Raw genomic sequence first — 72,089 nt, 5'->3', positions numbered from 1 at the left:
ACGTTGTTCCACATTTCTCTTTATCCTCGCTTTCCTTGCAGCTCATATTAATTAATGTCAAGCTTTTCTCTTGTTGGTCCCTGTCAGGCTGTGAAGACTCAAATTTCAAAATTTGATAGTGACGTACGCTGTATACCTGGTACCAAATCTTGCTGATACTGTGTTAGAGAATCTTTTTTCTGGGTGGAAAGGCTATTTGTGCTTCCTTCTTGACTGTGTATCTTTTCCATGATCTTGGAACTTCTATCTAGCAGGTTGTCTTTTTTTGTTGCATTGACCTTGGTTTTTGTTTTGCCTTCTTACTTTGGACCAACATCCAAGGACCGTACTCATTCTGGTTTTCTTGTTTCTCCTCCATGTGTATTAGTCTAGACTGTTGTGACTGTATTTCATCCCCTACCTACTGTTGCATTGGAGTAATCGATGGCCTTTTCGGACAAGTTTCCTTCTTATGACCAATATTTCTACAAAGTAAACATAGCATACCAATCCCTTTATAGATGATTGCTTGTTTTATGCTTTCTACAGTAATGAACCTCTTCAATGGCTTGCCGAGGTTAACTTGGACACATAAGCGTGCAAACTTCCTTTTTTCTTCAAAAATTGTGTGACTATCCACTCTGAGTACTGCTCTTATGTGTTTGTCTATCTTGGTCAGGATCTCCATATCTTAATATTCAATAGGCAACTTTGGGAGTCTAGCCAATATAGCCACAGAAAAAAAAAAAAGGAAGTTCTGAAGCTCTTAAGTTTGGTATCCATTTTCGAATGGCAAGGAAGTGATTTCCCATAAACCAGGGTCCCTCCTTTAATACATAGCCATAATACTCAAGGTTCTGGAACTTAATCAGAAAGTAATCATTTCCTAGATTAATTGCAATAAACTTACCTTGCGTTTTCCATATTTGCTTCAGCTTAAGGATCAGGTATTGGTAGCCAACATTTCTTACAAAAACTTTTACTATTAGTGTCTTGGCCCACTTAGATTTGGTTCTTCTTTTCTCTTCCTTAGTGTGATATTGACTTCTTTTGATGCCCCTTCTTTCTCCTGGTCTTGGATATCTTCATCAGTATCCATCTCCATACTCCGTTCTGCTTGCTCAAAGAATTGGTGTTCATAGATTCCATATGAGGTCCTCAAAAGAGAGTCTCAACATGAGACTGTTTTTCTTTGCGAAGCTGCATCTAAGTTATGTACTGGAGTATTCCCACTGATCACATGTGAATCCTTTATTTTCTTTATATTTCGCCGCAGTTCTTCCTCCTTTTCGCGAGAGAGTTTGGTTTCGTTCATTTCTCTGGATGTAAGTGTGGGCTTATTTGGCCTTGCTGCTTCCAATAACAAAACTATTGTCAAGTGGGATGAATATGGAACAAGGCGGTTGTCCACGTTAGCAATACCGACAGATGCAAATTCCAGAATCTCGTCCACAGATAGGAAAAGCTTCTCTTGCAACGGCTTTGCCATGTCAAACTGACAAAAAAACAAAAGTTCCCCAATCATCCAAAAGACTAAATTACCTTGAAAGCCCCTAAATATATTTAGGCCCGTGAAAATTTAAGATCTAAAAATCTTTGGAAATTTGAATTCCTTTATGCATTTTACTGTTATGTTGTTAATTTTCACTGAATAGATTAGATAATTCTTGTATTCACGTTATATAAAATATTAAAATTATTGTATTCATATTTTATATAAAAATTATGTATCAAAATTTATATCGATATAATAATATAAAATATTATTTTATTTTATTAAATTTATATATAATTATAATTAAAATTTAAATCCATTTAATTTTTTTATTTTTTATATAATATATTATTATATTATAGATTTATTATTAGATTCCAAGATGCTTTTTATTATTTCAGAGAAATTCAAACGTGGGAGTGCCTGTGCTTATTATTATTCCAGTACTAAATCGGAGGAAAGGAAAATGGATTCCTAGTTGTATGCTATGAAGTCAGAAATGAATGATTGGGGCTATGGGAGTCAAAGTGCCATGTCATCTCTCTACCGCGTGCTTTAATTTACTATGATCTCTAGACCATAATAATAGTTGATGGCCAACGTTGCTGACCTAATTTGTGCTTTTCTTTTTCCAATAATTTGTGTCTATGAGAAAATAGATGGATTTTTATCGGTCATGATAGAGTTGGATTTTTTTAAAATGAAAAATTAGATTGCAGGTAAGTTGGGTTTTTTTTTTTTCTTTAAAGTCAAGTTCAGGTGAAAGTTACGTTTTATGTTGTTTCATCTCCGTTCGATTCGATTCAGACATATAAAATTTTCTTATTATTTATTTAATTTTAATTTTATATTTATTATATTAATAAAATTATTATTTAATATTTTAATTTAAAATATTAATTTAATAAGAATATTATAGTTATATATAATTAAGATATAATTTATATTAAAAATAATATTTTATAAATATTATATTAAATTAAAATTATTAAATTATTTTTAAATTAAATGAATTATAATTTATGAATATATAATTTGAATTTAATAAAAAATAATATTTTAATATCAAAATGGATTCCAACTCAGACCCAGCGACATTCTTATTTTCTACTTTTCACTTGAAAATTTTTCCCCTAATGAAAACGCTGACAATTGACGGTCTGATCTTAACGCTAGCATTGCAATTTGCGCCAGGCCAGTATACATCTGAATTTGAACAAAGTTAGATTAACTTTTGTGAGTTTGTAACTTAATAACAATTTAGCGCTTGCAGGTCACATTGATACTATCTAACACAACCACCAAAAGTCACGTAAATTGTTAATAAACTGTTAAAAAAAGTTTCCAAATAAAAATGTGTTAAAATTTTTTTAATTTCAATAAAATTATAATTAAAATTATGCTAACATTGTAATAACAAGTTAACATGTCAGACAGCGGCAATTTCCTATACATGCAAATGCAGTAAGTAGAAAAGGACATAATCACAAGTCAAAAAGAGGAAAACCACATATTTCGCACCGTAATTTATTTAACGGAGTGGTAAGTCTATTCCATATGCATAGGCTATTTTCGTGTTTGTAATTGGACCGCTTCCGCTTCAAAATTCAATCACACCCACCTAATAATCTGAATTCTGAATTTAAAAAAAAAAATTCTGAATTATGAAAGCAGACACCTGTATTTCTTTTTCTTTTGGCTTTTCTAATTTTATTTTCTTCTTGCCCTCAACGGCAACTGCCCTGCTTAATCTACCAATTAACAAAACCTCCTCACCTTAATATTATATATATATATATATATATATATATAATATATGCATGATCTGGTGATAGCCACGTTTTACAATACCCTGCTTCCGCATTATATTTCTGCTAAAGTCCAACATACCCCAAAAAGCTACCATTGGTTTCCCTTTCCTTCCTTCATTTCTTCCTTCCATACCACTACCTCACTTTCCAAAAAGTCCTCCTCCCACCCATTATATACTTAAGGCTTCCCGAGTAACAGGGCATAGGTTTTTTGGGTTCAAATTAGCCTGGTCAGAAACATGAGTAGTCATATGAGCTACAACAGGGTTGGGAGTAGATGCCGCGGAAGCAAAGGGTTCAGGCTCAATATTCCCAGAAAATTTTCTGTTCAAGGGCTACGGGCAAGGTTCTTTTTTTTGTTCAGGCAATTGAGCAGATGGAGATCATCATATGGGCGAGGTTTGCGATTGATAATTAGGAAAATGGTTATGAATGGAAGCAGCAATACGATGAAGAGAAATAACAGCAGCAGGGGCAGAAGCAGCAGGAGTAGTCTGGTGATGCCGAAGGAACTACCTTTACCGAACAGCAGGTTGAGGCGCTCTAATTCTTTTTATTCAGAGGCCATTGCAGACTGCTTGGAGTTCATCAAACGCTCTTCTCTTTCCGTGGATCAGAAGCAACCTGTACCAGTGGGTGCCTGCCAAAGATAATTATCACAAGCGATTAATTAAGTTCCTTAAATTAATTTGTCTGTGATTTGATCTAATTGGTTCTATTATAATTAGTCTTAGTCACCACCCTCCTGTCTATATTTGTACCAGTATATATCTAATATCTTGATGCCTGTGAATTTGTTTCTTATAAAAAAGGGTTTTGGTCGATCAAATAGAGAGACATGGCCTAATTTTTCTCTTATTCTACTACTCCCTCCATTTTCGTATAAAAGGATTGGAAGTTTCAGAGTCGTAGGTATGAATTGAATTTGAAGATTCTAATTAGTATTTTGAATTACTACCTAACTCGATTGCCTTTGTTTGACTAAACATAAAAGCCAAATGGAAACGGGGCACCTGCACCATTATATTTTTGACTTTATAGAAGTTTACTATCTATGTCTTAGTTAATGCCAGCCTTTCACGTAATTAATTTATTTTATTTTGTAAGATACTAGTGCTTAACAGTGAAACTAATGATCAAATCTCAGTACAATGAAACTAATTATCATGTGAACAATACTAATAGATAGGTGGACTAATTTTCAACTATTTAGACAGAGATAATCCATTTGGACCATTTATGTATAGTTTTCACATCGGCCCCCAAAAATTGTTGGGCCTCACCATAGATTCCGAACCTTACTATTATGGGCTTCAAATGGCCACAGAAAAAGGGCAGGAAACTTGAAATGGGTTGTTCAACGTATGGTTTGTTTTTTTCTTTAGTTTGAAATTAAATCTTAATATTTTATTAATAAGTCGTACATTTGTTGGCAGCATTTACTTAGTTAAACATTTGATGTTGGCGGCATATGCTTGATTAAACACTTGAACACGAGTAATGGCTGGAATAACCCAAGAGTAGCTGACATCAAGAAGTCGCATATGAATAAGAGGATAAGGAAGCAATTGGCAATTTGGATTTTGACAATAATTTGTAGTTATCTATTTTAAATTATAAAATATAATATATTTTATTTTGATTTAAAAAATTAAAAAATTTATTTGTTTTGATTTTTTTATAAAAAAAAAAAAACCAACATAAACCTCCAAATGCCAAAGCCATATAATAGACAATTAGTCTTATACAGACATGGCAGAAAAATAAAAATTACAAGTATGTTTCGCGCCTAAAAGGTAAAAGAAAAGAAATAAAATCCAGATGAAATACAGGTGTAACCCTAGTAGGCTCAAAACTCTGCTGAGAAAGGCCCGCACTTTGTTAGGCCCTTCGTCCACCTCCGGTGCAGCTACCACCGGATCATCTTTTTCCAACTCCGCCTCTTCAGCCATGGACTCTCCTCTCCGGACCAAGGTTTGCATCATCGGCAGCGGCCCCGCCGCCCACACCGCCGCCATCTACGCCGCCCGTGCTGAGCTCAAGCCCATCCTCTTTGAGGGCTGGATGGCTAACGACATAGCCCCTGGCGGCCAGCTAACCACCACATCCGACGTGGAGAACTTTCCAGGGTTTCCAGACGGCATCCTGGGCATGGAGCTTATGGACGGCTGCCGCAATCAGTCTCTCCGCTTCGGCACCGCCATCTTCACTGAAACTGTCAACAAGGTTGACCTCTCGTCATCTCCGTTCAAGATCTTTACCGATGCTAAAACCATCCTAGCTGACTCGTTGATCGTGGCCACGGGGGCGGTAGCGAAGCGGCTCAATTTCCCGGGGTCAGGGGATGGGCCAGTGGGCTTTTGGAACAGAGGAATCTCAGCATGCGCGGTGTGTGATGGGGCAGCCCCAATCTTCAAGAACAAGCCCCTGGCAGTGATTGGTGGGGGTGACTCTGCCATGGAGGAATCCACCTACCTCACCAAGTACGGTTCCAAGGTGTATATCATTCACAGGAGAGATACGTTTAGGGCATCAAAGATCATGCAGAGCAGGGCTGTTTCGAACCCTAAGATAGAGGTGATATGGAATTCAGTGGTGGTGGAGGCCTATGGGGATGGGGAGAGAGGGGTTTTGGGAGGGCTCAAGTTGAAGAACCTGCTCACCGGGGAGATTTCTGATTTGAAAGTTTCTGGTTTGTTCTTTGCCATTGGGCACGAGCCTGCCACCAAGTTCTTGGAAGGCCAGCTGCAGCTTGATTCAGATGGCTACATTCTCACTAAGCCAGGTACAACTCAGACCAGTGTTCTTGGCGTTTTTGCTGCTGGAGATGTCCAGGATAAGAAGTACAGACAAGCTGTTACTGCTGCTGGCACTGGTTTGTCCTTTTCTTTCCACGTGTTTGTTGTCTTCCATGTTTTCTGTTACTCTTTGATTGTCATCAATCTTGCTTACATTAAATAAACTGTCACCAAATTGCAAAAGAAGCAATCACCTGAGTTATGGATTTTTACTTATGATTTTACATGTTAGAATACGATCTAATCAAACATTAATTTGTTGTGCGGTCCATCTTTAGGTTAATCTTCACTTCTTTTTCTCTTGAAACAAATGAGAAAAATGAATAAAATGTCAGGGGTGGGAGAACTCTTCAACCTCACTTAGACTCTTCAAAACATGATGACATTGTTCTTTTTGAAAATAAAATAAATAATGGCGAACCTTTTTCCTGTACTTGCACCACCCACCCTGCAAGACCTATTATGAAAAGGAAACGGGTTTGAAGCTTTAGGCCAGTTCATCTACAGTTGCTTTATTTGTATACTTTTCATGATAATAGTTCATGTGGCAAACCGAAATCCGGTTCCTTTTGAATCTGCAAAATTATGCCTTTATGTAGATTACATGCATATGCTGCTTCATTAAGTTCTTTCCCTATTCTCATCTAGCTGACTTGAACTTCGTCTGTTTTGCAACAATGCAGGGTGCATGGCAGCCTTGGAAGCTGAACATTACTTGCAAGAGATTGAATCTCAGGAGGGCAAGAGCGATTGATCAGTGATGTGCCAGAGATTTTTAAAAGCTGCTTACTTAGAAGCAACTTCTTTGTGTAGATTTATATATTTCTGGATCTATGTGAGAATTGGCATTGTTATTGATATTCATTATCTGGTTTAAATGGAAGTAGATCAGCATTATCTTGTCTGTTATTTCACCAACGTGTAAAGAATGCAATTACTAGAGAGATTGATCTATTAACTTCATGTTTTCTTGATCAATTGGCTTGAGGATTTTGCAATTTCATCGGAGCAAAGCTTATTGAGGTTGGATTTGCAAAATTGTAGTTTGAAAAATTAGATTTTGAAAGTTGCTGTTCGAACTTACCGTTTTGCAGCTTAATTACATATTACCAAAACTTGGTATTTTGTTATCAGTTGTTCTCCAAGGAGGAAAAGAAAATGTTAAATTCCTAGTATCATTAAGTTGGTTATTATTTTCATCAGAATCTTTCCCTTTACTCCTCCTAGCCCAACTCTGGGAACTGGCAAGCAACCATAAGTGGTGCAATAAGATCATTTGCTGTTTTAGCCCTCTTTTCTGCCATCCCTTCTATCTATCAACCATTCAACCTAACAGCTGGAGGAGGTCTATTCCTTGGCCATACTTCCTCTCTTGAATGCTCGGGCTTTCATGGACTCTAAGTCAAAGTGAAAGGCGAGTGAGGAGCACTTAAAGTGATATACAATTATAGTTCCAAAATCCTGCTGCATGAATAGACTCACCAGTCGGTTCAGCAATCTTCCGCTAGGCAAATTTAAGATCATGCAGCTGGCGTGTTTATCAAGTTGTTAATCTCATTTTTTGTATATTAGAATACTTTACATTTAATGATGATTTTTTCATAATTTAGTATTAAATAATATCTTTGTCAGTCAATAAATGACTGTAAAACATGATTTGTAATTTTGTGACTTATTTTTTATTTTTTTTCTATTTTTACCTTAATAAAATTAAAGAATAAAATAAAATCTTAAAAGTTGAAACTTCAGCCGCATCTTTTTATTTTGCAAAGCAACTCGTTTTTTACACTTTGTTTTTCTAAACTAAAGTTTTATATCGATTTTAATCTTTTTTTTCCATATTTATTTTGCATATTATTAATAATAATATTATATATATAATTTATATATATTTATAAATATATTTGTACCAAATCAAAAAATAAAAAATAATATATCGAAATAATTGTTATAGATATTTATCATTTTTCTTAAAAAATTAAAACATTATCCGGATATTAACAATCTTGGTTCTTATTGCAAAAATCGAACCCTTTTTGTCTCTCCATTTTAGAACAAGAATCTAACAACTTAACCAAGATATGGTGCATAAAAAAATAGAGTATTATAATCATGATGCATAAAAAAGAGAGTATTATAATTTATAAGAATATATAAAAATTGTCCCCTTTTGATGTTTCTCCTTATCACATTAGCGATGTAAAAATAATATGATTGTTCGATTATTTTGAAATTTTGAGATGATGTTGTTTTTAAGGCTAGTGTGTAGTGTGCTTCACGCTTCTCTTTTGTTTTTCATTGCATCAAACTTTCTTTGTTTTTATTTGTTTTCTTCATCCAAGTTGGTTTCTTCATTTAGTCTCATGTTTCATATGTTCATTTTTTGTTTTCTTTTTTGTGGACAGAGTAATTCCAAATAGGTTAACTCAAAATTCAAATAATTTTGATGTTTTTATCTTTGGGTATCGGTATGGGTATTTTGCGATTTATAGTTTTTATTTTTTATGCATTATGTAAATTGTTGTTTTTATGATTTGTGAGTTTTGTTTTTATGTTTGATTTTTTTTTTTGTGCATTTTGTTTTTTTTAATGCATGATAAGTTTTTTGGTTCAGTTGTGGTTTTTTTTTTTAGGGTTAATAATAAAAGTTGTGTTTATGTTGGAAGGTGAGTGTTTTTATTTTGTTTTTATGTTTTGTTTGTTAAATTATTTTTGGGTTTTTTTTGTATGAAGAATTATGTCATATTTTAATCATTTGTTTAAGTTATTTTTCTATTGTTTTTTTGTATGCATGTGTGTTGTTTGTTTTATTATTTTTGTTTTGCATGGATTGTATAAGTTGTCATTTTTATGGTTTTTGAGTTTTAGTATTGTGTTTGGATTAGTTTTAGATTGTTGTTATAATGGTTATGAGTGTTTATTTTATTCGTGGTAGGAGTTTTTTTTTGTCATTTGTATATATCTAAGGAATACTATAAATATCTAAAAGTTCAATGTAATTTTTGGTATTTACTTTTAGTTTGCTAATTCTGGTTTATTTTTACTATAGTTAAAACTTACTTAAATTGATGGTGATTGTATAGATTATGATTATATAAGATAAAGTGTTTGATATGCAATAAAAAGAAGAAACTTTTGTGAAATTTGGAAATTTGTCTATGATGTTAGGTAAGTGTGGATATCTTATGTGATTTTGTTGTTATGCAATGATTTTGAATTTTAAATATTTAAATGTTTTGGTTGTAATTAAATGATTATATATAATTTGAACTATTAATATTTGTTTTGAGACTTACAGGTAGTTGGACTTTATGATTTACATTTTGAAGATATTGATCATGTGTTAGATGTTTTTATTGAAAGTAATACTATTATTTGATTTATTTATTAGATTTGTAGAATTAAGTTTATGCAAGTTGTTATTAATTAAGGTTTAGAAAAAGATTTAAAAATTCCAAAGTTGATTTAAAATTAAGCTTTAAAAGATTATTTTCTATTTAATTATAGTATAGAAGATTCTGTAATTGTTTTATATTGTTGTTTTGTTTGTTACTTAAGTTTGTACTTGATTTTGTGATTAATGGAGTATATGTGGTTTTTAGTTTGATTTTATTGAGCTTTTTTTTTTTTTTTTGTATTCTTACAGTTTTGTTCTTATTTTAATAATGGTTTTGTGGTTTGTAGGAATTTTTTGACTTTGCATTTATTCAAGGATTCTTGTTGTTAACAATTAAGGTTTGTTTATGCTGTTGTTGGTATTTAGTATTTGAATTAGTTTTGGTTTTGGAATGCATGTTACTTTATTTCTATTTTTATTGTGATTTTAGTAGTTGGTGATGAATGTTGTTTTGATAATGAGTGCTTTGTTTGTAATTTTGAGGTAATCTTTTATAAGTGGTTTATTATGTTATTTTAGATTTGTTGCGTTTTTTGTTTGTATTTTTTGGGTGTTTAATTATATTATTTTGAACTAGTGTCTACAAATAGTAAGATTATTATATATTTGATTTGTTTGTTCTATATGATTGTATGTGCATATTCGAGAGATTCTTTATATATCTAAAATTTTTATGTATTTATTTATATTTACTTCTAAATTCTTTTGTTAGTTTGTTTTTACTATATTAGAAACCTGATCAAATTGATAGTGGTTGAGTAGATTGTAGTTAGGTCAGTTTTGAATACATATTATTTTTTTTTTTTATTATGTTTTTGGTGGTTGATATAAAGTTATATAGTTGTATAAACTATGATGAATGTTGTTATACTAATAGGATGGTTTGTTTGTAATTCTAAGGTATTTTTTTTCTAAGTGGTTTACATTTTTTTTGCATAATTTAACTGATTTATATTGATTTTTTTTTCATGTATTAGATTATGTTATTTTAGATTTATTATGTTGTTAGTTTGCATGTTTTGGGTATTTGTTTCAATAGTATTTACATTGATTAATTACTATAGTTGCATAAATAGTCAGGTTTAGGTCTGACGTAATATAGTTGTTTTTATCATAATGATGTTAGAGTTTGTGTTTTTTTAACAAAGGTGAGATGATTTTATTTTGCATTTTTATGTTGTAACTATTATTAGAAGTTTGATATTAGTGTAATTAGTTGGCTCTGAGTTTTAAGCGAGTATAAGGTTGTTTTAGTTTGGGTGATGATTGATTATTATATATGCTTGAATTATTGCTATAAATGTTTGCTTTCATATTGTTTTCTTTTGACAAAGTGGTAGTCGAATGTATTCTATTTGAGTTTTTCTATTGAAAGGCATGGTTTGTGATATTATGCTAATGCTTTTATAATATAATATTTTATTTTTATTTTTTTAATATTTGATGGTCTATAAAGTTTGTATTTTTTTGGGTATTTTTAACAGATTTTATATTTTGAATATGATGTTTTTTTTGTAGTGTTCTAATAGATTTGTGTAATCAGTTGTATTATTTTTTTTCTTTTATGCAATTTTTCTATTATGGTATATGGTTGATTAATTGCATGTATCAGATTATGTCATTCATTATTACTATTAGTGATTGTTTTATTTTGTATAATTAATCAAATTCCTGTCATTATTATTTAAGTTTGAAATTTGTTTTGTGTTTATACTTTTTTTTCTTATGTTGGTTATGTTTTTGTAGTTTGTAGAAATCTGATAATCTTAAGATGATTTCAAAATTCTATTAGTGGATATTAAAGTTGAGGTTTAATCATCTTTTCTTTAAACTTTTTTCACTTTTGATTTGATGTTATTTTCGATTTACTTTTGTTTAGTGTTATGTTTATTCTTTGATGTATAATTGTAAAATTGTGATTTCTAAACTATTTTAATTATTATTATGTTAAATATTAAATATGAGTTAACGCCGATATTACTGTAATTATTAAATTAATCATTAAGTTTGATTGTTAAAAGAGCTTTATTTGTAGTTTGTATTTCAATTTTTGTAATTATTTTTTGTTTTTCTTTGTAGGGTTTTAGGCTATCTTTTAATTTTTACTATTTTTAAGGTGTTTTTATATTAGATTAGATGGTGAGTCATAATAAGTTTAAGTAGAATAAACATGTGAGAATGATGAAAGTACAAATCGATGAGACTAATCTTTATAAAGTTCTTGTTTTCATTGATTCTAGAAGTTAATGGACTATGAATAGACTTAGAAAGTTAAATATACTTCGATCTAATAGAATGAGATGACAAAAAAGTTTAATCAGTTACAATACAAGTGCTGCTGTGTTTGGAGAAATTGATAATGTTGCTTCTCGTATAAGAGTTGTTCATACTGAAGTTAATAGCAGTGATAATGTTGTTGATCTTATTATGGTTCAGTGTTTTGATCATATTTCTAGGCTAAGTTTTGATATGTTTAATCAAAATGTAAATCATATTAGATTACATTTTATTGTAGAAAATGATGGTGAATAACGCTGTTTGTTATAAGTGTTCAGTAGGTGATCCATCTTTTGTTTCATTTATTAATAGATAAGATAGATATAATGATTTTGCTGGTTATAGCAATTTTAGAGTGAATGTAGGTGAAAGTACTTCAGTACATCTTAATAGACAAGTAGGTGACAGTGATTTACCTATGCCTTTATTTATGGATATTAACCTAAGTGATTCTTGTAATATGTTTGATTTGGATCAAGAAAATGCTAGATTAGTTGTTGATTTTTCTAAATCATTTCAAAGGTTTCATGGTAAATATTTTTTGATAATAAGTTTCTTTTTTTGTTTTTGGTTTGTTTTATATCTTTATTAATGTTTGTTAAACTTTTCTTTTATTATATTAAGGTTATGGTGGTACTTTGAATAATACTATTGATCAATCAAATAAAACAAATGGAAGGCTGTTTGAAGGCAACAATATAGATCATTTGAGTGAGTGAATTGAATTATAAGCAATATGGTAATATTATAGTGTAGAATAAAATAACGGTTGATGAGTAACAACTTTATTCTTACATGTTTTGTTTTTTTAATAAGACGATTTTATACACCATATGGCTTTAGAGGTCCTAATTCTGTTTGTCTTTTTTGTGGGCATATACATGGTATGAAGAGAGAATTGATATTTCAAAAAAAAATATCTCATCCTATATTCTCTCTTTGTTGTAAACAAGGTATAGTTAAATTGCCTTCTTTTAGACCTATTCCAAGTTTTTTAAATGAGCTGCTTGACTATGATGGAAGTGCTAAAGTTGCTCGTTTTAGGAAGAAAATGAGAGTTTATAATTTGATGTTTCAGTTTATTTCAATATGAGGTAAAATCGATGATTCTATTAATAATTCACAAGAACCTTATGTTTTTAAAATTAGTGGACAGAATCATTACCAAATTGGTTCATTATTGCCTATTCTAGGTCAAAGACCAAGGTTTGCTTAGCTTTACATTTATGATACAAAGAATGAAATGTTAAATAGGATGATGGCTTTAAAAAGAAATGATAAAAATCCTAGTGTTAACCCTGGAATTGTTAATGGTTTGATTAAGATGCTTGATGAAAAGAAAGAAATAATAAAGTCTTTTAAGATGGCAAGAGATAGTTTTGTAGATTTTGATTATATTCTAATGTATTTGAAATTAGTTGGTAGTAGAAGTGAGTATGATCAGAATTATCGTGCTCTTATTGCATCTGAAATTGTTGGTTTGATTTTTGGTGACATAAGAGAATTTGATAGGCAAAGAGATATCGTTGTTGAGCAAAGGTCGAAAAGTTTAAAACGTATTTTTGATTTGCACCATTCATTTATGGCTATGCAGTATCCATTGTTATTTTCATATGGGGAATACGAGTTCAGTCTTGGTCTCTCTTATTCATAGCCTACTAATAGGACTAGGATTAAGAGAGAAACAGTTACCTTATGAGAATATTATGCCTATGTCATTTAAAAACGATTTGTACAAAAGAATACACTATTGAAAGAAGATAGATTATTTCAATAATTCATTGTATATACTTATTGTAGTGTTAAGGAAATGAGACTTCAATATATCAAACAAAATCAAAAGTAATTGAGGTATATATACAAAGAAATAAAAGATGTATGGAGAAAGGAGATGAAGAAGCGGATACTATGGAAAAACGTGTTGTTCTACCAACTTCTTTCACAGAAAGCCCTCGATATTTATTTTAAAATTATTAGGATGCTATGGCAATTTATAGATATTATAGGTATCCATGTTTGTTTATAACTTTTACATGCAATGCTAAATGGGTAAAAATTCAAGAAGCATAAGTTTGATTCCTAGACAAAAAGTAAAGGATAGACTAGATATTGTATACAGATTATTTAGAATTAAAGTTCATCATTTGATTGATGATTTAATGAAGCATAATCATTTTGGCAAAGCTGTTAGAGGTAGGTTTACTTTTTCAGTTTTTAATTTGATTTTTTTAGTTTGTTATTTAAAAATTAGTCAATTTAACTTTACTTATTTTTTTTATAGTGACAAACACAGTTGAATTTAAAAAATGAGTTTTTTCACATGTCCACATTCTTTTATTGCTTGACCCAAATGATAAGTGTTATTCTTCAGAAGCTATAAATAAGATTATTTCAATTGAAATTCTTGATCATATTTTTGATCCAATAGGGTATGACACTGTTAGTAATTTTATGATGTATGGCCTGTGTAATGCAGCAAATAACTGAGCTCCATGTATGGTAAAAGGAAAGTGTTAAAAAAATTTTTCAAAACAATTTCAAGGTGAAACAATTATAAAAGAAAATGGATTTTTGATTTATAAAAGGAGAGATCTTAGGTGTATTGTTGTGAAAATTTGTGTTGAACTAGATAATCGCTTTGTTGTACCTCATAATGTTGATTTCATTATCAAGTATCAAGCTTATATTAATGTAGAAGTTTGTAGTCGTACAAAAGCTATTACATACTTATTCAAGTATATCAACAAAGGTACTGATAGAACAAGAGTAGTTCTTCAAGCAAGCAATGGTCAAGGAAGAATGATGAACACTAAAAAGTTATAAGTATTGATGAGATCAAAATGTATTAAGATTGTCGATATCTTTTTGCTTATGAAACATGTTAGAGATTGTTTGAATTCCTAATTCATCATAGGAAACCATCAGTTCAAAGGCTAGTTATTTATTTACCAAGAGAGCATAATGGTTTTTTTTTTTATAAAATTGTTTAGAGTATTTTAAAGACCTGATGTATACAAGATTATGTTCACTGAATGGATGACTATTAACAGAGAGGATGAAAATGCTAGAACATAGTTATATACATATTTTCCTACTCAGTAGGTTTGCTATAAAACTGAAATGAAATGAAAAGAAGATAAAGTGGAAGATCTATAAGAAGAATGGTATATATTTATCCAGCAGTAGGTGAATTATTTTATACGCGTATATTGCTAAATGTAATTAAGAGACCTAAGAGTTTTGAAGAATTGAGAATTGTTGATGAAATTTTGTATCCATCTTTTTGACAAGCATGTCAAGTGCTTAGACTTTTAGGAGATGATAGAGAATAGGATGACGTTTTGACTCAAGCATTAGAATGGGCTACGAATTATGAACTTAGAAATTTGTTTGTAACAACTATACTATTTTGTCAAGTAAGTTATCCAAATGCATTTTGGGAGAACAATTGGAAATTGTTAGGAGAAGATATTGAACATACATTAAAGTAAGCTATTGGTGCAACACAATATACCATTTCAGAAGCTGAATTAAAAAATTATATTCTTGTAGCATTAGAACATTTTTTCAATGAGTATTTCATTTTCATGTCAAAACATAAGTTGCCTACACCTTTCAGTAGAAACATGCATTTCATGTTTGACAAACTATTGAATGAAAAGTTAAACTATAATTTGGCAAATCTTTATCAATAGCATTTACAGTTGTTATCAATTTAAATGAAGAACTAATTAGAGTGTATGAAGTTATCAAACTATCTATTCACAACAATGAAAGACAAATATTTTTTGTTTATGAACATAGTGAAACTAGAAAGACATATCTATGGAATACTATTATATCTGGTTTAAGGTTGTTGGGAAAAATTATTTTTGCTATGGTTTCACCTGGCATAGCATTTTTACTTTTACCTAGAGGTAGAACATCTCACTCAAGATTCAAAATTTCTCTCGACATTACTAATTCATCAACATATGAAATTAGAAAAGAAACATAACTACCAAGATTAATGCAAAATATAAGTCAATTGTTTGGAATGAAGCTCCGATTATGCATAAAAATTATTTTGAAGCTTTGAATAAATCTTTGAGAGATATTTTAAGTGTTGACTCACCAAATGAAGTTCAAAAGCTTTTTGAAGGGTTAACTGTAATTTTGGGAGGTGATTCTAGGTAAATACTGCCTGTAATTAAATCTAGAACTAGAATTGACATTATGAATGCTATGATAAACTAATCTTTTTTATGGTAGTATTGCAAAATTTTTATACTTAAAAAAAATATGAGGTTATTAAAAAATGACCTAGATGAAGAATCTATAGTTGAACTTGAAACTTTTGTAAATTGGTTGTTGGAAATTGGTGATGGAAATGTTGGACTGTTTCTTACGAAGATGAAGAAAAAGCATCATAGATTAAGATACCTGAAGATTTATTGATTCTTGGTTTGAATGATCCTATCAATGTTATATCTTTGGCAGTTTACATTGATTATCAGTCAAGCTTTGATAATTCATTTTATTTAAGTTAAAGAGCAATTGTTAAACCATACAATAATATTGGTGATTTTATTAATGGTCATATACTTGACTTAGTGCTAGGATTTAGCAAGTCTTATTATAGTTCTGACACAATTTCAAAATCATCAAATACTTTGTCTGATACAAATTTTTTATATCCTCCAAAATTTTTAAATTCTCTTAAATTTTCAGGCATTGCAAATCATGAACTTAAGTTAAAAGTTGGCTATGTCATAATGCTTCTTAGAAACTTAAACCAAAACTTTGGTTTATACAATGAAACAAGACTTTTAGTTACTCAATTAACTTTTAATATTATAAAAGCTAGAATCATAATTAGGGGTCATGCTGATGAAAAAGTGTTTATACCTATAACTGTCATATGATATTCAATGATCAAAAATTACCTTTTGTCTTTAATAGAAACAATTTCTTATCAGATTATATTAAGCTATGATAATAAATAAAAGTCAAGGGAAAACATTGGATATTGTCAGTTTATACTTGCCCAAACCTATGTTCACACAACTAATTATATGTTGCTCTTTCAAGAGTGACATCTCGTTTTTGTTTGAAAATTTTGATTTAAAATAAACATGACATAAACATTTCTAAAACAAAAAACATTACATATAGAGAAATATTTGACAATTTGAATCCAACTTGTTACAAATTAAATTCCATTGTTGTTATATGTTTTGTTCATAATTTTTGTTCATTTTCTTCTTTTGTTAAAAATGTTATCATAGTTGGAACCATGATTGTTAGTCATAATAATTGCATTAGTTATTTTCTAAATTTTGTTATCTATGTGTTAAAAATGTTTAACCTATGTGTAACATATATATAGTGTAAATATCAATATTTTTTCAATTATTACTATTATTCTTTCTTTTTTTTTTTCCCTTTTCATGTATTTCAGCTAGTTGTAATATGTTGTTAACTTGGCATATTTATAAAACTGTTTATTTTTTCTACTTTCTTTAATTTTTTTATATAACATATTAAACTATATATTCTTGTTTTATACTTATAAACTATTGTTTTTTTTTTTCCAGTCGAGCAGTGATAAGTCAAAGTCTTTTATTCCAACTATCTCAAATTGGTGACAACCCTATTTGAAAGTCAGAGTAATATGAATTTGGGATTTGATCAATCCTAAAACAAACCAGTTTATGACTACAAACTTTCTTGCTGTTGATGCTAAGGTATGAAGAAATTTAAGTAACCAAATAATACTATAGAAATAATTTTATATAATATTCTAACATCTTTTATAAACATTTAATTTTTGTCAAAATAATGCAATGAATGTTGTGGTAAGAAGTTCAAAAGTAGAGAAATTTAAGTTGATACTAAAAGAAAGTGGAATACATGAACTTTCATAGTTTTTGATAACCAAACTGAAATCATCACTTAATTCTGTTTGTGCACAAAATAAGATCACACTCATCAGAAATACATAAATCAAAGAAATATATGACGATTCAACTAGATATCCTCAATAGTTATTTACTTTCCAACCATATGATAAATTTGATGAAAGAATAAGTGAGAACAAATTTATGATAGGTTATTTAATATTTACTTTTTTTCAGTGCTAAAGTATTACATTTATTATAATTATTTAATCTTTGTTCTCTTTTAATACTTCTATATTATACCTATTCTATTATTGTCTATTTTTACTAATTCTAATTTGTTTTAAATCAATCCTAGAAAGATATTATTAGTTTATTGAGATCGATAAGTCCGTTTCAAACTGTTAGCATGCAATCATATAAGAGAATTATTGACAAGTGAGATTTAATTATCCAAGAGCTAATGTCAAAAAAGATTTTTAAATTTATGAATATGTAGTAAACTTTTTTTCTCATATTTTATTTTCTCTGATTAATATTGATTGCATTTTTCATAAACAATGAAAAAACTTTATGAGTCGCAATTTGGGAAGACAAGCTGGTATTGATCAATGAAAAACAACTATGTGAAAATGTTTAATATACAGTTGTCATAGTTGCAGGAACAATTGTTAGAAGCTATAAAGGTAGGTAGTAAAAAATATTTTATTCTTTTAAAAATTTTAAAATGTAGTTTAACTTTAATGATTTTATTTCTTCCATTTTGTTATAACCAAGAAGGAAATTATTATTATAGATTAAGCATACATAGCTTATTGCTCTACAACAAAACTTTATATAGATTTAGACATTCCAAAAATTAGAGAAATAAAAGAAAAGTATGCTATTAATTTTTTTCTATAATTTTTTTCTATAATATTTATACAATTTAAAAACACTTTTATTATATTGTTTTTCTAATATGTATTATTGTAATAAATAAAGGTTTGAAAATGAAAAAGTCAAAATTGAGATGTATGCAAAACAAAATTCTCTTGATCGTATAAATCATGAGTAAAGTAGTTGTAAAAGAAATTTTTGTTGCAGATCTTCTCAGTTTTAATCCAAGTGAAATCAAGGTAAGAATATATAAATATAATCTGTAAGTGTTTTTTTAAACAGCTAAATTTTTTACTTACATGATTTGCTATTACTTATGTTTGAAGTGAAAAAAAAATAGTTATTATTTTGTTTACTAAGTATAACAATTGACTCAAATTTTTTTTCCTATTGAACTTTTGTTTACCTGCTATAACATTGATTTTATAATTATACCTTTATTTACTCTATTATTATAATGATTGATACAAAAGAAAAACCTACCTAGTTTAATATTCTAATAACAATGTAAAAACATAATTAAAACTGAAGTATTTCTTCTCCAACATTCTTTTATCATTCTTTCCATAAAAATATATTACATGCAAAGTAATTAAAATGTTTGCTATATAAACTATGTTTTAATCTGTTTTTATAAATGTTAAAACTTAATGCTCATCTTTGCTAAGTATATTCTTTTGTTTTACATTTTTCATTTTGTTTTATATTTTGTAATCCAGTTATATACTTTTTTATTACTTGTTTTATACTAAATTACTACTATTATATTATTAATATTAATATGTTTTATGTTGTATGATTAATAAACTAACAAGAAAATAATGAAAATCCAAAAAAACACCATCCAATATCATTTTGTATAAAACAATTTAAAAACATATGTAAAACTTAAAACATTTTTTTACAATCTTTTTTATTAATTGTCTTCTCACTGTTTAACTTTTATTCTGCATACATATTCAATTGTCATATATATTTTGTTTTCTTTTCTCAAAAAATGTAAGATTCTCATTACAATAAGAATTATAGATGTTGACTCATCTAACGAATGATTTTACAATGCATGCAACCAATGCTTGAAAACTTTATGATCACATCACATATCATTATACTATAATGATCATGAAGAAAAAATTCCAATGCTTACGTAAGTTTTTTTTAATTATATTTATTAAACAATATTTACATCAACAATTTTGCTTATTTATATTTTTATTAGCTGAGTCAAATTTAGCATGGTCATAAGAGATTCCACTAGACAAATGAATCTTTTAGCTTTTGGAAAGCTAACTAAAAAACTAATTGATTCAATAATTCAAAAAATTTCTTCCAAAGAGAAAATTGATAGTTTTAGTCTTCTTATTCCTATCATACAATTGCTTGACAAAGAGAAAACTCTTAAAATTGGATTGACTCAAAAAGGTAATACACAAAATATCTTGGATTACAAAGTTTTTTATTTTGTCAACACTGTCATAACGTCTAGATTCAGAGATCTATCGCTAGATTTAACAAATGAATGGAGTCGCCACCAATCTTTTTAACTAGGTGTGATTGGTCACCTAAGGAATCTATCATTTTAAGGAACTCCTAAGCTTGACTAAGGGTCCCTAAAAGAATAGGTTCGGGTCTACTAACCAGAACAGAGTTCGGGAGTCGGTTATATATGGGGAAGGTTATAGCACCCGACATGCCCATCCAAAGAATGGTACCATATTATTTTGAATTTATCCTAAAGTATTGAGTCTAATGGTTTCAAATTTTAAGTTGAAATATTAGAAATAATTTATAAGATTCTTCCATCAATCTAGTAGAATTCTTAAAAAATATTTTCTCACCTCAAGAGTATTCAAGGATCTAATTTGATTTCTTGAAAAGGCTCCGTCATCGAAAAAAGGTTTAATTATTATTTATTTTTTTGTCAAAAAATATATCTAATTATTCCACCATTTCGGCCAAATTAGAAATATTTTCTCTTTTTGTGAATTTCTAAAATTTTTCACCATTTGAGCCTATTTAAAAATTCTTTTTATTTTTCTTTGAAAAGAAAATAATATGAAAATTACATTTATGGAAATTTTTCATCTAAATTATTCCACAATTTGGACCAAATTTGAGAAAATTTCTCACTTAGAGATTTCTTAGAAATTTATCATTTGAAATTTTTAAGAATCTCATCTTCGGATAATAATCACATATTTCCAATCAAAAATTTATTTGCAAAAGAATACAATTATTTATATTGAAATTTCATCTAAATTATTTCACCATTTAGGTCAAATTTAGAGAAAATTTCTCGCCTAGAGAATTCTTAAAAAATTTACCATTTAAAATTTCTAAAAATCTCATCCTTGGATAATTTATATTTAATTCCAAAATTTTATATTTTATATTTTTTAATTTTTTTGGATTGGAACTAAATATTAATTATTGTTATTGAAACTTGTCTAAATTCTTTCACCATTTGGATCAAATTTAAACAAAATTCTCATATAAGAATTTTATAAAAATTTACCATTTGAAATTTTTATAAATTCTATCATTGGATAATTATTATTTATTTCTAAAATTTTATTTTTTTATTTTTACTTTTTTATTTTATTTAATATCAAATAATGAAAATCATAAAATAAAGTGAATAAATAAACAATCATGCAAAAAACAAAAAAAAATGAATAAACAATTGATTAAAGAAAAAAAACAAGTACCAAACAATTAAAAAAAACTAAATAAAAGTAAGAAAAAAATACCCAAAATTGACGTAACCCTTTGAAATTCTGTCAAATCAATGTGCTAGCCTATCACATGACACTAAGGCATCAAAGCACACTAAGGCACCTACTCCACACGCACGTAGTTCCCCTCTACTGTTGCCTTCCACTATTTTTTGGTTCTTGCTAGCTTCTTCCGTTCTTGCTGCTCAATCTTCTTTTCGGTTCCACTATTACCTTCCACTATTTTTCGATTCCTACTAGCTTCTTCCATTCTTGTTGCTCAATCTTCTTTTCAATTTTTTTTTGGTGCCAGCAGCTTCACGTTCCTTTGCTTGCCGTCAATTTTTTATTTCTCTCCCTAATTTTTTTTATGTGTTTGTGTGATATGTGTAGGCATGTATTTATAGGGTTATGAATCTGAAAACTCCAATCCAGAAAGAAATCCTAATTTCTTTTGAATTCTAAACTTAAACCTAGCTCTAACTTTACAAACCCGTTACAACAATTTCACAAAAACTCAACCATCTATTTTTTTCATTATTTTTTATTTGTAAAAATCACAAGTAAACCCCGGACAAATTAGGTGTCTACAGCTGCCCCTCTTTGCATATTTTTTATGAAACAAGAATTGTGCAAAGTTGTAGACACCTATTCAAGACTCAACTCAACATCTTTTTTTTTATATTTTTCTCTTTTTTTTTTGAAAAGAAAATAAGCAAAGCTCTTCTAAACAGAGGCAACAATCTTTGAGAAATAAATGGTTCCTCTGAATAAAGGTGACAAACTTTGAGGAAATAAATTGTTCCTCTAAATAGAGACAATAAACTTTTGAGAAAATAAATGGCTCATCTAAATAGAGACAACAAACTTTTGAGAAAATAAATGGCTCCTCTAAATAGAGGCAATGAACTTTGAGAAAATATGGCTCATTTGAATAGAGGCAATGAACTTTTGAGAAAATAAATGGCTCTTCTAAATAAAGGCAATGACCTTTGAAGAAATAAATGGCTCTTTTAAATAGAGGCAACGAACTTTAAGAAAATAAACGGCTCCTTTGAATAGAGGTAATTGAACTTTTGAGAAAATAAATGGCTCTTCTATATAGAGGCAACGAACTTTTGAAAAAATAAATGGCTCCTCTCAATAGAGGCAACGAACTTTTGAAAAAATAAATTGCTCCTCTAAATAGAGGAAACGAACTTTGAAAAAATAAATGGCTCCTCTAAATAGAGGCAATAAACTTTGAAAAAATAAATGGCTCCTCTTAATAGAGGCAACAAACTTTTGAGAAAATAAATGGCTCCTCTAAATAGAGGCAACAAACTTTGAGAAAATAAATAAATGGCTTTTCTGAATAGAGGTAACGAACTTTGAAAATAAATGGCTCATCGATAATCATGTCCAAAAGAGTCAAAACTCAGATTATATTTGAAGAAATTTCTGGAGATTATGCCCAAAGGTCTTACAAATCAATCTTGATGCCAAAAGATATCATTTTCCAAGGATTAGAGACTTACCTTACAAGCTTTTTCTCAAACGAGAATTGAAAAATCAAAAAGTCTTCATATCTGCCTTATTCATGTAGGATCTTAGAATACCCCTACTTTTTATGTACTACGCTTTCTTGAATGTAGTATATGCTATGCGAAATGCCATGCATGCAAAATTTAATGCATGCTATGCAAATGCTAGCTAATTAATTCTCATTTAGTTACAGTACTCAAGTTTCTCAAGCTCTTTTCTTGGGCCTCAAACCTTTTGTCCTTCAAAGACCAAATCAGCATAACTCTTAATCATCTCATTTAATTTTCATATTCTTTCTGCAAGAAATCTCCTTTTTGAATTCAATGTCCTTATCAGGAACTGAACATCTCGATTCTGCCTTTATCATTCTTGACTTCTTCAATGTAATGTAAAATCTTTCATGCCATTGTTCATTTATCAATCATTATTTCAAACTAAAAAAGTAAGAATACATTTGCACATTTCTTCCATTGTAAGGTATTAAAAAGAAAAGAATAAGAATGGTTAGGAAACAGTCAATAAAAGAGGCACATAAAAAGTGAAATAGAATATCTTTCATTAGCAAAAATGTTGGTAAACTTTGGCCAAGAAAGAATTCCAAAAATAGGCACAGGGAGACAATGCCAAAAAATGAACAATCGGACAATCATGATAACATATCTCAAGGTTCTTCTGAAAACCTAATCATCTGATGCACTGAACAACTTAAAGCTTTTCAGAATATACTAGCTTTTATGCCAATGAATTTTTAGATTTGATGTTATATTCTCCTTATCTAAGCTGCTTTTTCAAGTTTTCAACTTAGATAAATCCCCTATGACTCAAACCACCCTTTTAAGGTTTTCACCTTGAGTCTTCCTTTTTCATTCCTTTTTTTCCTTTTATTTTTTTATTTTTTTTCTTTTAAGCATAATATTTCTTCACAGCATCAGAATTTATAGGATGGAGTAAATCATTTATATCTATCTCAGTCAGTATTAGTGCTCCACCCGAGAAAGCTTATTTTACCACATACGAGTCTTCCTAATTTGAAATCCATTTTCCTCTATTATTGTGCTGGGTTGGGAGGATTCTCTTCAAGACCAACTCTCCTTCTTGAAAGCAACAAGGTCAAACTTTTTTATCATGAGCCCTTATCATTCTTCTTTGATATAGCTGACCATGGCATAATGCAGTCAATCTCTTTTTTTTCTATGAAATTTAACTATTCATAGTGTTCTCGAATCCGTTTAGCTTCTTCCAATTCAACTTCTTTTAGAAACCTCAAAGATGGGATCTCCAGTTCTACTGGTAGTACAACTTTCATCCCATAAACAAAAAAAAATGGGGTTGCCCCAATAGAGGTACGCATTGATGTTCAATATCCATGTAGTGTAAATAGTAACTTTTCATGTCAATCTTTATAAGTCTCAGTCATCTTTTCAAGAATTCTTTTGATATTCTTGTTAGCTGCTTCAACTACCTTATTCATTTTCGACCGGTATGGTATCGAGTTGTGATGTTTGATCTTGTATTAGGTACATATTTCTTACATCATCTTACTATTTAAATTCTTGGCATTGTTTGAGATAATTCTCTCTGAAAGTTCATATCTACAAATGATCTCTTTATTTATGAACTTACAAACTACAGATTGTGTTACATTTACATATGATGCTGCCTCTATCCATTTTGTGAAGTAATCTATTATCACTAAAATAAACCTATGCCCATTAGAAGCCTTTAGGGTAATAGGACCAATAACATCAATGCCCCACATTGAGAACGGCTAAGGTGGTGCCAAAACATGTAAAACAGATGGCGGAGCATGGATCTTATTAGTGTATATCTAGCATTTGTGACATTTACAAGCATAGTCAATGCAATCATTCTTCATTGTCAATCAATAATACCCTGCTCTCATAATCTGTTTTACCATCATATGTCCATTGATATGTGCCCCACATATTCCATCATGCACCTCTTCAATAATTTTCTTTGCCTCTGCCTTATTTACACACCTTAACAATACTTGATCATGGCTCTTTTTGTACAGAATATTTTCATCCAAGAAAAAGCTTATAGCTAATCTTCAAATGACCTTTTATCATTCTCTGTTGCTTGAACTGGGTATTACTGATCCTTAATATACTGTGAGATATCATAATACCAAGGCTTCTTATCCTCCTCTTCTTCTACATTATAGCAGTGATCTGGCATATCTTTAACATCTAACTTGATAGGTTGAATATTAGTATTATCACTAATTTGAATAATTGCAGTCAGAGTAGCCAAGGCATCAGCAATCAAATTCTTCTCTCGAGGTAAATGATCAAATTGGATATCTTCAAACTGCTGTATCAACTTCAGAATATACTTATGATATGAAACAAGTTTTGATCTCTCGTCTCTTATTCCCCTTTTAGTTGATATATAACTAGAGATGAGTCTCCAAACGCCTTTAGTACTTTAACTCTTCTGTCTATAGCAACTTGTAAACTCATGACACATGCCTCATATTCAATGATGTTATTTATGTAATTAAAATTTAACCTCGCTGTTATAGGATAGTATTGTTCTTCAGAAAAAATCAGAATTACCCCAACTCCACGTCCCAAGGCATTGGCAGCTCCATCAAAATACATCTTTTAGCATATTTCTTCATGCTCTCCCTTCTCTAATTGGGAAACAGTCATTAAATCTTCATTGGAAAACTCCAATCTCATTGGTTCATATTCTTCAGCAGCACGATCTGTAAGAAATTCAACTATAGCACTCATTTTTATTGCCTTTTGGCTTACATATATAATCTCATATTCAAAGAGCATTACTTGCCATTTAGCAATTCTTTCAGACAAATAAGGCTTATCGAAGATGTATTTAATTGGATCAGTTTTGCTATGAGCCATGTGGTATGATAGAGTATATACTATCTGAGTCTTTTGGTAGTCCACGCTAATGCACAACACATCTTTTCCAATAAGGTATACTTGGATTCATATTCTGTGAACTTTTTACTCAGATAGTAAATAGCTTTCTCTTTTTTGCTAGACTCATCTTGCTATCCAAGCACACATCCTATTGACTTCTCACATACTGTTAAGTATAAAATTAAGGGTTTCCCTAGAACAGGTGGCACCAACACTAGAAAATTTGATAAATATTGCTTAATTTTATCAAAAGCTACTTAGCATTCCTCATTCCATTCTCCAGAATTATTCTTACGAAAAAGCTTAAATATGGGATCACATTTATAAGTGAGCTGAGAGATGAATCGAGAAATGTAATTCAATCTTCTCAAAAAACCTCGAACGTCCTTTGGTGTACTCGTAGGTGACAAATTTTGAATGGTTCATATTTTGTCTGGATCAACTTCAATCACTCTTTCACTGATCACGAAGCCTAGCAACTTCTCTGACCTTACCCCGAAGGTGTATTTGGCTGGGTTTAGCTTGAGTTAGAATTTCTTCAACCTCTTAAATAGCTTTTTGAGATTAATGACATGATCTTCGTCTTCTCGAGATTTTGCAATCATATCATCTATATACACCTCAATTTTTTTATTCATCATGTCATGAAAAAGTGTCACCATGGCTTTTTGGTATGTTGCCCCAACATTATTTAACCCAAAGGGCATGACTTTGTAGCAAAATATTCCTCACATTGTCATAAAAGTGGTCTTTTCCATATCATCTTTACCCATCTTTATCTGGTTATATCCTGAAAACCCATCTATAAAAGAGAACACCAAATGCTTGGCCGTATTATCCATCAGTGTCAATATGAGGTAAAGAAAAGTTATCATTTGGGCTAGCTTTATTTAAATCACGATAATCTATGTATATTTATACCTTTTCATCCTTCATAGGAACTGGTACAATGTTGGCTACCCATTCTGGATATTTAGCTACTTACAAGAAACCTGCATCAAACTATTTCATCACCTCATCTTTGATCTTCAATAATAATTCAGGTTTCATACGCCTCAATTTCTATTGGACTAGCTTACATTCTAGCTTCAAAGGTAGTTTATGCTCTACTATTTCTGTACTGAGCCTAGGCATATCTTGACCAAGCAAACACATCTACGAATTCTCAAAGTAAATTTTTCAATCATTGTTTATCTGATGATGAGAGTGACAAGCCAATTTTAACCTCTTTCTTATTTTTCTCATCTCTCAAATTTACCAATTAGAATCATTTTCAGAATCATCTTCATTATCAAGTGCATTGGTATTAATTGATTTCTCAAAATTAACCCTTTGATGGTTATCATGATTTTTTCCTATTCATTTAAGACCTACAATTGAATGAAATAGGATGTGTTGGTCAAATGTATAGAAAAAATGAGAAATGAAATGGAAATACTAGAGAAAATGAATAAAAATGCATCATTCCTAATTTTATTAAAATAATAATAAATAAATGGCCTAAACAAGAAAGACCATCCCAAGGCCTAGGGTATAAGCTATTGGGATGTTTAATTATGTTGAATCAATATCAAGGATAACAGGCATCTAAAAAACGCTCTAATTATTCAACTCGTAGTCTGGTAGACAAAGACGAACCCATGTTTCCTTCTTCTTCCCACTTTCATCTTTAATCGCATGGATGGATAACTCAGCAAATGTTTCCTTCATGTCTTGTTCAAAGTCTTATTCTACAATTGGGCATAGGAACCCTCCAAGCCTGAAGGTCTCATAAAGGTGTGGGATGAACACTGCTATCTTTTTGGTCGATCTTTTTTTCTAGTCTTCTGTTTTATAACCAAGACCTAGTCTCTCCTTGTTATCTATCATTGTTGGAGGCTTTTTTATCTCATGTAAATTTTTACCTAGTCTTACTCTAGGATACCAGCCTTTATTAAAAACTTGATACATCACTATCTTTGAGCATTGTTGATTTTTGGGTCCCTCACCTACAGAGTTGACTAACTCAAATGACTGATAGGAGCATTCCATTGCTTTTTCAGTACCTTCCACATACGAAGTATTTAAAGGCAGAGTTACCAACATGTCTTCTTCTCCAAACACTATTACCAATTGCCTTTCCATATTGAACTTGATTTTTTGGGGCAGGGTAGAAGGAACAGCACCTGTCATGTGAATCCATGGCCTTTCCAACAAGTAGCTATAAGATGAAGAGATATCTATCACTTGAAATTTTACATTAAAATGTATGGCCTAATTTGCAAGGGCATCTCTATATCTCCAAGAACTTCTCGTCTAGTCTCATCGAATGCTCAAACAACCATTTGGCTATCCTTCATATGTGAATAATCAACAAGTAACCTTGCCAAAGTTGACATAGGCATGGCATTGATAGCAAAACCGTTGTCGATAAAGATCTTGGCTATAATATGGCTTTTGCATTTGACAGTGATAAGCAGAGCCTTGGTCCTTCCCCTTCCTTTTGGAAGAATCTCATCATCACTAAAGATATGTAATTTGGCATAACCAGGTTTCTAGCTAAGTGGTTCACATATTCAACAGACATATTATGTGCCACATATGCCTGATTCAGCATTTTCAACAGGACATTTTGATGTGGTTTCAAATTCAATAATAGTGATAATAATGAGATAGGTGTCGACATCTTATTTAACTACTCAACCACAGAGTATTCACTATACTTTATCAATTTTAAAAATTCACAAGCCTCTTTTTTTTATACTGATTTTGGGCAATCCTCTTTAGGTACCACTTTTGAATTATTACATTCATCAGCTATCTTAGCTTTTTCTTTTCTAGCCTATTCTAGTATTTCTAGAGTATAGCATCTTTCGTTTCGGGTAATACTTTCTACACCAGTTATATTAGCAGCATCAGGCTTAGAGACATTCTCTTCTTACCCCTAAACTATTGTGTCACAATCATATTTCCATGGCACAACTCTATTGCTTTTGTAAGGGAATGGAGTAGAGACTTTAAAAGTTATTGGCTTAGGAGTGAACTTGTCTACGGTTGGCTTCGACTTATCCCCACAATAAATTATTAATGGTCTTGGGAATGGTTTTGATGTCCGGTCAGTCATGGCCACTTTAGCATTCTTTGAATTTCATCCTTCTTCATAGAATTCAATCTGGTGTGAGTCTATGAGTTTCTACACCTCTTGGAAAAATTACTCACAAGTTTCAATAGAGTGACCAAACGCCCCACTATGGTAGTGACAGGTTTTCATCAGCTATACATGCTTCATGAGAAGTATATGGATGAACTAGCTGTATCATGTCAGCTTTCCATAAAATATCGAATAACTGACTGAGAGGGGTCTTGACCTCTGCCACTTTTTTCTTCAAATAATGCTCTTGTCTGTCACTTAAAGCATTTACATGATGATTAGGCAAAGGATTACCACTAACATTCGATGCAGCTTCTTTTCCTGTATCAAAACTGACCATTCCATTGTTAATCAGACTTTGCACTTTATGTTTCAGGATAGTGTAATTTTTGGTAGAATGACCAACAACACTATAGTGATAATCACAATGAGCTGTAGGATCGTACCATTTAGGGTATGGTGGCTTGGGTGGCTCTACATGGTTAGGAGCAATTAGATGACTATTCTAGAGCTCTCGATACAATTACGTATATGTCATGAGAATTGGATCAAACATGGGTTTTTTACGAATGGTCCGTTGCTCTCGTGCACCACTAGTAGGATTAGTTGGATGAATTTAAGGTTTAGGGGAAAGTTGAGCACTATAGCTGTATGTTGCAATCTGTGGTCTATAAAGAGAACGATAAGTTAGGGAGTAGAGTGGCTGCAGATTTGATTGGTATTGATAAACATTATTCACAGTGGAATAATTTTGAGAGTAACATTGTGGTGTGTAGGGCTGATAGCCTCTAAATTGTTGTCTATTAGAGCTCACAGCTTGAGCTTCAGTCTTTTTCTTCTTTGGGGCCCTTTTAGTAAATGCTTCCCCTCCCTCTAACTTACCATTTTTAATGGCACTTTCAATAATTTCGTCAGAGATCACCATATCGACAAAATTCTTTATTGTATTCCTATCTTCTTTTCATAATAGAGAGATTTCAAAGTACTGACAAACAATACTGTAATTTTCTTTTCAATTAGAGAAGGTTACACTTGAGAGGCTACATCCCTCAACCTCTAGGCATATTCTTTAAAAGATTCATTTGCCTTTTTCTCAATATTCTGCAAAGACAAACGATCAGGAGCCAAATCTATGATATGTCGATATTGACTGATAAAGTCATGAGCCATGTCATTCTAAAAGCGGATACGGATTCTGTTTAACTGAATGTACCACCAGCAATGGAGCCAGTAAGGTTGTCTTGGAAAACATACATGAGTAGCTTTTCATTATGAGCATGGGCTGCTATCTTTCGACACTACATGGTGATGTAGGTCTTTGGACACTTTGTATCATCATATTTCTTAAATTTTGGTACTTTAAACTTTGGAGGAATAACCACATCTAGAACTAGGCAAAGCCCAGTAGCATCAACAGACCCATATAAACCAATTCCTTCCACAGCCCGTAACCTTTGTTCTAGCATACTAATTTTAGAGTCTTCCTGAGCCTTGACTTTTACCTTTTTCTTTTCTTTTTCTTTTAGTTCATCTAGATCAGGAACTTGAATTGGTTTTATTACTTTTTCAGACAGGATTCACATAGCTATAGAAATACCCTGGATTGGAAGCTGATGGCATTTCAAGATATGTAGGATATGTGAATTATTATGGTGGAACCTCTTCTATGGACTGAGCTTGAGGTGGACCAAAACCAAGTGGATATAAGGGGTCAGTCACTTCTTGTGATAGAGGACCTTGTTGGTTTATGTTCTTCTCTACCCTTTTTCTTTTATTTAACTTGTTGAGAGCATCTAGAATCTTACTTAACTCATTTTCAAGCTTTTTCTGGGCCTTTTCTAATTTTTCAAACCGGTGAGAGTTTTTTTGTTCCATTTGTCTGGCTCTGGTTCTTGTATTATATCGATGAGTGGGATTTTTACTGGATGGAGCTATCCTTGAACCTTGAGTACTATAATTCTATGATTATTAGAAACTATGTATGATATGTATGATATGTAAATGTATGCATGAAATATACTAACATTTGCCACATCACCAAAATTGATAAAAGAAATCTCCATTTGAAACTTTATTAAATAAAATTTTAAAATTACATCCTAAAAAAGATAAAGCAATATTCTAAAGTCTTAAACATCATCTTTATTTCTAATGCCTCCTTATAAACATCCTTGCTTGTTGGTAATGATTTTATGCCTCATCTAGGAAATCAAGCAGTTGTTGCTTATGGACTCCTGCTGGTTGCACCACAGCCTTCAAATTTTTCATTTTTTCTTTCATTTTTGTTGCTTTATCTACAGCAGTGCATATTTGATCAAACAAATGCCTTAGGTGCCTTTCTTTTTCTGTGCATATGTCTCTCAATAGCTCACTCTATTGAGCTTGTTTCCTGCATTCATCAGACAAAGCTTTTACTTATGCTGTGCGTCAATCCACTATCTCTTGTAGCATTTGGCTATATCTATGTGCTCTAATAGTGGCCTTTTGTTCTTTTTTCACCCTCATTTTTAATAGTTCATTTTCTTTTAGAAGTCAGGCAAGCTCAGGTGTGATTGATGAATGTGTCATATCTAAGTCATTAAATAAAGCTCTCAACTGGTCTTTTTACTCTGTGAAACTTTGGATTTTCAATTTTTAAAGTCGTAGACTCTCTTTCATTTCCAACTTCAATCGCTTATTTTTTTGTTCTAACAGATCTTTCTCTAATTGGAGTTTTCTCTTAGCTGTCTCCACTTTAAGCAAAGGATCTTGAAGAATGGGTTTTAAAGAATGTCCTAATTGTTCACTAGGAAACACAATATCTTATCCCCTCATCACATGCCATACACTATATTCAGGGGTGACGTCGTAAGTAAACCTCTCTTGATTAACCCTGGTGGTTTGCTTCCATGATTTCTTGACCTTTTCAACCATTCTATATGCCCTTTTATCAGCGAATGAGAACTCTCATTGGTTAAGTCCATAAGTTTTTGGAATGAATTGCTCACATCCGAATTATCTTCTCACCTGAGTTGGGACATAAGTAACAGCACCTTATAGGCCTAATAAGTATACCCACGTTGACCTTCACAACTGTGTAACACTGTATCATGATGCATCCAAGGTGCTTTCCAAACTATCCCTTAACTATCAAAGGGTCAAAAATAGGAAACCCACACTTCTTTTGAATTTGCTTGAGGCCATGTGCTATAACAGAACTCCTTAATAGGAATACTAGAATAAAGGTATGGTTTATGAAATTGACTTTCTTTGCATTCCATGTGACTCTTCATCCATACATAAAGTAACTGTAGGCATCCATTAAATTGACCTTTACCATTTCTGCGACAAAAGTTTAGAGAATGAATGGTTTCTGCCAAAATGGTTGGTGTTGCATTAACCTGATATGCTAACTGATTAACAAAATCCACCACTGCAACATCAACATATCTAATAACTTTTGGGAAGATCATCAGTCCATATAAAGCTATAGCCATAGCCACTAATCCCTGATCATCATCCATATGCCCTTGGATAAAGTCTCGTAAAAAACTCCACAGAATAGCCTTACTTTCACCTTTTATCTTGACACATGAATCGACTTAAGGCAAACTAAGTCCAAGCATTTGCACTAGCGTTTTACGATAGCCCACCTTATTGGACCAGTAAATCTTATATGGGTTTGGTAGATCGAAACGAAGTAGGACCATATACTCTTCAATTATAGGTACCATGTCTGCTTCATTGAAAATGAAACATCTATAAGAAAGATCCCAAAATTGAATGATAGCCTTAATCAAATTATTATCCACTTTCACTTGAAGCAGTGAGGCTATGTCTCTATATCTATTCTCAAATACCTCATATCTTATTCTACCCATGCATCCCCAAACACTGTTTAAATCGGATAGATCATTTTGCTGTAGCTCGAGATGAATTTTTTCGAGTAATGATGAAATAAAATCCTTAGGCAAGCAATCTCCTTGTTTTCTTTGACCTTCCTCTGACTTGATTTTTACTTAATGAGCAGACTCATAATAGACTGATGTAGACTTTGGTTGCATTTGGCTTTTCATGGATGTAAGTGAGAGATCTGATTTATCAATAACTGATATGTGTCAAATATTTCCTATATGCAAATGATGATGTTAGACATGATCATGAAAATTATGCATAGAATGATATGATAATGCTAGAACATAAAGTGAGATGCATAGAATGATATGACATGGAGATGGTGTAGATGTACAAAATCAAGCAAAATGGTTAGATAACATACTTTTCCTTTTTGTGTCCTAATTTTGGGTTACATCTATTAATGGGTAGGAAAGGCTCTATCTTAGGTTGGTCTTTTAGGGGTGAACTATATACAGGGTTAGGAGATTTTGACCACTAAAAGGTTCTCAAATTGTTCCTTACATTAGTGTCCATCACAAACTAGTAAGACATTCCAATCCTCACCCATCACAGTCTACCAACAGAAAGGATTCAATTTGAATGAGAGTATTTTGCTAGACATTACGGAGATTATCATCTCACGAGAGCGTAGGTACTTTACTCCATCTTAAGAGAGATAGAGCCCGGGTATAGAGTTCATGTAATGTAAATGCATGTGATAATATGTGCAAAAGAACATATGGTTATTGACCCCATAAATCAAATAAAAAGTAGAAAAGGAAAAATGTTAGTAAACAAATAACTTAAAACCATTAGTTCAAAGAATAGGATAAATTCAAAAATTATGGCTTGACTTTCTAGTGTCCCTAGCGGAGTCGCCAAACTGTCATAACGTCTAAATCCGGAGAGCTATCGCTAGATTTAACAAATGAATGGAGTCACCACCAATCTTTTTAACTAGGTGTGATTGGTCACCTAAGGAATCTATCATTTTAAGGAACTCCTAAGCTTGACTAAAGATCCTTAAAAGAATAGGTTCGGGTTTACTAACTAGAACAGGGTTCGAGAGTCAGTTACATATAGGGAAGGTTATAGCACCCCTACATGCCCATCCGAAGGATGGTACCATATTATTTCAAATTTATCCTAAAGTATTGAGTCTAATGGTTTCAAATTTTAAGTTGAAATATTAGAAATAATTTATAAGATTCTTCCATCAATCTGGTAGAATTCTTAAAAAATATTTTCTCACCTCAAGAGTATTCAAAGATCCAATTTAATTTCTTGAAGAGGCTCTGTCATCGAAAAAAGGTTTAATTATTATTTATTTTTTTGTCAAAAAATATATCTAATTATTCCACCATTTGGGCTAAATTAGAAATATTTTCTCTTTTTATGAATTTCTAAAACTTTTCACCATTTGGGCCTATTTAGAAATTCTTTTTATTTTTCTTTGAAAAGAAAATAATATGACAATTACGTTTATGAAAAATTTTCATCTAAATTATTCCACAATTTGGGCCAAATATGGAAAAAATTTCTCACTTAGAGATTTCTTAGAAATTTACCATTTGAAATTTTTAAGAATCTTATCCTCGGATAATTATCACATATTTCCAATCAAAATTTTATTTGGAAAAGAATAAAATTATTTATATTGAAATTTCATCTAAATTATTCCACCATTTAGGTCAAATTTAAAGAAAATTTCTCATTTAGAGAATTCTTAAAACATTTACTATTTGAAATTTCTAAAAATCTCATCCTTGGATAATTTGTATTTAATTCCAAAATTTTATATTTTTATTATATTTTATATTTTTTAATTTTTTTGGATTGAAAATAAATATTAATTATTGTTATTGAAACCTTGTCTAAATTATTCCACCATTTTGGGTCAAATTTAGACAAATTTCTCACCTAAGAATTTTATAAAAATTTACTATTTGAAATTTTTATAAATTCCATCATTGGATAATTAATATTTATTTTCAAAATTTTATTTTTTTTTGTTTTTACTTTTTTATTTTATTTAATATCAAATAATGAAAATAATAAAATAAACTGAATAAATAGACAATTATGCATAAAACAAAAAATGAATAAACAATCGATTAAAGAAAAAAAACAAGTACCAAACAATTAAAAAAAACTAAATCAATGTGCTAGCCTATCACATGACACTAAGGCCTCAAAGCACACTAAGGCACCTACTCCACACGTACGTGGTTCCCCTCTACTGTTGCCTTCTACTATTTTTCGGTTCCTGCTAGCTTCTTCCGTTCTTGCTACTCAATCTTCTTTTCGGTTCCACTGTTGCCTTCCACTATTTTTTGGTTCCTGCTAGCTTTTTTCGTTCTTGCTGCTCAAGCTTCTTTTCGGTTCTTCTTTTTGTTTTTGGTGCCAGCAGCTTCACGTTCCTTCGCCTGTCGTCAATTTTTTATTTCTCTCCCTAATTTTTTTGTGTGTTTTTGTGATATGTGTAGGCATGTATTTATAGGGTTCTGAATTTGAGAACTCCAATCCAGAAAGGAATCCTAATTTCTTTTGAATTCTAAACTTAAACCCGACTCTAACTTTACAAACTAGTTCCAACAATTTCACACAAACTCAGCCATCTATTTTTTTCATTTTTTTTATTTTTTTCATTATTTTTTATTCACAAAAGTCACAAGCAAACCCCAGACAAATTGGGTGTCTACAAACACTAAAGAAGGACTAGATATAGCTAGTGTTATAACTAGAACAAATCAAAAACTGCATCTTCAACTTAGTTATTTGAACAACTTGAGAGAGAGCAACTAGTTCCCATATCAGTTGCATCAAATTTTCATGTAGAAGAACCAACTATTTCAATGCAATGAGAACTTCCAAGCTAACCATAAAAAATTTTAGATTTCACAAGATTTGTTCCCTAAAGAATCTCCTATATAGAAAAAAGTAGAACACTTTAAATTCCCTAAACTTTCAATTACAAAAAAATTAAAGTACACATTATTAAAGTTCTCCATACATAAACTTTTTCATATAAAGCAAAAAAGAAAAAAACTATTAGTATTAATTGCTTTATACATAATGAAAAAACCTAAAGATAAATTTGATATATAACGCAAAGAGGTTTTTTATAGCTTGCTATATGTTTGTTGCATTTCTTTGTAAATGGTAATCACCAATTATTAATCATGTTTTTCATGTTGTTATTCTATTTACTTTGTCTATCTTAAATCATATATTAAATTATATTACTTGACTTAATCATTTACAAAAAAATGTTTAATTCTTTTAGTAACTTCTTAGAATGCAAACTAAATTAGTTTGATTATAAAAAAGGTTTACTTATTAAAACATTTTTTTATAGGAAAAAAAAGATGAATGAAAATCATTACATATAACTTTTTTGGAGCATGTGAATATAGCTTTTTTAAATTTAAAGAAAATGTTGCCATACAAAATCAAGTAACTGTAAAGTAAACCTGTATGTATATAGAAGGAATGTAGTTTTTTTTTTATGAAGATAACAAAATGTTGCTTTATTTTCTTTTTTTTTTTTGTAGACGTTTAACAATGATGGAAGACAAACTAATTTTTGAAATATAGTTTGGAATTCTATCTCTGTTGTATAAAACAAATCAACTATTTTTTTGCATATATATGGCAACAAAAAAAGCATGTATTATTAACTTTCATTACAGATAATTGTAACAGTGAATTATATTACTTCATCAAAGAATTAGCATTTACATATTCTTTATCGTAAATTCAATAGTAAAATTAGGGAATTCTATTTAACCATTACATCTCAACAAAAAATATTAATATATATATACATTTATTATCTTTGTATAACATTAATGATACAATTTTTTTACACAATACTTATTGAATTTTTATAATTTTTTAACTATAATATATTTAAATAACTAATTAAAAATTATTCCAAAACTTAATAAATTTTTAAAATTTATGTTTACATTTTTTAAACTATTTTTAATATATTATAAAACAATTCTAAAATAAACTCTTATAAATAATAAAATAACAATAAAAAAATTTATAAATCTAAGAAAAATAACAAATATATAAAATACTAATCCAAATTTTTTGCTTTTAACCTAATAAAATTTTATAAACTTAACAAAATAATAACAAATATACAAAACATTATTCTAAACTTCAAAAACATTATCCCCATTTGTGAAAAAATGTAGCCCAAAAATGTTTAAACCAAGAAAACAATGAATTAAAAACCTATTACAATAATTTTGGACCAAAATATAAAAGCCCAGCACTTTATTGTTTTACAACCAATTCACTAAGCCCACAAAAGTTTCTCCTACATTAAACTGAAGAAATACTTAGGTTAAACCAAACTTTTCATACTTTGTAAAAAAAAAAACACTGAAAACTTTTAAAAAATGACTTCGCACCATGAACCGAATCCAGAAACTTTTGCCAAAAGAAATGCTGCATCGAGTTTTTCAAAGTCATGATATCATGATGTTTCTCTTGCGATTTTATGGTAAATTTTTCTCAAACTTTCAATTTTTTTGAAAAAATTATAATCACAAACATAAAATATAGATTATATAAATTTTTTAACAAGAAAAAGTTTTCATTTTAGTTCTTGATTTTCAGTTTTTAAGAGAGAAAATGCATGCAAAAAAAAAAAAAAAAACAAAAACAAAAATAATTGGACAAATTTAGCTTTTAATATTTATTTTAACAAAATTAAGACACAAACACTAAAAGGTTGAAACCTTTTATCTCTGAAGATTACTTTTTACTTTAATTTTGTTTTCAAAATTAGTCACCTTTTAAACCTTCAAATTTATAAAAAAAAATAGTTTTTTGTCTTAAAAGAATTTTAAACAATAAATTTTCCAACCTCAATTTTTTTTTCACTTTTCACTCTGTAATTTTTTTTATTTATTTAATTTACTGATATATTATATTTTCTTTGCATGTTGTATTCTAATTAAATTTCAAGTAGTTTACATTATTTTAACAAAGCTAAACAAGTATTTACCTTTTTATATTTATTGTATCAACAATATATTTGTTTTCTAAACTTATTCTAATAGCAGAAAAGTTAAACAATTGATTTAGTTATGTATTATATTTGGTTTACATGATATGTACAAATTAATTTTAAGTAATTTAAATTATGTAAACAAAATAAAAAAAGTTTATCTTTATGTATTTATTATATCAATAGTATATTCACTTTGTGTATTTATTTTATCAACAGGAAACCTAAATAAAAAATTCACTAACACTCATTTTGCTTACTTATGTATTACATTTTATTTACATGGTTTTTTTTTTCTTGTTTTAAAGAGTAAACATGCACAATGTAGTCTGCAGTTATATTTTCTTTACTCATTGCAAACAATACAATTTTTCAAATAGAAATAACTATTTAACTTTATTTACATAATGTAAAATAAAGTACCTAAAATTTATTGTTTTACTAACATGATAAATTTGATTAAAACTTTTAGTGTCTGCCAAAAAGATTTGTTAACCGTTATCTAAAAGATGTTCAAATTCCAAGAACTATCTATCTGAAAAGCCTTGTTCCAGTTTCATTCAAAGTCAAAATGAAGCAAGCTAATGACAATGTTTACTTTCGCGATAAATGGGGAGAGTTTATCAATATTCACAAAATTAAATTGGGCAACTTCTTGATATTCAAAATCGACCATGATCTAACATTCGATGTTTATTTCTATGATATGAGTGATACTCTAATGACTATTGATGATGTGGAAATGCGCAAAGGTAAGAGTTCATTTTTTTACAAAAAGTATATCTTAAATAATAAGTTAAAAAAGTACATCTTAAATAATAAGTTAATCACACTTTATTTTTTCTTGTAGACAAACAACAAAACAATCAGTGGCGGCAACTTCCACAACTTATTCAGATTGAAGATTCAATTTCAAATTCAGATTAGGAATTGCCACTTTTCCAATTCACAATGACTTTAACCAATGTTTGAATATCTTACATTTTGGTTAAAAAAATTCCTTATAAAACTTTTATCATAAATTACTATATTGTTTGTCTATTTTTGTTTCATTTTACACTTATAAATTTCTCTATATATACTGAATTAGTATATTTGTTGATACCTATTTTATTAGTTGAATCAAACTATATCCAATTATGCATAACTTCTGTTTGAAATTTATAATGTTTTCTTTTCTTTTTTTTTTTACATATATCTATTTTATAGTGATACAAATCAATCTAATTCACATTGAAAATAACCAACTTTTACCAATTTCACCAACTTGTATCTAAAATAATGATTTTCTATAAACAAATTCATTGTTATTCTAATGTTTAAACTTTGACTGACTAAAAATGCATATTTTATTAGTTGACTTATACTTTCTAATAATATGTTTTAAAATCAATTTATAATTGAACAAATTGTAGGACTAATCAATACCATTCTTACTCAATTTAAAACATGTTCTAGTGCCATTTGCTAAACATTTTCTTCTAGTTCATCCACTGTCTACTTTTGTTTTATGTTATGCTCATTAGCTTCTCTACATATACTGAATGAGTATGTTTGTTAAAATCTGTTTTATTAATTGAATCAAAGTATAGCCTATCATGCATAATACCTATTTCAAATTTAGAATTTTTTTTTTACATATATTTACTTTACAATGATACTTATCAACATAATTTGAATAGAAAATAATCAACTTTCATCACTTTCATTAACATTTATTTAAAATGATGATCTTCTCAAAATAACTTCATTCTTATTCTAATGTTTAAATCTTGAGTAACCAAGAATGCATATTTTGTTAACTGATTTATCCTATTTGATAAATTGTTTTAATGTCAATTTCTAATTGAACGATCTTTATTATAGTTCTAATCAATACCATTCTTGCTTATCATATAGCATGTTCCAATACTATTTGTCAAACGTTTTTTCCTAGCTCATCTGACAAATTTAATCATTTCAATTTTGAAAAAAGAAACATGATCATCTGCTCGCAAGCATAGCACTAGTATGAGACAATAATGAAAAGAATGGATTGTTCATTACATTCATAGTAAGAAAAATAAAAGCTTTTAGGAGGTTGGCGTCATTTTGCAAGGGACAACAATCTCGATTTTAGTGATCAATGTATATTTCAGAAAACACAACCAAACAAATTTGATGTTTTTATCTACTGCACTAGTTGATTAAAAAAATGTTAGAATTAATGATCCTATTCTGTCAAGAAACAAACTGACTCCTCTGATGTTATCCTTTTGCTAAATAGCTTCTAATGCTATGATGTTGTTACACAGCTATTGATGTTCTATTTTTGTTAAATAGCTGTTTATGTTTTGATTTTGTTAGAAATGACTCTCAGTCTTACTTTTCTATATAGAACATCTATTTTATGTAAATATTTAACAGCTGTAAATAACATCTTTTATAAATGGTTAACAGCAACTTAAAATCTATTATTAAGAATAAAACATTTTATTTCTTCTATTTATAATTAAAATTATTTGCTTTTCAATTTTTTTCATAAAAAATATATTTAATCTACAACAAATGAATCAAATTATATTTGTTTTAGAATTGAATTCTAATAATCAATAAATAAATTCATACTGATAGCCTTTAAGACTAAGCAAACTTATCTTTGATAAACATAACAAAATTTTTTATCAATCAACAAAATACAACATAAAAAGCTTAAAAATAATTTGAAAATTATTATGACAACAAACCTTTGTAAAAAATTATTTATCAAATAAATATAAAATTAAATAAAACATCAAATAAAAATAACTAAAAAAACAAATAACACATTTTCTATAATAATATAAATATTTAAAAAAATAACACGATAAACTAATGTTATAACTTTATTTTATAAAAAGAAAAAATTATCAAAAAAACTCCTTATTCCACAAACTCTTATATTTAACTCTTTAAACCTCATATACCCAGCCTTTCATATTCTATACACCCAACCTTTTTAATGAATTTAAATAAAACATTAAATGCCCAAAACACCAAACCCACATAAATACTCTCATCTCCACATATTTAGCCACCTATGCCCCCTATGCCCTATATACTCGGTCTTTCTTATTCCATACACCCATCCTTTTTAATGAATTTAAACCAAATATTAAATGCCCAACACATCAAACCCACCCCACTACTTTTATCTCCTCTGTCAAAAAATGTGGAAACCTTAATAATTCTCCTTGTGAAAACCTAAATATAAAACCTTATCTCTATCAAATACCCAATGCCTATAGGAAAAAAATGGCCACCAACAATTATACTTTTACTGAAGACACTACTAACTCAGATGAACTTTCGGGATTACCCATTGTTTTACAAAATCAAGATATCACTAAAGATCTTTTGATGAAAAACTTTCAAGCTCAACTCTAATTCATTATATTTTATTTGTATTCCCTTGTTATAATTTCGTCCTTTAAAAATGTGTGTACAACGTTTCATTTATCTTGTTTTTTCCCTTTTGCATTAAATTTATACCTCACTTTCTTATGTTTATCATATGTTAGCATCTCTTCTTATTTGTCTTACTTTCACCTTCATAGAAACAAAAAACTTATTTGTTATGATTTTGATGATCTTAACTTAAATTATTTAAAAGAATAATTTTAATTGATTTTTAGAAGTAATACATAATATCAACAGGTACTATTCCTAGAATAAAAGTTAAAACTTTAATTTTGATAAATATTTAGAAATCTTTAACCTTTATCTTGAATTATTTAACCACAATAAACCTAACATATGTAGGAAATATTTTACTCTTGTTGATAGTATATTCCATTCTAAAATTATTTTATACATCAAAATTTAAAGTAAAGAAAAACTTTCTTATTCTAGAGTAAGTAGAGAATGCAACTCTTATAAAATGCTTATATCCAATTTATAAATCATCGATCAATGACAACTGTTGTAACAACGTTAGAACTTACACTGTGCAAATCAAGTATTCAAACCTTATTAATCTTTTATCACCAATCCAAACAAAAATTAAAATTAGTAAATACAAAATTTTAACTTATTTATATATCTGAACAAAAAAAAGCTCTTTCAACTTAATTGTATGTAGGGAACATCTTACCACTTTTTTTATTCTGTAAAAATCTCTATTCCACACATTTAAACATTGATTTTTAAGCATAAAATTAATAACATTCATTACAAACAAGTTAACTTTATGGATATTTCTTGCATTTAATTTGTTAAATTTTTTGTTCTGTACATTGCACTACTCTTATATACATATATATTGAATTATGCAAAAAAATTGCAATCAAATTCTAATTTTCTTAAAAGTCACCAAGTAATAAAATGATAAAAAATTGTACTAAAAAAAGTTTGACCTTATTCCTACCATAAACCAATCTAGAAAGTTTCAATAAAAAACACAAAGATCAAACACAGATTCACTTATATTATACTTTACTCTTTAAATACTATTTATTATTCTAAATAGTTTTAATCATTTAATTCAATTTTGTTTCGTCTATTATTATTACAATATGAAAATTATCATAAATAAACTACTTTTACTATACTTTATCATTACAAGAACTTCTTAAAAACTTTAGTTAAAAGTACATCACAATTGTCCCAACTCCAACCCTTGTGGAAATTAATAGTTTTCTCTCAAATCTATTTAAAATGTGATTAGGTAAAAGTAATAGCCGACTATGCTTACAAAATAGATGGAAGCAATTTGTTAAAGCACATAATCTCAAAATTGAAAACATTATAACCTTCAAATACAATAATAACATGAATTTTGAAGCTTTTCTATATATTGAATCAATTGCTACACCAAGTAACTTGCAAGAAATAGAAGGTAAGATACTTAAATTAGTCAATAAAAGAAAAATCAACAAATTTTATAACTTTTAATTCTGATTATCATCTGAAAATTGAAGATAATGGTAACTATGATAATCGTGTATTCCATTACTTAATGACCAATACAAATATTGGAACAAATCCCACCTTGGTAAAAAATTGCATATAAACTTCTACCACGAATCATAATAAAACTAAATGAACCATGCATTCAAAATATCTACTAACAATTTTTTTTTCATGTTATATGTATAGAAAATATCAGTTTCTTTCCACCAGTATCTTCTAGATGAACATACTTTAGTCACGCTACTAATTTCTAAAGAAAACAAATCTTGGACTATCCGTTACAATGCTCAAAATAAATTATTCACAGAAGGATGAAAGAAAGTCATCATTGATAACTATTTGAAGATCGATGATTATTATCTCTTTAGCATGATCAAAACCAATAATTTCAATGTTGTTATCTATCTTAATTATTACTAGTCTTTTTTATTATTATCCTATAAACTTTAACTTTTATCTTATATATTCATGACTTTTAGAATATTTTACCCATTTTATACTGTAAATCTCATCATTTTAACAACTTCGATCAAGACCATAACGTAATGAGGGCATCCCCCTAGTAAGTTATAAAAATAATCATAGGAAGACATTATACTATCTTAACCATGCAATCATGGGTTCAATTATAGCAAACGACATTTTTTCATGAAAATCACAAACTGTTTCATCATTTTTTTTATATTATTATAACAAAAAGGCTTGGTTGAATGCTTAATGACCATACAAAAATTACAACAAAACAAGTCCAAATCAACTGATTTTTTCATAAAGAAAAAAATAATCCAGCCTCTACGTTATTTTGAATTTCTCTCCCTTTAAATGTACTAAATTGTTTTCATAAGTGGACTACTATTAATTGGTAATTTTAGTTTAATAAAATTGACTGATAGATTTAGTTTTAATACGAGATAAGCATGAGATTTCAATTAATTTAATGTGATCACTTAAGTGTGAGCTTTGTATATCTTACTGGGTCGACATAGTATAGCGATTATGTAGGCATTTGGCTTGGTAAGCCTATGATGAGGAGGTTACTAGGGTTATTTAAATATAAAGCTAAGGTCCCCTCTTCACTTCTCATGTTCAGTAACTATACATTAAGAAATCGCTAACGAAAAAAAAAACAAAGAGAAAATTATAGCCATTTCAGGGATCATTTCACTTTTGTGATTTTACGATGACTACTCAAATAAGTACATCTGATTTTTTAATTGATATATGGTGTTCTAATTTTCACACAATGATTTCTTAGGTTAGTGCTTGCATGTGGTATCAAAGCCTAATTGTGTGAAATTAGGATCTTAATTTAATGTTAATTTAACTAATTTTTGGTGGATTGCTAGTTTGGAGTGAAATTTTATGATTATAGTAATCCAACTTTTTTATCTTCTTTTCCCAAATTGATTTGGGGCTTTTGTTTTCCTCTGTGAGATGATTAAAATCATGTATGGATTGTTTCTTAATTCATCCTATAGAGAAAGAAATCAAGGTTTAAAAGTTTTGGTTCAAACTTTGAATAAAATTCAAGATTTTATTAAAACCTTGATATTTGATGTGTTTTAATCCAAATTGATACTTGATTATTGTTACCCATGTGCTTTAAGATTGAAACATATGTTTTAATTACTTGAAATTTAAGTTTTAATTGATAAATTAAGAAGAAACCATAAACGAGTTATGTATGTGTTTTTTATTAAAAAATTTTGGCTCAAATTGATATTGATTCATGGTGTTTTGATGCAATTTAAAGCACGGGCTTTGTAAATATATATGTTGATTGAAATTTGAAAGATTCAATTGCATAAAAAATCATAAGGAACCATGAAAATTAAAAAAAAAAAACTTAAAATAGGTTAAATATGGGTTTAACAATAAAGTTTTTTTTTGGTTAATTATTTTTTTTGTAGTTTTTGATGCAGTTTCTCATATGGGTTTGATGAAATAATGGCTTAATTGAGTTTTAGAAACTTTAATTTCATGAAAAATACAAAAAACAAGCATCAAAATTGAGTTAAAACAAGAAACAGACCCAAACAGGATAGAATAGAATCCAACTAGGTTGAGCTGACCCAGTTAAAGGCTGAAGACAATCTCCCAACAGATGTAAGACAAAGCCCACCCGTAGTTGGTGGTGTGTATAGAGAGTGTGGTAACCCCGATGGCCATTTTTGCTCCGATTGCTTCTGCTTTGCTTAGCAAATTTTTTTATTTTTTTATTATTTTTCTAGAATTTTTTGAATGCATGAATTATTTATTATTTTATTTTCATGCATAATTCATTAATTATTTTATGTTATGCACATATTTTCTAAAAAATTATTTCATGAAAAAATATTTTGACATGTTATAAATCTATTGGAGATACATACTTTCCCTATATGTTGTTTAAAATTTATGTATTCTTGGCCTAAAGTTATGTGCATAATTAAATAAATTTAGTAAAATTTATTTTTACTAATTTTTGTCTATCTATTTAAAATGCAACATGCATTATTTTGAAAGATAAGTTAGATTTAAACTCCATAAGGTTTAGGTATAAGTAGTATCAAATTAATAATTTTATTTGGTAATTTCATTTAATAAAAAAAATATTTTTGAATAGTTATTCATTTGAAAAATTGGAGTTTATAATATTGCCCACACTAATTTATATTTTCCATTACTATGTTGACATTATGTATCATTGTTAATTTGTAAAATTTTTTATACATACATTAGAATAAAGTCTTGATTGAAAATATTAAATTATCCATAAAATTCAAGACACTTGGTTTGAATGTAATAAAATTAATTTTGATCTAGTGAGACACATTCAGTTAAGTATATCACAAGAGAGATCATATTTATGATGGTCCATCGAGATACACTTTAATTATTGGTGTCTCATATAGGAATGATAAGCTCTTTAAGTATTTAATGATCAAAAGAGATACATTTGGTTTAGGTATCTCACAAGGAGTGATCATATCTATAATGATCCATAAAGATACACTTTAATTACTGGTGTCTCACATGGAATGATCGATTCTTTAATGACCCTAAGAGATATATCATGGTTAAATATCTTACAAAGAGTAGTCAAAATGCATGCACTTGGTTAAGTATGCAAAACTATAGTTATGAGCAATCTAAAGTCTCTCAGTATCAAAATCTATAAATGGTTAATATGGGTGTTTGGCTGCCAAAGTAGTTCACTCATTGAAATTTATAAGATTTTTTCATACGTAGGAATGAGAATATTTTTAATTTGCCTTATACAATCACCTATCCAAAGGGGGTTATCGTGTTTGATAATTTGAAATGGACATGAAGCATCATAGTTGAAGGTATACTGGTCTAGAAGGTTTATCTATCCAAAGGGGATAGCTTTTTAAAAATTAGGATATTTTCATATTGGCTTCATATGAAAAGTGCCTAATCGTATATTACATTCTCTGCTCAAATGAGAGTTTGTAATAATGCATTTGGAATTTTCAGTTTTATTACAAATAACATATCATGGGTTAGTGCTATTTGTATGGAACATTACTCATATGTGAAAAGTTGCATTTTTTGTCTTGAATATTAAAGTTGATTTGGTAATAAAAAAATTAAATAGCTTTAATTCAAAGTGATAAAAGTGATTTAGAGCTTAAGTAAATCATGGGTGTTTTCTTAGACATAATCGTAAAGTATTAAATATTTTATTAATTATTGTCTAATTGTTAAAATACTACATTTTGTGATTATAAAATATTGTCTAAGTAATATAAATCCATGAAAATAATTGTCACATGTATGATTAGTTAATCTAATATATTACTTTGTTTCAATATATTATTATTTGATAAAGTGATTTTATGAGTGACATATTTATGTAAAATGTGACATGTGAAATTGAATTAGGATTTTTTGAGAGCATATGTTATATGTGATAAATATATTTAACATGCTTGCAAGGTTTTAATTTTATATATATCATATAATTATGATTTAAAATTTTATGTATTAAGTATAAAGCCTAATAAAGTGCATAATGTGATATATATATATATATATGTATATTAGAAACTTATGGTTTTTTTAATGAAAATATGAAACATATTATTGGCTATAATGATTTATAAAAAACATTTAGATTTTATGCAAATCTACTGAAATAGTAGGAATATAGTGTGGTTAAGGTTATGTAATTATATTATGAGAGTAATAGTATATGTTAAATAATTGCATAATAAATTTGTTTCACATTAATTATTATACTAGCTTTTAAAATCTTTTACTTGTACAACATACTTACTAAATCAAGTATGCTCTCATAAGATATTAATTAATTTATAATATTGATATTATAATATGTTGAAAGAGCATTAAGTAAAAAGTTAATTCTTAGTAAGTATTTGGAGCATATTTTTGGTATCATAAAATTTGGTAACTATTACCATAAATATCCTAAGTAATAAAAATAAATGAGTTGTGAAAGTAAATGGATATGAGTAAAAGTTTCGGACTATAAGAGTAGGCAAAAATTAGTTTTGTAATTTTCAAAATATTAAAAGTTTTAACTAAAATGTGATGTTGTTAAGACTTGTTTGGTTAATTGGCCTTAATCTTTTTGTCACAACTCGTATTTAGTAATATTGAAAATATTATATTCTTTATATGAACATGAGATTGGTTTATACCATAATCATTGTTTATATATAATTATCCAGAAAAATATGCATTGTTGACATTTATCATATATTGTATGTTGAAACTTATGATATGAAATTATAAACTTTATTGAATCTCATGTATAAAGTATTTGCATTGGAAGATATTCTTTGTGGCAAGTCAATTTTTTTTATTTTAAAATTTCTTATAATCATGCTTGAAAAATTGAAATATCATAATAAAATATTATTAATTGTTAAAACAATTTACTTAGTAATATGACATGCTAAGTATTTCTATTGATTGAAAGTATGATTATATAGCATGACTTGAAAATTTTAAGGTACATAAAATGATAACGGGCATTTTGAGTTTTAACTTTTTAATGATCTATAAAGGTACATTTAGATTAATATCTTGTTTAGAATGATTACATGTATAAATAGACATAAGAATTATAATGATAATAAAAATTCTTATGTTGTCATGGATTGTCTTTGAGTTACTACATGTGATTACTTGCTCAAAGGGGATGATTATATGTTTTTAATTTAGAGATAATTATGAAACATTTTATGAAGTGAAAATATATATAGACTTATAGAATTTATCTATCCAAAAGGGATATATTTTCAAAAGTGTTTTATCTTTTTCATTGTTTTAAGGTGTGATTACATAAAAGAATAATGTTTTCTTTAAAAAAAGTCCAAAATTAAATTTTTGATGTGGCACCTGGATTGTTTTGATAAGAGTAGTAAAGATATTAACTTGATTAAAGTCTCATTTGCTTAGATCATTGATTGACCTTTGTATTCAATTTCAATATGTTGAAAAAAATGTCATCATAAATTATTGTCTACCATGAGTGATAAGTTTTCAAATGTTTTGCATGACATAGTAAATGTATAAATTGTTGGTCACTTTAATTTTTCACATCTGAGGATATACATTTATTGTATAGTATTTTATGATAGCCAAGAAAGTTAGCTTCCATATAAAAAAGTTTAGACCTGATATGATATCTCAATTTGTTTTAAGTACAATTGAAAGTTGCTGAAATATAATTTTATTTTAATAAATATTTATTTTGGTTGTTTAACTTTTAATTGAGATATTTGTTTGATTATTTTAGTTACCATTATCAAACCTAGCAGTTACCAATTTTAAAAGGCATATTGTTTTCATTTGTTGACAATGTGTTTTTTTAAAAAATTTAATATTTTATTTTAAGGAACTCACACTTAAGGGGAAGAATATTATTTTATACTTATCATACGTGTGAAAGTTTTGAGGAATGAAGTCTTGTACAAATATGTAAACTATTTGTTTTGTTTTTAATTGGTTCAGTTCTTTTCTTGATAATTTTTCCAAATTTTATTGATTTAATTTTGAAAAAGAACAAGAATTTTAAAATCTTCTTTCATTTCACTTTTTTGTTTTAAATTATATATGAACAAATATTGAGAGTTATTTTAAAAAATGATAATATAAAGATCTTGACATTTTTGCTAAAACTATTCTTTTAAAGGAAGTGAAATTTAGTGAGAGTTTGTCTGCATATGTTTTAAAGTAGCAAGAACTGATAAATGCCCTAAAGTTATTGTTTTGGAGATATCATATGTGTTTAGGTTAGTGGGAGTTAATAAGCTATTGATTAAGACATATTTTAGATATAAAAGATTGATAATTCAATGAATTCCAAATTTATTGAAAATGATCTCGTGTTAAAACATTGAGATTTTGTGTTGTATGATCATGAATATGAAATTTTGTTCATAATATGTTAGTAATTTGTAAATGGTTTATTGAAGTAACATCATGGAAGTCTAAGAACATAGTGGTTATCACACTTGGCATGAGGGCAAACAATACATAATTATGTTATGACTCCATTTATTGAATTGCTCCTTATTATTATTCAAAGTTTGATTAGATCGTTTTTGTGATTCACTGGATCAGTGAGAGTCATTATATTTAATTACATGATGACATATTTTCTCTATGTGAGGATAATGAGATTACCAAGCTCATAATATGGAAATTTATAGGTTTGGAAAATAGAACTTGTTAAGATATTGGGTTGATTATGGCAATTGATGCATTGTAAATTTGCTTTTGAAACCATTATTGTTTTGGGTTTCTATACTTTGTAAAATGCATCACATGTGATTGCTAATTACCTATAAGATATAGTTTAAACTGAATTAGTCCATAAGGTACCATCAAGTTAAGTGGACATAATTATTTTATAAATACATTATAGTTGTCATTTGTATATATGTTTATTATTACATGTGCACATTTCATATTGATATGTCAAATTATAAAATCTTAAGGCTTGGTATCTATCTTAAGTATGACTTTAATATCATTTCGATATGTCTCATAAATGATACCAACAAGTAATCTCGAGGATAAATAGGAGATATAAAAGCATATCTGGATGCCATGAAGATTTATCAACAAGTTTAGAGAAATTAGTAACAGGACTAACAATGAAAATAACACATTGAGATCACATTTAGATGTTATTTCCTTGTTACACAGTCACGCTAAGATTTTTTATCGGTAGAGTTTTTGGTATTTGTAACCATGGATTGCTCTTTTGTCAATAAAAGGTATATTGGTTAGCATGATTCGGTATTAGATGGTTTTATTAGACAGGATCATTAAGATGTTGTCTTAAGGGGGCTAAATTGTTTTTAAAATTGTGACCACATCAAAGTAAAGTAAATCAACCTGTAGTCTTGTTTTCAAGTCAAGTTTTCTTAAAATCAAACAACCTAATTAATATTGCTCAAATGGAAGAATGTTAGAATTTTTCATAAGTGAGCTACTATTAATTAGAGATTTTAATTTAATAAAATCGGCTAATGGATTTAGTCCTAATACGAGACAAGCATAAAAGCCTAATTAATTTAATGTGATTACCTAAGTGTGAGCTTTGCACATCTTATTGGTTCAGTATAGTATAATAGTTGTGTAGACATTTGATTCAGTAAGTCTTTAATGGAGAGGTTACTAAGATTATTTAAATATAAGGCTAAGATCCCCTTTTCATTTCTCATATCTGGTAACTACCTATAGAGAAACCACTAACGAGAGAAGAGTGAAGAGAAAGACCATAGTCATTTTAGGGATCGTTTTGCTTTTACAATTTTATAATGACTACTCAAACAAGTATGCCTGATTTCTTTAATTTATGTATGGTGTTCTAATTTTTACACAATGATCTTAAATAAGTGCTTACAGATGATTAGTGTTGCCCAACCTAAATCATTTGACTCATTGGTAAAGATTTTGCATTTCTACCAATAGAGGAGATATGGAAAACATTATATGAGAAAATTGACAAAAAAAAAAAAATAAAAGATCCTTATATTCATCTGCTTCAAGACATAGAAAAAGACAGTGGATTGTAATCTGTAGAGCTAAACCCCATGATTTCATCCTTGAAAATGTACTCAACCTATTTATTGCATTGCCTATTAAATAAAACCACATTCAAAAGTTGCTTCTTTCTTATAATCTTTGCTTATGTTATGCAATATTGCTACATCTTTACTTAAAAAACATTATTCAGATTCTAGAACCAAATTTGAAAGGCTAATTGATAAACTAAATAGCTTGGCTTGCATTTTGCATGCATAAGTAATGTAAAATTAGATAGCAGTTTAGTATTTAACTTCTATCAAATAAATAGTTTGGACAACACCCATTAAATTAGGGGTAAGCAAAAGTTGATTTGAACGGTTAGACTAACCAAAATCAAGTGAATTCGATTGATTCAGTTCAGTTTTATTCTGTTTTGGTTATAATTGATTTTTTAAATCGGTTAAATCGATTTACTTGATCATTTTTTTTACTTTTAAAATTGATAATCGATCTGACGAATTAACTAACTTTTTATAAGCTAAAAAAATTGAGATAAATATTTTTATTTATTTTTTTCTTGTAAAATATTGTTGAAATTATTAAATTTTTTAATGATTTAGTTTAAATGACACTTGAGTTTGAATTTTATTGAATTGAATTTACGATTAAATAATTATTCATAATAGAAAAAAATAATTAAAAAATTTTGGTTATTTAACATAACCGACTGAACTAAATCGATTTTTGATTAGTTCGATTATGGTCGGATATTTAAAAATTTTTGATCGATTTGATTATTTGTTGAATGAAAGTAAATTAAATTAATTATTAATTTTTTCAAACTGAACTAACCGAACCAACTAATTACTCATCCTTACATTAAGTGGAACATAAAAGGTTTTAGGAACTCCAACTAAATTGTGCATTTGGGCTTAAAACTGTAAGTAAGTTTTGTTTGTACTTATTAAAAATGAGGCCATTTTAATATTTTTGTTTGTTTCGTATCAGTATAAAATATAAAAATTATTTTATTATAATTTATATTAATATATTAAATATAAAATATATTTTTTAATTTTTATTAAATACATAATAATTTTAGTTAAAATTTTAAAATGAATCGCTTTTGTAGTTTTTTAATATTATTTTTAAAATGTGTCATTGATTAAAATTACAAGATCAACTGAAACCAAAAACGAAAGGAAGGAGTTGGGTTGGGTTGAGTTTGGTTTATGATGGGTGGGGATGTGGGTGTAAGAGAAGCCCAAAAGTGGATACTGAGAGTAGGCCTAACCCAACATAAGAAATAGATCATCTATGATCTATCCAGTTATTATTAAGAATATACATGGTAAGAGGGAGAGAATCAAAGTGCGGAGAAGAAAGAAAAAGGCATAGACAATTCCTAAATGGAAGAGTACCCAGAAGAATTTAGGAGTCCACCAGTGCGGCTGGTGGCGTTGGTGGGATGCCCAGAGCAGCATGGGTTGATATCGACCCACTTCCTCTCCCAGCAGCCTCCCATCAACACCTTGGCCTTACCCCACTTCTCCAAACTCTCCCTTCTTCTTCATCGCTCCTCCAAGTCCTCATCATCTTCTTCTGCTGCCGGCATTTTAAAAAGGGATTGGCTGGTCAAGCACAGGACCAAGATCCCTGCAGTGGTGGGGGCCCTCTTCTTATGGGATCATGTGTCTGGAGACCCTGCCCAGTGGGTCCAAGTATGCTCGGATCTGGATGAGCTGAAAGCGGCTATTCGTCCAAGGAACATCAAATTGTTGCTACTTGTGGTGGTAGGGCAATCGGATGAAATTAGTGAAGATCGTCTGCTTGCCTTACGGAAGCGAGCAGAGGTGGATTCCAAGTATCTACTCCTCTTCAACCCCGATCCTTCTCAACTCAACAACTCTCTTCAAAGGTGCTCTTGTTTCTTTTTTTTTTTTTTTCCCTAATAATACTTATATTCATCGTTAAATTAATTTCTGTCCACTATATACATATATAAATATATGCATTCTAATGTCAGGTTGGGCGCCAGCTTTGCGGAACTAGCAACTACCTTTTACAGAGATGAAGGTCGCAGGATTAAAGCTCCCATTGAAAAGAAGAATTTGTCCTCTCTCGACCTCCAAGTTCGCTACTGTTTCAAAGTATTAATAAAAGATTAGCTTTCCTTACTTTTCATTGTTCATTCCATACAGTATTTGCTCATTTCTTTGTCATGCACAAAATGGGTAGGTTGCTGTATATGCAGAGTTCCGACGAGACTGGGTTGAAGCCTTGAGGTTTTATGAGGATGCCTATCATGCTCTGCGCGAGGTTCTTTCCCTACTTAATCTATTTCCTTACAATCTTCATACTGATACTAATTACTCTCAGTCTTTTCTACTTGCCACTACTCTACTACTATATCTATGCTATGCATGCAGATGGTTGCTACCTCAACAAGATTGCCTCCCATACAACGCTTACTTGAGATCAGAACTGTTGCTGAACACTTGCATTTCAAGATTTCCACTTTGTTGTTGCATGGTGGAAAGCTCATCGAAGCGGTTACATGGTTCCGCCAGCATATTGTCTCCTACAAGAACCTTGTTGGACCTCCTAAAGTTATTTTTCTTCACTGGGAATGGCTGAGCAGACAGTTTTTGGTTTTCGCTGAGTTGCTTGACTCAAGCTCTGCTACTCTTCAAAGCGTTTCCTCTCTGCCATTAGGCACTGTAGAACAACCTCTAACTGAATGGGAATTCCATCCAGCTTATTACTATCAGGTCTGTACCGTCATATCATCCTGATCTTTTGTTTAAAGTTTTGCTTGCTTCCCATGAGCCATTTTCTTTTAGAGCTTTTCCATGCAAGTCTCGCTACCTTGCTTATAGCAAACCCTTAGAAGCAATGGAGGTCAACGAGTACCCATACATTTGTTGCTGGGATTTTACTATTTTTTATTCATGGGCCACTATAGCAATTGAACATTGCTTCTTGGGGCTAAGGATAGGTACCAGGCTACCAGCTAATATGTTACGTATTAACTGTATATGTACATTACCACTTCTCTCACTCTCACTCTCACTCTCAGTTTTCTTATTTTTTTTTGGTTTACTTTGGTGAGATTGAACATGCATTTAGAATTCTCTTTTCTTATGTAACTTAGTTGAATCACAACATTCATCTTGCAACAGTCAGCAGCTCAACACTTGGAGGAGAAGAGATCTTCTCTGGAGTTGGCAGTGTCAATATCAGAAGCTTTTAATGATAATGATGATGGAAGTGCTGAATCTGTGGTACAATCGATTTATATTGGTCAGTTTGCTCGGTTACTTGAGCAAGGGGATGATTTAGCTATGCAGTTGTAAGTCTTGGAAAATTAATGCCCAAAAAGTCTGATTTGATTTGTACCATTTTCCTTGTAATGGATGTTTGAATTTGTCTTCTCATCTGACTATGCAGCCTTACCGATGATGAATACACCCTTTATGCGATTGCAGAGGGAAAAAGGTTTCAAGACTCCTTTGAAATTATTGCTTTGCTCAAAAAGTCTCATGAAATGTATACTAATCTTAAAGTTCAGAGGATGGGTTCTCTTTGTGCATTTCAGATTGGTAGAGAATATTTTTCTTTGGGTGATTTCGGCAATGCAAAACAGCTGTTTGATGGTGTTGCGAATCTATATAGGCAAGAAGGGTGGGTTACTTTGTTGTGGGAGGTTTTGGGTTACTTGCGAGAGTGCTCAAGGAAACAAGGTGCAGTAAAAGAGTTTGTAGAATTTTCTCTTGAAATGGCTGCATTGCCAATATCTACCATTGGTAGCATCCAGACGTCCAAATGTGGTCCAGGAGGCCCTGCAAGTCTTGAACAGAGAGATATGATACACACAGAAATTTTTGCACTCGTAAGTGGAGAAGCTAGACCAATATCCCTTGATGGAACAGATGATCTCAAAGATAATACCCTTCATCTTGAGATTGATCTTGTTAGTCCCCTCAGATCAGTACTTCTTGCTTCAGTGGCTTTTCATGAACAGATAATAAAGTCTGGTGTCTCCTCCTTGATTACATTATCACTTTTAGCACAGTTACCCCTTTCCATTGAGATTGATCAGTTGGAAGTCCAATTCAATCAATTTGAATGTAATTTTATCATCATGAATGCCAAAAAATGTCCATTAGAAGCAGTGCCCAGTGAGCAACATGATCATCGAGTGGAGAGTGCTCCTTCTCTAGCACTTGTTCCAAACAAATGGCTGCGCCTAACTTATGACATCAAATCTGGTAAGTCAGCTGTTATTTTATGAATTAGTTGTTTCCACCGTGCATTAGGTTCATCTGATAAAGACCTAGCACATGACCCTACATGGATAACAATCATTTCAACTAGGCAGTCCTCAAATTTGCAAATATGAGAAGAATGATTTCTCATGTAATTCTAATAGTTTTTACATGCTGTTGCGTGACATAGCCTGTAATTCCCAATGAGTTTGTTACAGCATTGCAGCTGCATGTTTTGACCTAACCTTTAAGTTTAAGTATAGTTAATACATTATCAAATTGAGTGATTTTAAGGAATCATTGTAGATTTCACAAGTTTGCCTAAAATTGTCAATCCCAAAAGCCATATGAAATCAATACTGCTGCACCCTAGATAACAACTTCAGTGCCCCTTAAGCATCAATATTGTGTGTTCTGGTGTATTTGTCTGCTCATTGTGTCTGCATATATGCATGTCTGTATCTCTGTGTCTGAGAGAGGGAGTGGAAGCAAAAGAAAAAGGGTACATCAGGCTGACAATAATAAATTTTCTCTCTTCTTGTGTGGTTTCTCAGTTTTGTCTTCTTCAAAGTTCTATCAAATGGATAGCTTATTCTTGTTTGCTCACCAAGAGATTCAAAGGCTAAAGTCATATTTCAATGGAAAAGTCTTGCTAGTTCTTATTTTAGCCACAACCTTATGAGATCACATGGTTTATTATGATTATGGAAAAGTCTTCTTTCAGCATGCATTCCCTTGTACTGCAAATTCTTTATTATGATTAGCACCATGGTTTCCTGCATAATAATCCACCTACTGTTCATTAAGACAATGTTCAAATTATTCAGAACAAAGTGGAAAGCTTGAATGCTTATCTGTTATTGCAAAAATGGGACCCCACTTCACAATCTGCTGCAGAGCTGAGAGTCCTGCTTCAATGGATGATTTACCTCTTTGGAAGTTTGAAGACCGTGTGGAAACTTTCCCCACAAAGGATCCTGCTCTATCATTCTCAGGTCAGAAGGCTACCCAGGTTGAAGAACCTGACCCACAAGTGGATGTCACTCTTGGTGCTTCTGGCCCTGCATTAGTTGGAGAGAGATTTCTGGTACCAGTTACCATAGCCTCCAGGGACCACACCATATATGCTGGTGAAATGAAGATAAATCTTGTGGATGTTAGAGGAGGTGGGCTGTTTAGTCCCAGGGAATCTGAGCCATTTTCAATGGACAGTCATCATGTTGAGCTTCTTGGCATTGTTGGACCTGAAGGGGAAGATGAATCTCAAAGGGGCCCTGATAAAATCAAGAAAATTCAACAATCTTTTGGATTGGTTTCTGTTCCATTTTTAAACATTGGAGAATCATGGTCCTGCAAACTAGAAATCATGTGGCACCGACCCAAGCCAGTTATGCTTTTTGTATCATTGGGCTATTCCCCAAATTCCAATGAGTTGAATGCACAAAAAGTCAATGTCCACAAGACCTTGCGAATTGAAGGAAAGAATGCTGTTTTAATTAGCCAACATTTTATGCTGCCGTTCCGCAGGGATTCCTTGTTGCTTTCAAGGATCAAGCCGGTCTCTGACTCCTCTAAGTTTGTATCACTACCCCTGCATGAAACAACTGTACTTGTTGTTAGTGCCAAGAACTGCAGTGAGGTCACATTGCAGCTGCTATCCATGGCTATTGAAGTTGATGATGATGGCATTGAAAAGTCATGGTCCATTCAACATGGAGGTGAAGATCTTGGAACTGCAGTTCTTGTGCCAGGAGAAGAGTTCAAGAAGGTTTTTACGGTCATTCCTCAGGTGGATTCTTCAAAGCTTAGATTGGGGATGGTCCATCTAAAATGGAAGAGGCATTGTGGAATTGAAGATAGATCTGGTTTGACTGTGACAGATGCTCATGTTTTAACTAAACACGAACTTCCTGATGTACATGTAGAGTTGTCACCAATTGTCGTGAGTTTGGACTGTCCTCCTTATGCCATCCTTGGAGATCCCTTCGTGTTCTGTGTTAAAATTCGTAACCAAAAAGAGTTACTTCAAGAGGTTAAGTTTTCATTGGCTGATTCACAAAGTTTTGTGTTAACTGGGTCTCACAGTGACACGGTTTTTGTTCTTCCAAAATCTGAGCACGTCCTTTATTACAAAGTAGTGCCTCTTGCCTCAGGTTTGCAACAGTTGCCCAGAATTTCTTTGACATCTGTGAGATACTCAGCTCGATTTCAGCCCTCTAGTGCTGCATCTACTGTTTTCATTTTCCCTTCCAAGCCTCATTGCAAAATGGTTGGTATAACAGACCAAGGGCTGGAGTCTATTATAGCAGACTAAATTCTATTCCTACGTTGTGATTACTACCAATATTTATTAATATATGTTAAATCTTGTCTTTTGAGGCTAAAGCTTTCTGGTCAAACATAAGCGACCAATTTGGAGATATCAATTAGTTTTTCCTTGTTGGTGCTACAGAATAAAGAAACAAAATTTAGATATATCTCGTGAAATGGTCTGGGGAATTTAGGTCCCCATGGTGGTTCTTGTTATTTGTTGTTGGCAAGCCAAAGCATCTATACGCTCGGAGACCTTAAAAGATATGACAAACATTGTATGGATTGTTGATCATGTTATTATCTTTCTGAAGTCTATTATAATTTTGTAATATAAATGACTCGTTACACTCTGGTTGGTGAAACTCACTGAGCAGAGGGTGGATTGGGATGCAGATTATCAGCGGTAGTGACTACAAAGAGATGCAGAACAGACAGCTGCTCTGCTTGCATGCTAGCTAGGTCTTCTAAGCTGTATCGTATTCTTCTACATCTAGCCAGTAGTAGCAGACTGCTGTTAAGCTGCAATGGTACAGTTCAGTCTAAGTGCTTTTAGCCTTTTGGTTCTGACCATTACCCCATTGGTAATTAGACATTCAAACCGTTCCCATTTTTCCTTTTCCTTCGGATATTTTATTTCCAAATTCGTTTTTCTTCCTACTGATATTTGAATTGATATTATCTTCTTTTAAACCAAATATGACTACGTCTAATAAGTCTCTTCGGCTACCCAAAAAACTAATTTAAATAAAAGACCCATAGGCAATTATGAAAGCCCGTCTAATTTTTGGCCACAAAGGACTTTAGCTCAGATGTCAATTCCGTCTTGGGAAGAGGTTCGAACCTACTCTATCTGGCCCGCGCTTTTCCCCCTTCCTAATTTGACAATTTTAAATTTAAATATAATAAACACAAAAATAATACCAAAAAAATGATACAGTTAAAAATTTTAAGAAAATTTATTTATGAAATTGATAAAAACTAAATAACATATTTATGTTTGAAATGTGAACACCAACATAATGTTTTCCAGGCATTTGACCATGCAATACGTACACAATACACGAATTATCAGTTCCCCTCAGCATCTCTCTCAACTAAAGACATGTACTTCCGGCCAAAACAAACAAATATTATGTTAACTAGCAAGCTCTCCCACCCACGTAGATAGCGGCAAAAGAGCCATACCTTCATCAGTAAGGTTGTTGTTACACACTCAGTAGATTGAATGCCACAAAAGAAAAGTAATAAGATAAAAAAGAACAAAAATACTGAAATCTGAAAAGAAATTTTAACTTCTGTAAATCTTACCAGCTACGTAATCAATACTAGTACATACATGGTACATACATAACATCATCTGACAATCATAATGACTCTGGACTTGTAGAGGGCCTAATTCTCGAAGGCATTCTTGTTGGTTCTTGAAATCGACCACCAAACTTGTAACCAAAGCTATTCTTCGGCGTGATTGACATTTTCTTCAATGCACAATCAAATTCATCAAGATCAAGTTGTTGCTCATCAAAGCTCTTGCCAACATCATTCATAATATCCTCATTTTCATTTGCAAAATCCTGAATCGAATCATCATCACTGCTGCCATCATCATTTTCATCATCATAAGCATCTTCATATGTTGGTTTTACCATCGACCAGAAGACAAACATTGGACGGATGAAACTTCAATTTTTGGAATTACAAGGGAAAGAAAGAAAAAGAAAAATAGCACTTTGTCAGCAAAGCAGAAGAAAGTAAGATTCACTCATGCACTCTATATATTTTTGTTTTAAAAAAAAAATTGCAAGGATTGGTCAGTTGAACCAAATTCTGAAATACATAATAGACCATCATTTGCTTAAGAGACTTCTTGGACACCCAAAAAGCAAACAAAACATGGTTTAATCACTTAAATCAAATTCATTGAACGTCATTTAGTTTATTCTCAAAAATCCTGACATGACATATGGCAATCATTTCCAGCTTCTGAATTTTCTCACAATTACCTTTTCTTTTAAAATAAAAAAATAAAAAGAATGACCCAAATCATTGAAACAATTTTGGCTGCCCAGCTCCCTAAGTGGTCAAAGACATACTTCAGGCCACATCTTAGCAACATTCCTTCTCTCTCCCTCTCCCTCTCCCTCTCCCTCTTTTGGGCCAGAAAATTTTCTCATTATAGACGTCAAACTAAAGAAAAAAGAGCTCATACTAAATAAATTAAAAAATGAAGAATGCAAACCTGTCACATCTTTTCAGCAAACATGGGTCAAAAGGAAAGAATGTATCAAGCCTTTCCAGGCCACCAAATGCCCTTGAAAGTTCTGACTCTAGCAGGCCATCAAAAATGAATGTTTTGGACACAGTAAAGAGAGAAGCAGCTTTTGCCTGTCGCAGAAACTCCTCCACTACAGATGGAAGGCATACCTGTTTATGATAGATGATTGGGATTGGACTGGAAAAATCGAATGGATATTTGAGATTGACTTAAGCATGTTCATGTGACAAAAAAAATAAAATTGGGAGGTCCAAACATAGACCAAAAACTCCATTAGAATAAATAAAAATTTAAGGATTACTAAAATCCATGTTATAGCTTACCTGCAAGCTGTTATCATTATGAAATTTAAGCCAAATAACTAAGCCATTCCTTACCTTTAAAGGATTCAATTTATGCTTTAAGATTTGTTCCAGTGGCATGAGAAGCTGTGACTTCAAGCGCGGAACATCCATAAAAACTTTCATACGAAAGCAGAGAACATACATAATGGCCTGTGAAAGACAGGTTAGGGAATAAATTCACCCTCCCAAACAATGAAATCATGCAATCCAATTGCAAATAATATTTTAATAATTCTTTTTTTCCTCGAAACAATTTTATTATTTTTACAGGTCTTAGCATCTGTTGTTTTCAATAAAGTATAAGCCTTCAAGAGTTAGAACATCAACCTGGCATCCAGAATAGAAAAATCGATGTGCATTTGGATTTATATCAACATCATGGGTGTTGCAGTATTCCAAGCACCAATCAACCAACCTAAATTTCATAAAAGTAAGATATACATCAGCGATGAACATCCACACTTTCATTCACACCATCTAAGTTGTCAGAACAGTGCTAGAAGTCAGTTAAAGAAAATGGATCTCAAGGATTATAATGTAGAACCTTTTTAGCATGCTAGAAATAAAAGAGGCTGACAGAAACTTTGCTCGAGATAAATAGCTAGCAAGATAAGCCACAGAACTCATCCTGCATAAAACAGAAATTAATTAGTTCAAAAATGACGCCCCCACCCATGTTTTAGGCCTATATTATACATAATTTAACAGTTTTAGCATTTAAGCAATTCAAATCAGTACATTCTATCCAGAGCAAAGAAAACGCAAGAAGCAGGGCGAAGAAGGGGGAGGGGAGGGGTACTTTCTTTTTCCTAATTTTCAAACCAAGCAATAGATTGGTAATCTAGGAAAACATATGTGCAAATAGGCTTTTATTTTCGAGGCAACAAGATGGAAATGTCTCATTGATATTCAGTTGACAGTTAGACATGTAAAATAGCCTTTATTTTCTAGGTAACATGTATAGACTTTCCTTGCTCAGTAGGCACATGAAATTCCTGAGAAGTGCACACAAATTAAAAGACTAATTAACAAGTGGCTGAGGCAGACTGATCTAAAATCCAACTTTTACTTTGTTAGACATGAAGCATAGTAAAACAAGACAAATTATGTTCAAAAGAACACAAAATCGAGCTACATTGCAGCTCACACAGAGAAAAGAAGAGAAGAAAAAAAGGGAGGAAGAATTAGAGTTGAAGAATACATGAATGAAATTGTAGGTATATTTAAAATTCAAAGGAATTTATGCCCACAACTCAAAAGAAAAAGCTAATTTAATTAAATCTTTCAGATAATACAAAAATTACCTAGTTGATTGTGGGTGTGAGTCTTGAACAAATAAATCTGCCAGCATTATGGCAAATCTCATACCACAGTTTTCAGGATCCAATGAACAAGCATAGAAAACCACAAACTGCAAACATTAGGTAAAAGAAACTTAAATTGAGTTACTAGCCACGTCATGCAGGTCTTAATGCTGGTATTAAGAAAATATATAAATAAATAGTAATATTATATTCACCAAGAATTACCAACAGAAATCTTGAGAAACAAAATAATATGAAATGCTACACAATGACAATATGAGCATTACCTGAGTAAATTTTGACTTGTAGGCAGTCATAACTGTCAACAGAAATGACCGGAGAAGAGTTTCAAATACCTACAACAGCAATTAAACAAAATCAACACAGGATTGGGAAGAAGGGACACAGGGGGAGGGGAAACTGAAAACATTAACTTCACAAAATACCTTAGCCAAACGGCCAGCCCTTTCGCAAGATTCAAGATGTTCAAAGGTTAAAACCAGTAGGTTATCTAACAATTCAGCAATGCTGTTTCCAGCCAGACTTTTACGACTTAGTCGAAACTGCAAATTGAACTCTGTATCAGTTTTACATCATATGCAAACTAAATTATCACAAATTGGTTCCTAGAGCTTTAGAAAAATATTAACTTGCATAAGGATGACCAATAATTCATCGACCCTACTTATTTGACCACCTTGGGACATCACATGCACGCTAAAAAACAAAAACAAGTTGAATATACCTCTCCAATGTCTGGCTCAGCACTATCCACAATGTCCTCCAAATCTTCTAGCTCCATCTCAAATATGCCTTTACTAAAGTCATCTTGTAAAATGGCATCCCATCCAATCTCCAACTATAAGAAATTCCAGTACATTACATTATAAAACACAAGGCCAAACAATAGTCTTAAGCGCAAAATTCTAAGGAAACTTCAAATTTACTTACATCTAGTTCTATCAGCCGGTCCACCACAGCCATAAGCATTGTGCTTCCAACAAGTTCTCCAATTTCACCACTCTCCAATGTTAACATGTTCTCCACATAAATCAGAATTGCCTACAAGGACAAGTGGACAAGTTTCAGATCTAATTGTCTAACAAATTTCGATAATAAAAGGAGGCAGTAGCAGGCACCAAAGCACCATAACGTTTGATAAAATTGTATAGGAAATTGCATTTAGGAACTTCACCAAACTAACCAGACATCTAATAGTGGAACAATGGTATCTTACATCCTCATATAGCTAGGGGCTAGAATTGACTGCTTAAGCATAAACCATAAGAGCATGGACTTTTCCAGCCAATAACATGCAACAACTAGAAAATCAAAAGATATCAGAACTCCATATTGGAAGAGCAAATTCAACTTACTCGGTCTTTATGATAAACTGTTGGCATTCCTTGGCGTACCATTGTCAATAATCTCAAGGGGGCAAGAGGAACATAATCAGCAATCTTTTTAAAAGCAGCATGCACCCGAGAAAGAACTTGGCCCTTCCTCTCAAGACCGCGTGGTAGTTTTAGTTTATCTAAGAAATAAGGCGGTGGAGTAAAATTGCTGACAAGCATGCCCAGACATAAATCAAGATATTTTCCATTTGAAATAGCCTGCAATGCAATCCAAAGGAAAATAATTTTAAAAGAAGAAGAAGGTAAAGTAGATAAAAACGAGACTTGGGAGGTATAAATTGCACATACAAGGGATACAATGAGTTCAACTAGTGCATCAGCGACATGAGGGCCATAGTTCCACAAGCTCATACTAAAAATCTGGAAAAATCGTCAAGGAACAAGTTGGGGGGACCACACTAACGAAGGTAAGGTGAAAAAGAAAGAGAAAGAAGAAAACTTACAGCAGAAAGAAGGGAGTCATGAAGAGTAATATCTATACAAGATGCTGCCCCAGCTAGTGCCTTCAAAGTAGTCTGTGATGCATAATTCATAAATGGGAAGAGAGTATTAAGCTAAGATTAGAGAGCTCAATTGTGGTGTGTAATAATAATAATAATAATAAAGAATGAATAGAAGGATACCTCAAGTAAGGCGACCTCATCAGGGGCAAGTTGTTTGGAATGGTGCATGACCCCAACAAGCTGGTTGTAACTGTTGCTATCACCCTGAAAAAGGAATCCCAAGTTAATAAGCAGTGACAAAAGTTGATAGTTGAATGCCAATAGGAAGTTTAGAGTAGTGTCTGTCTGCGCTTACGGATAGGAGAGAGGTGAGAGCATCCTTGACATGAGAAACTATTTCTGAATCAGTGAAATTGACGACGTTGTCTTGGTCCATATCTGGGTTTTTTGGCAATTCCAGTCCCATGCTCGTTTTAGTTGTTTGTAATATAACTGCAGCAAAAACTTTTTCAAGATTAGTGAATGGATTAAAAAATATTCATTTATTTTTCTCTGTTGTTTCTGATTACCCAAAGAAAATTAAGGATGAGCTGCCTCTACCTCTGCCTTTGCCTCTGCCTGCGTTTTCTGCTCTTCTCGTTTTCTTCTTTTCCCTTTAACCAAGAGACGAAAGCAGATATAGATCTTTATATATACAGCTAAAAGAGAGAAAGGGCCTTTTCTTCTTCTTCTTCTTCTTCTTCTTCTTCTTCTTCTTTCTTTGGTGTAGCAGCAGCGGCAGCTGTTGTTAGTTTGTAAGAGAGTCGGCGAACGAGGGTTTGGTATTCCAATCTTCCTTCCAACTCCGCAAAACCCTCGCTCTCCATTCTACACCTTTTTTTTGTTTATTATTTATACTATATCATTATTACCCGCTCCTATTTATTATATATTTTTATTTTTATTTTATAAAATTCCTAATTTACTTTTACTCTTCAATTTCTATTTTTTAAAATAATATATTTATTCGCTCAAAAAAGAATAATACATTTATCTCTTATTTTAAAATAATTTTAATATACGCTTAATCCAATCTTTATTTACATGATATTCCACGCTTAAATTTTTATTATAAATTTAAAGAATCATATGCGATACTGCTCACTTAATGAAAATAATATATCTATTTACATATATATATATATTTATGTTAATAATAAAAAATCATTTAGATGCAATTATCCAAAAACGAGAGAGAAGCCTTTTTGTATAAGGTTAAAAAAACCTGTTCGAATGTCATTACTAATATTTGCAATTATTTTAATCTTTAAATTAAAGAAATCTTAATTTTCAAAATTATTTAAATTTTATCTAACGATTACAAAATGTGCTAATAAATGTCTTAACTCTTTAACATTTGCTTTTCTTTTTTTTTTTTTAACTTTTAACATTAATTAACATTCTATTTATAGTAATATTTTTCATTAAATGGATTAGTTGACGATTAATGTAATGACTTCAAATACATTAAAAATATTATTTTATATAATAACCTTAGAGAATTCGCAGCAAGTACCAAACAAAAAATTGTTTTAACCAATTTTAGAAGATAAGATTTAAGAAAAAGAGTGTAAGTGGGATTTTAAAAGATGTTACTAATATAAAATGAAATGTTATTATTGTTTTAAAATGTCTATAGAGATGGCATTTAAGTTAGGATCAAATTTTAATATTTATCTATTTTTTTCGTATTTAGATTGCAATTTTTTTTACCATAAAAAAGTTTAAGAAGACGACAAAGCATAAAAAAAAAATTTAAAGAAAATGACAAATGAATTTATGTGTGCGCTTTTTTTTATGAAATTACAAATATAAAATAAAATATTATATTTATAAAAATTATTGAATAATCAATTACAAATTAAAATATAATTCAATAAATCCAACATAAAATTAAATTATATTTACAATGAAACTTAAATCTTAAACTTTAGGATTTTAAAACCTTCCATTTAGTATTAAATCAAAGTCTCATTAGAAAATTTATGCTTTTAATAACTATGGCCTGAGTAAAAAAAAAGGTCCAAAACCTTCTGTGTATAGATTAAAGGAATTCTTTAGCATTTGGATTTGAATTATTATTATTATTATTATTCTTATTATTAAATTAACATATTAAATCGGGCCAAGCTGTGAATTGTTTTTTTAAAGTGAACGAAACAAAATCACAACCCATTTACATTCCTTCAAATTCAACCAAAAAAAAAAAGACCAATTATTGATCCAACTCGTAAAATTGCACAGATGTCCACACTCAAAGAGATTCTGTAAAAAGGTTCGCACAGATTTAATAGCCATCGGAAAAGTGTTTGTTTGTTTTTTTTTTTTTTTTTTAATCTCAATAAAAATATAATTAAAAAATCATAGTATATATTATTAATAGAGTTTTTAGTCTCAAAGAAAATTAAAAAATTATCATATATATATATATTAAAATATATGAAAAAAATAAAAATAAAACAATTAAAAATATATTTACATGAAAGTTCTCTAATATTGTTTGTTAAATTTAAAATTTTCGTAAATAAAAAAACGAACTCACTAAATGAAATAAATAAAAGGTTTTCAACTCATTAAGTTGTATGTTTGAATCATACCACCATTGTGAGATGTGAGTTTTTCAAATATCTAGGATTTATTATTATAATTATTATTATCTTGAATTAGTCGGTTGTTTTCCTAATTACATTTTGTAACATTACATTTGTTGTCATAAAAAATAATACTATAAATTATTTAATTTATATATATTGTAGTTAGTATTACTTAATGAATTAATATATATGTGTGATTATTATACTTACTAAAATTTGTTAATTGATAAATTCATCACTTTATTCTCATCTCACCAATAAATATATATATAACATATATTTATTTTCATCTTCTGTTACCTAGAATTGTGACATGTGAACTGCCACATATGCAACCTTCATTTGCCATGTAAAACCATTAAGTTGCTAAATATTCATTTTAAATTGTCGGGTCATTCAAGTTTAATTATCCCCTTTCTATATCTTTAATCCTTTAGGGTTTAGAGCAAAAAATACCTCATCATGGTTCATCTTCTATTATTAGCTACCTTTTCAGTACTTGTATTTCTCTTTCATTTATTTAAAAAATTTATTTTATTTCCTTATTCAAAAGACAATAAATTTTCAAAAAAGTCTTTATAGCTTGAGAGGAGAAAAATTTGTACTATTCAAATTCTTTATGTAAATAACGAGTTGTCTTCCCTACTCATTATTATCTATTTATTCTTTTCAATTTTCATTCTACAAGAAAAGGCCATTTATCTAACCTTTGATTGTAAGTATAAATACTTTTTCACTTAATTTAAAAAAAAATTGTTCTCTATATTAGATTTAGGCTTTTTCCCATTTTAGGTTCTGCCAACGATCTGTTGAGTACCTTTTTTTTTCAATAGCCATTCCGTGAAAAATATTTCATTAAAGGTGTGTTACTTCAAATTGAAATAGAACAATATTCCCTTGGTTTTAACAATCCAATTAAACAAAAAAAAAAAAAAAACACTATTTTAGAAGGAATCACCAATTTAGAATTTGTTTAATGATTATCTGACTACTCATTTTTTATTTAGGTTATTTACAATCTCTCATACAATGCAAGTACATTTCTTTTATTTTCCTAATAATAAAATTTGTATTTTTATTATATTATCATTGCATTATAGTTTTGGTTTAATAGTAAAGATTTTAATGAAAAAAGTGAAATAAATTACAACTGATTAGTGATTTGAAGATGAAATGAGTAAGGAATTTTATTTTGGATTATAGGTTAATTCATAACTTAGATGAGATTCATTTACAAATTAGCTTAGACAATGTAAAACTAAAAAAGTTTTACACATTTGTCTAGCCCTTGGTTTTAATAAAGCCAAAATATAAGAGAGACAAGTAAAATTATGAAAAAAATGGTTTAGTCTCATCCTTTGGATTTATTGACATCAATGGTTAAAAATGTATAAAACTAAAAAAAAATTTACACTGTGTAAGTTGATCCCTCATATATATATATAATATATATATGGTATTAGTGAGTAATTTTTTCTCATTTTGTAGAATCTAAACAATACATATAAAGTAAAACAGAATTTATATTAAGAGTTAAATTTGATATACTATCAGTGTATAAACTCTACATACTGTTAGTGAATCAAATGCCACTTTATTAATGGACAAATATTAACTCTTAAAATAAATATATAAAAAGTAATATTTTTTTAAAAAATTAATGCATTAATAAGGTGGTATTATCTAATTTACTAACAATATATAAAATCTATACATTAACCTTACATCAAAATAAACCTTTAAATTATATATATAATAGTAGTACTAGCGTATTAACAAACAAAAAATAACATAGTAGTAGTAGTGCTAATGTAGTAATAATCTAATCTAAAAGTTACATCTTAATTAATACTTGCTCCTAAATATATATATATATATTGTTAGTCAATTATATATATTTACTTGTTGTCAAAATGATAAATTGATTTGCAATAAATATTGTTATGTCTAAATACTCAATCAATAAAGTCAACTATCACACTTGTCAAGTCATAGTGCTCTTGACTCCCACATCATTTGTCTAAGGAGAATTAACACACAGACTCTTCGTTCGTCATGCATATTTGCTTTTTTAAGTTACTTACCTATCTGAACCTTATCACCCATGGAGACAACTCGACCATTTACCTTCACTAATATCTTATCAGCAGGTCATTTCATGATAATCCAACTTGTTTAGATCATTAAATGCTGCTCACTCTCAATCCACTTGAAATTCCTCAAGCTCTATATGACATTTGATAACTCTATGAAATAGAGTTATTTAGGCTTGTTTTTAGTGCTTAAACGAGTTAATTTTGCTTAGTGTTTTACTAAATAAGGTTCTTTTTACTTCTAATGTGCTAATTTTTTGTTTTGTAGGAAATCTTGAAGAAAAGATTGAATTTTGGTGAATCTTGAAGAATTTTGGAGTTTCTTAATCAATTTTAGATGATTCATGGTGCATTTGGAGCAGTTTTGGACTATTTTTGATGTGTTCTTGTTGATTTTTAGAAATTTTAAAGTTTAATTAATGAATTTCTACAAGATTTGCTTTCTCTAACCTAAGGAGTATGAATTGTTGATTCTTAATGAAAAATTCAAAAAATTGATGCAATAAACAAGAAAGCATGTTTCGCTATAATTAAGGTCATATTTGTAATTTAATGTTGAATGCAAGTCCAAGGTAGCTTTTATAGGCGTGCATGGGATTATTAATAGATGACATGACAACAAGTTTTTTCTTATTGGCCAAAATAGATGACTTGGAAGCTTATGTGGCATGATGACTTGGCAATTTTGATCAAATTAGAAAAGTATAAACGGCCCTTGGTTTTCTTACATTTACTTGGAAATCCTATATGTACTTGAATTGCACTTATTTCTATTTAGAATCGGATTTGCATGAATATATGAAGACTTCTAAAGAAGCAGGTGGCATGCACAAGATATTTAAATTTAAAATAAATTTTTTTCTCTTTAAGAAAAGTCCTACTTGAAGGCAAACTCCAAAAAGTCTCTAAGAGGAACAAGATCTATTTCAACTTGAAAAATACTTTCAACTTTTGATTTTCAAGAAGGTTTCTTCATTCAAGAATTCAAGCTTGGTTGAACTAAAAAGAGATTTGATCAAAGCTAGCCACTATTTTGACTTATCTATTTAGGGTTTCATATATTCTTGATTTTATAAATAATTAGCTTAGGTTAGATGAAGAAACATGGTTAGAGTGACAAACCAATCTTTAGTCTATTAGTTTTCTTTTAGTTTTCTGTTAAGTTTTTATTATTAATAAGCTTTTCTTTAAAACAATTTAAGTTTGTTCAAGTTTCTTTTTAGTTTCCTAAACAATCTAAGTTTATGTTTTCAAGTTTAAGTTATGTTCTTGTGTTTTGTTTTCAAATCAGTTTAGTTTATGCAATTTACTTGTTGTTTTTCTTTAAATTGATATTTGCACGTTTTAATTAAAATAGTTAATTCAGTTTACATGTTCTTAGGTTCAATTTAATTTTGTTAGAGTTTAATTTGCATGTTTTAGGGATTAATCAAGGTTAGTTAAGTTAAGATAAGTTTAATTTGTTTTGGTTGCATGCTGTTAGGTTTAATTAGTAATCTAATTGATTTAATTAAGTTGGTAAGTTTGAATTTAGTAATTTGCATATTAAATAGTTGAATGGGTTTCTAGGTTTAAATTTTTAACTTAAATTTAATTTATAGCAATTACATGTTTTAGGATTTAATCAGTTTGATTTGCTTCTACTACCTGAGATTTCTTGAGTTTATGTTTATTTCAGATTCAACTAAGTAAATTGCTTAGGACTAAGTTAATTGAAGTTTAAGTGGTAGTCGGTTCATTGTTAGTTTAGCTTTGCTTATGTGGTTCTCATTAATTTGTTATATTAGCATGTTTAATTCTTTATTTAGGTGACTTCATTGTTAATTCAAATGTTTTAGTTCTTGATTTCAGTTAAAGCATATAGTTTGCATAATTAGGGTTCTATTTAGAGTTAATACAAGTTTAAATTGATTTTGTATGCTTGGTTTTTAATTTTAACTTGCTGTAAGTTTGGTTTAGTTAAATTAAGTTATTTGCATCATAATTCATTTAATTATTTACTATTTGCCTTAGTTTAGATTTAAATTCGTATTAATTCATTGTTATTGTATGTTATAAGTTTAACTGCATTGTTTAGATTATGTTTTTTTTTATTTAATAAGTAGCTGCATCTCTATTCTTAATTCTCCAAATATAAGAAAGATGAGCCAATTTTAGTACTTAAATCTCTCTTTTTCAATCTCCATGGAAATGATCTTAACTTATTACTTATATGATCTATGTGCTTACAAAATCTCAATCAAATTTTTGGCACCATTGCCAAGGAGTGGTGCAGTTGATTTAATATTTATACTAAATATCTTTCTTGTAGTTTGGAATTTATTTTCTTGTTTGAATCTGTTTGGTATTTGTTGTTTTATATGCCAAAAGCTAAGAATTTTTGTTTAGTGCCTTTAGATTAGGAGATAGAGAAAACCCTTAAAAGGATTAAAAAAAGGTGAAAAGCAAGAAATTCTTAATCCACTATGGACGAACAACAAGATAATTATAGAACATTTAGGGACTTGTTGTCCCACAATTAGATGGCTTTTAACCTAGTATTAGGAGGCCAGCCATTTAGGCTAATAACTTTGAATTAAAGCCATCAATTATAAACATGATTAATAATTCTATTCAATTTAGTAGGTTTTCAAGTGATGACCCCAATTTACATTTGTCTAATTTCTAGAAATTTGTAAGACATTTAAATAAAATGGTGTTATTGATGATATCATAAGACTAAGATTATTTCCTTTTTCTCTTAAGGATAAAGCAAAAGGCTAGTTAGTGTCTTTTCATTTTGGATCCATTACTACATGGGACATTTTAGTCCAAAAGTTCTTAACAAGGTTATTTTCTTCATTTAAAATAGCAAAGATGAGAAATGACCACTACCTTTAAGCAATTTGAGGCAGAATCTTTGTTTGGTGTATAGGGAAGATACAATGAGTTATTGATGAGATACCTACACCAAAGTCTGCCTTAATGGTTGCAAGTCTAAATTTTCTATAATAGGCTGGTGGGCTAAGTCAAAACCATAATTGAAGCTATTATTAGTGAGCCTTAATGAGTAAATCAATTGATGAGGCTTATGATTTGATTGACGAAAAGGCCATGAACAATTATGAATGGGCTAATGAAAGGTTAGTCCCTAAAAAATCACTTAGAGTTTTTTAGCTTGATGTATTTGTTGCCCTTACTTCCTAAGTTTCCTACCCTAGCTAAGAAAATTGAAAACTTAAAAACCAACCTTTCACCTAGCCAAGTTTAAGCCATCCAAAGTCTTTTTGCTTTGTGTGAAAATTATGAGAGGAGACATACCTTAAATGGGTGTCCCATTAGAGTAGAACTTGTCCAATATGTTACTCAACCTAAGCAACAATTAAATCTATACTCTAACACCTATAACCAAAGCTAGAAACACCATCCTAACTTTTCTTAGAGAAATAACCAGGGGTAATCATCCACTTACCATGCTAGACCCATAAACCTACTTGGTTTCCATCAACCACAACAACCCTAATACCATCCATTTTTCCCACCCTAAGAAAAAAAACCTTTTTTGGAAGAAATGTTCATCCAGATTCTACAAAATCATGCCACTAAATACAAAACCAAGCAGCTTCCATAAAAACCTTAATGTGTAAATAGGTTAATTTGCAAGTGCCCTTGCAAATTAACCCCAAAGAACCTTACCTAGCACTATTTAGCAAAACCTAAAAAGGCAAAGTAAGGAGTAATGCAATTCCATCATCATCCAAAAAGATGAAAAGTTAAATGAAGGTAAAGGAGAAGTTGATTTTGATATGAGTTTGAGATGGAAGAACCTGTTTTGGTGAACATGCCTTGTTTTGTCAAGCTTGTTGAAGAAAAAGTAAAGGAAATTGAAAAAGATCCAAGTGAAAATAAGCATAAAAAAAAGGCATGGCTATGGAAGAATAATCAATAAAGGAAAGGCTATTAGATGATGGGTTAATTCATGATGCTATGATAGATGAATCAATTGAATGACCATTGGCAGACACTAAGCTAGTTGTTGAAGAAAAGATGGGTAAGAAAAACGTAAAAACTAAAAACAAGGTAAGAAAGGATAAAGGTTAATTGAAATTTACTCTAAGGATGTCTACTCTATATGGACAGCAATTGACTCACACAAAATGTCAAAAAACCTACTTTGGATGAGCTACATATTGAATTAAAGAATGTTACACTTATTAATAAGTGTAGCATCATGTTTTAAAGGATTTGCCATAATAGCTTAATGATCCAAAAAGTTTCTCTATTCTTTTTTCTATTAATGTTTTTTCCTTTGAAAAGGCTTTTATATGATCTTGGTCAAATATTAATTTAATGCCTTTGTCTATTTATAGGAAATTAGGTATT

The 72,089-nt window shown here is 30.0% G+C and overlaps 3 protein-coding genes across 4 annotated transcripts; 2 read left to right on the top strand and 1 right to left on the bottom strand.

The window, feature by feature from the left end:
- Positions 1-4,982: 4,982 nt before the first annotated feature.
- On the top strand, positions 4,983-6,997 carry LOC111292428 (thioredoxin reductase NTRB-like). Its single transcript, XM_022884816.2, has 2 exons — positions 4,983-6,160; positions 6,767-6,997. Exons 1-2 carry the CDS (start codon positions 5,107-5,109, stop codon positions 6,835-6,837), a joined length of 1,125 nt encoding a protein of 374 aa, XP_022740551.2. The 5' UTR covers positions 4,983-5,106; the 3' UTR covers positions 6,838-6,997.
- A 45,015-nt stretch (positions 6,998-52,012) lies between these two features.
- Positions 52,013-57,555, top strand: LOC111291848 (trafficking protein particle complex subunit-like protein). Its single transcript, XM_022883936.2, has 7 exons — positions 52,013-52,557; positions 52,666-52,789; positions 52,878-52,958; positions 53,069-53,410; positions 53,822-53,991; positions 54,090-54,910; positions 55,735-57,555. The coding sequence occupies exons 1-7, from the start codon at positions 52,049-52,051 to the stop codon at positions 57,219-57,221; spliced, it is 3,534 nt and encodes a 1,177-aa protein (XP_022739671.2). The 5' UTR covers positions 52,013-52,048; the 3' UTR covers positions 57,222-57,555.
- A 795-nt stretch (positions 57,556-58,350) lies between these two features.
- LOC111292084 (RNA polymerase I specific transcription initiation factor RRN3 protein) lies at positions 58,351-63,865 on the bottom strand. Of its 2 annotated transcripts, XM_022884279.2 has the most exons (16): positions 63,602-63,865; positions 63,357-63,493; positions 63,182-63,265; positions 63,002-63,073; positions 62,847-62,918; positions 62,520-62,756; positions 62,095-62,205; positions 61,889-62,002; positions 61,590-61,706; positions 61,431-61,499; positions 61,144-61,250; positions 60,384-60,467; positions 60,167-60,254; positions 59,873-59,989; positions 59,460-59,644; positions 58,351-58,900 (listed from the first exon to the last, which is right to left on the bottom strand). In XM_022884279.2, exons 2-16 carry the CDS (start codon positions 63,465-63,467, stop codon positions 58,585-58,587), a joined length of 1,884 nt encoding a protein of 627 aa, XP_022740014.2. In that variant the 5' UTR covers positions 63,468-63,493; positions 63,602-63,865; the 3' UTR covers positions 58,351-58,584. The 2 variants fall into 2 exon arrangements, with proteins under 2 accessions (XP_022740014.2, XP_089622928.1); XM_089766802.1 differs by lacking the exon at positions 62,847-62,918.
- Positions 63,866-72,089: the final 8,224 nt, after the last annotated feature.

The sequence above is a fragment of the Durio zibethinus genome, chromosome 10, assembly GCF_047325235.1.
Source record: "Durio zibethinus cultivar Kanyao isolate XHJ-2024 chromosome 10, ASM4732523v1, whole genome shotgun sequence".
In the NCBI taxonomy this organism is placed as follows: domain Eukaryota; kingdom Viridiplantae; phylum Streptophyta; class Magnoliopsida; order Malvales; family Malvaceae; genus Durio; species Durio zibethinus.
The sequence above is the reverse complement of the archived record's forward strand: the minus strand, read 5'-3'. Positions and strand labels throughout refer to the sequence as shown.

What these genes read in the sequence shown, in the direction of transcription:
- LOC111292428 (XM_022884816.2), top strand. Translation starts at nt 5,107, where the DNA reads ATGAAATACAGGTGTAACCCTAGTAGGCTCAAAACTCTGCTGAGAAAG. An exon ending in TGTTACTGCTGCTGGCACTG is followed by an intron (nt 6,161 to 6,766) that starts GTTTGTCCTTTT and finishes GCAACAATGCAG; the next exon opens with GGTGCATGGCAGCCTTGGAA.
- LOC111291848 (XM_022883936.2), top strand. Translation starts at nt 52,049, where the DNA reads ATGGAAGAGTACCCAGAAGAATTTAGGAGTCCACCAGTGCGGCTGGTG. An exon ending in ATCCAGCTTATTACTATCAG is followed by an intron (nt 53,411 to 53,821) that starts GTCTGTACCGTC and finishes ATCTTGCAACAG; the next exon opens with TCAGCAGCTCAACACTTGGA. An exon ending in GATGATTTAGCTATGCAGTT is followed by an intron (nt 53,992 to 54,089) that starts GTAAGTCTTGGA and finishes CTGACTATGCAG; the next exon opens with CCTTACCGATGATGAATACA.
- LOC111292084 (XM_022884279.2), bottom strand. Translation starts at nt 63,467, where the DNA reads ATGGGACTGGAATTGCCAAAAAACCCAGATATGGACCAAGACAACGTC. An exon ending in CTCTCACCTCTCTCCTATCC is followed by an intron (nt 63,266 to 63,356) that starts GTAAGCGCAGAC and finishes TTCCTTTTTCAG; the next exon opens with GGTGATAGCAACAGTTACAA. An exon ending in TCACACCCACAATCAACTAG is followed by an intron (nt 60,468 to 61,143) that starts GTAATTTTTGTA and finishes TGTTTTATGCAG; the next exon opens with GATGAGTTCTGTGGCTTATC.